Raw genomic sequence first — 70,888 nt, 5'->3', positions numbered from 1 at the left:
CCTCCCTTTCTCCAGCCTAAAGCTGCCTCAGCACCTCCTCATGGCACTTGGGCTCCACACCCTTCCCCAGCTCCCTTGCCCTTCTCTGCACACGCTGCAGCCTCTCAACGTCTTGCTTCTTCACAGGGGCCCACAACTGGACCCAGCACTGGACCCAGCACTCGAGCTGCGGCCTCACCCGTGCCCAGCACAGGGGGACGGTCACTGCCCTGCTCCCCCTGCCCCACTATTGCTGACACAGGCCAGCATGCCCTTGGCCTTCCTGGCCACCTGGGCACACGCTGCCTCACGTTCAGCTACTGTGCACCGGCACCCCAGGCTCCTTTTCTGCCACGCAGCTCCCCAGGCACAAAGTTGCACAGTTGACTTCAAATACAGCAGCCAGAACTTCAAGATCTCCTTCCTATTCTTAACCCTACGAGACAGCACTCAAGGACCTGCAGCTTTGCCCCCACTCTAGGCTCCAATGCAGTTTTCAAATGGAGTTGGAGAAACAGACTTCACAACAGAAAGTAGCTGCAGAAACATGGCAGCCTCTGGCTTCTGCCACGGAACAAGGGTTCCCAACTGCGCGCTTTGTTTCTTTTGCCACACGGGAGAAGAGTGGCCCCACACAGCTCCGTGGACAACACAACCATCTCTTTGCACCTTATCAAAAGCAAAAACACAGGCGCACTCAGAGCCCTTGTCAGCTCTGCTCCTGACTGCTCTGCCTGAAGAGGCAAAAGAACAACCTGGCAACAAAGGCACCAAAGCCCCTGACTACATCAAGCAGCAGCTCCCCGTCCCCAGTGTGTCTCTGAACTACTCCCAGGTAGGCCCACCCAAGAAGCTCATGTGGACAAACCACCCCAAAGAACTTGTGTGCTCACATCAACAGCTTCTGTGCCAGCAGCTACTTGGCCAGCCTGCGGAGTGGGACACGTCTCTCCAGGCCACCGTGTCCCCTACGTGTGTGGCAAGGCTGAGAGCGGTGTCCTTTGAGCGCTCCCTCCTCTGGGGACAGGGGAGCCTTCATGATTCACGTTTGCCCCTCTTGGAATCCCAGCAAGCTGCGGCCTAAACATGACAGCTCAAAGGCCATGTTCCAGCTCTCACTGGCTGGCGGGAATCGCTAGGTCCTGGCAGCACTCCAGCACTCAGCATCCTTGGCCACCACCAGCAAGTGCTGGCCGCTCAGAAACTTGCAGCTCTCATTTCCTCTAAAGACAGCCCCAACCACAACTGGCACTTACTGGCTCAGGACGTTCAGGTTCGCGTCTGACCACAGCTGGAGAAGTCGGGACATTTTGCACCCATTTGGCCTCTCCTCCAGGAGCAGAGGGAGCCAGAGGAGAGCCTGCGGTTGCTTCTGTGCTCTGTGGAGAGGCAGCAGCGTGAGGGACAGGCAGTTACCTGTCATTTCTAACCTTATCTCTATTCAGCTCTACAACCAGCTCTACCCTAAGGAGAAATCATAACCTTGGATAGCAATGGGATTCCAAGTGCCTCCAACTAAAGTAAAATGGCCTAATTCAACACTACTGCATATTGCTCTGAATTAGATATCGCACCCTGCCTACTCTCAGCAAGCAACGTTCTCTCTGCAAAGCTGGGCTTTTAGTTCTTCAACAGCTCTCAAATGCAAAAGCAGCTATTACACAGCGATGCCTTTGCTATTGCTGCTGCACACATGGAAACCTAAAACTGCATCGCAATCTCTCCCAGCGCTGGAAAAGGGCAGCAAAGGTTGAGCAAAAGCACCTTTGCTTGCTGGAGAAAGAGAAAATAAACAGGGCTTCTCCTCCTAGCAAACTACAAACCAACAGACCAAAAGACTAAAGTCTCACCTGCTGCAGTGCCTAAAGCCCTTGCGTGCAGGGAGGGGATGCTTGGCAGGGGATGCAACGGCACTTGTGGCGAGCACTGTCATGTAGGCATTTAGGGAAGTCTGCTTGAAGGTCCCTCAGGAGCCTCCCTTTCTCCAGCCTAAAGCTGCCTCAGCACCTCCTCATGGCACTTGGGCTCCACACCCTTCCCCAGCTCCCTTGCCCTTCTCTGCACACGCTGCAGCCTCTCAACGTCTTGTTTCTTCACAGGGGCCCACAACTGGACCCAGCACTGGACCCAGCACTCGAGCTGCGGCCTCACCCGTGCCCAGCACAGGGGGACGGTCACTGCCCTGCTCCCCCTGCCCCACTATTGCTGACACAGGCCAGCATGTCCTTGGCCTTCCTGGCCACCTGGGCACATGCTGCCTCACGTTCAGCTACTGTGCACCGGCACCCCTGGCTCCTTTTCTGCCACGCAGCTCCCCAGGCACAAAGTTGCACAGCTGACTTCAAATACAGCAGCCAGAACTTCAAGATCTCCTTCCTATTCTTAACCCTACGAGACAGCACTCAAGGACCTGCAGCTTTGCCCCCACTCTAGGCTCCAATGCAGTTTTCAAATGGAGTTGGAGAAACAGACTTCACAACAGAAAGTAGCTGCAGAAACATGGCAGCCTCTGGCTTCTGCCACGGAACAAGGGTTCCCAACTGCGCACTTTGTTTCTTTTGCCACACGGGAGAAGAGTGGCCCCACACAGCTCCGTGGACAACACAACCATCTCTTTGCACCTTATCAAAAGCAAAAACACAGGCGCACTCAGAGCCCTTGTCAGCTCTGCTCCTGACTGCTCTGCCTGAAGAGGCAAAAGAACAACCTGGCAACAAAGGCACCAAAGCCCCTGACTTCAAGCAGCAGCTCCCCGTCCCCAGTGTGTCTCTGAACTACTCCCAGGTAGGCCCACCCAAGAAGCTCATGTGGACAAACCACCCCAAAGAACTTGTGTGCTCACATCAACAGCTTCTGTGCCAGCAGCTACTTGGCCAGCCTGCGGAGTGGGACACGTCTCTCCAGGCCACCGTGTCCCCTACGTGTGTGGCAAGGCTGAGAGCGGTGTCCTTTGAGCGCTCCCTCCTCTGGGGACAGGGGAGCCTTCATGATTCACGTTTGCCCCTCTTGGAATCCCAGCAAGCTGCGGCCTAAACATGACAGCTCAAAGGCCATGTTCCAGCTCTCACTGGCTGGCGGGAATCGCTAGGTCCTGGCAGCACTCCAGCACTCAGCATCCTCGGCCACCACCAGCAAGTGCTGGCCGCTCAGAAACTTGCAGCTCTCATTTCCTCTAAAGACAGCCCCAACCACAACTGGCACTTACTGGCTCAGGACGTTCAGGTTCGCGTCTGACCACAGCTGGAGAAGTCGGGACATTTTGCACCCATTTGGCCTCTCCTCCAGGAGCAGAGGGAGCCAGAGGAGAGCCTGCGGTTGCTTCTGTGCTCTGTGGAGAGGCAGCAGCGTGAGGGACAGGCAGTTACCTGTCATTTCTAACCTTATCTCTATTCAGCTCTACAACCAGCTCTACCCTAAGGAGAAATCATAACCTTGGATAGCAATGGGATTCCAAGTGCCTCCAACTAAAGTAAAATGGCCTAATTCAACACTACTGCATATTGCTCTGAATTAGATATCGCACCCTGCCTACTCTCAGCAAGCAACGTTCTCTCTGCAAAGCTGGGCTTTTAGTTCTTCAACAGCTCTCAAATGCAAAAGCAGCTATTACACAGCGATGCCTTTGCTATTGCTGCTGCACACATGGAAACCTAAAACTGCATCGCAATCTCTCCCAGCGCTGGAAAAGGGCAGCAAAGGTTGAGCAAAAGCACCTTTGCTTGCTGGAGAAAGAGAAAATAAACAGGGCTTCTCCTCCTAGCAAACTACAAACCAACAGACCAAAAGACTAAAGTCTCACCTGCTGCAGTGCCTAAAGCCCTTGCGTGCAGGGAGGGGATGCTTGGCAGGGGATGCAACGGCACTTGTGGCGAGCACTGTCATGTAGGCATTTAGGGAAGTCTGCTTGAAGGTCCCTCAGGAGCCTCCCTTTCTCCAGCCTAAAGCTGCCTCAGCACCTCCTCATGGCACTTGGGCTCCACACCCTTCCCCAGCTCCCTTGCCCTTCTCTGCACACGCTGCAGCCTCTCAACGTCTTGCTTCTTCACAGGGGCCCACAACTGGACCCAGCACTGGACCCAGCACTCGAGCTGCGGCCTCACCCGTGCCCAGCACAGGGGGACGGTCACTGCTCTGCTCCCCCTGCCCCACTATTGCTGACACAGGCCAGCATGTCCTTGGCCTTCCTGGCCACCTGGGCACACGCTGCCTCACGTTCAGCTACTGTGCACCGGCACCCCTGGCTCCTTTTCTGCCACGCAGCTCCCCAGGCACAAAGTTGCACAGCTGACTTCAAATACAGCAGCCAGAACTTCAAGATCTCCTTCCTATTCTTAACCCTACGAGACAGCACTCAAGGACCTGCAGCTTTGCCCCCACTCTAGGCTCCAATGCAGTTTTCAAATGGAGTTGGAGAAACAGACTTCACAACAGAAAGTTGCTGCAGAAACATGGCAGCCTCTGGCTTCTGCCACGGAACAAGGGTTCCCAACTGCGCACTTTGTTTCTTTTGCCACACGGGAGAAGAGTGGCCCCACACAGCTCCGTGGACAACACAACCATCTCTTTGCACCTTATCAAAAGCAAAAACACAGGCGCACTCAGAGCCCTTGTCAGCTCTGCTCCTGACTGCTCTGCCTGAAGAGGCAAAAGAACAACCTGGCAACAAAGGCACCAAAGCCCCTGACTACATCAAGCAGCAGCTCCCCGTCCCCAGTGTGTCTCTGAACTACTCCCAGGTAGGCCCACCCAAGAAGCTCATGTGGACAAACCACCCCAAAGAACTTGTGTGCTCACATCAACAGCTTCTGTGCCAGCAGCTACTTGGCCAGCCTGCGGAGTGGGACACATCTCTCCAGGCCACCGTGTCCCCTACGTGTGTGGCAAGGCTGAGAGCGGTGTCCTTTGAGCGCTCCCTCCTCTGGGGACAGGGGAGCCTTCATGATTCACGTTTGCCCCTCTTGGAATCCCAGCAAGCTGCGGCCTAAACATGACAGCTCAAAGGCCATGTTCCAGCTCTCACTGGCTGGCGGGAATCGCTAGGTCCTGGCAGCACTCCAGCACTCAGCATCCTTGGCCACCACCAGCAAGTGCTGGCCGCTCAGAAACTTGCAGCTCTCATTTCCTCTAAAGACAGCCCCAACCACAACTGGCACTTACTGGCTCAGGACGTTCAGGTTCGCGTCTGACCACAGCTGGAGAAGTCGGGACATTTTGCACCCATTTGGCCTCTCCTCCAGGAGCAGAGAGAGCCAGAGGAGAGCCTGCGGTTGCTTCTGTGCTCTGTGGAGAGGCAGCAGCGTGAGGGACAGGCAGTTACCTGTCATTTCTAACCTTATCTCTATTCAGCTCTACAACCAGCTCTACCCTAAGGAGAAATCATAACCTTGGATAGCAATGGGATTCCAAGTGCCTCCAACTAAAGTAAAATGGCCTAATTCAACACTACTGCATATTGCTCTGAATTAGATATCGCACCCTGCCTACTCTCAGCAAGCAACGTTCTCTCTGCAAAGCTGGGCTTTTAGTTCTTCAACAGCTCTCAAATGCAAAAGCAGCTATTACACAGCGATGCCTTTGCTATTGCTGCTGCACACATGGAAACCTAAAACTGCATCGCAATCTCTCCCAGCGCTGGAAAAGGGCAGCAAAGGTTGAGCAAAAGCACCTTTGCTTGCTGGAGAAAGAGAAAATAAACAGGGCTTCTCCTCCTAGCAAACTACAAACCAACAGACCAAAAGACTAAAGTCTCACCTGCTGCAGTGCCTAAAGCCCTTGCGTGCAGGGAGGGGATGCTTGGCAGGGGATGCAACGGCACTTGTGGCGAGCACTGTCATGTAGGCATTTAGGGAAGTCTGCTTGAAGGTCCCTCAGGAGCCTCCCTTTCTCCAGCCTAAAGCTGCCTCAGCACCTCCTCATGGCACTTGGGCTCCACACCCTTCCCCAGCTCCCTTGCCCTTCTCTGCACACGCTGCAGCCTCTCAACGTCTTGTTTCTTCAAAGGGGCCCACAACTGGACCCAGCACTGGACCCAGCACTCGAGCTGCGGCCTCACCCATGCCCAGCACAGGGGGACGGTCACTGCCCTGCTCCCCCTGCCCCACTATTGCTGACACAGGCCAGCATGTCCTTGGCCTTCCTGGCCACCTGGGCACATGCTGCCTCACGTTCAGCTACTGTGCACCGGCACCCCTGGCTCCTTTTCTGCCACGCAGCTCCCCAGGCACAAAGTTGCACAGCTGACTTCAAATACAGCAGCCAGAACTTCAAGATCTCCTTCCTATTCTTAACCCTACGAGACAGCACTCAAGGACCTGCAGCTTTGCCCCCACTCTAGGCTCCAATGCAGTTTTCAAATGGAGTTGGAGAAACAGACTTCACAACAGAAAGTAGCTGCAGAAACATGGCAGCCTCTGGCTTCTGCCACGGAACAAGGGTTCCCAACTGCGCACTTTGTTTCTTTTGCCACACGGGAGAAGAGTGGCCCCACACAGCTCCGTGGACAACACAACCATCTCTTTGCACCTTATCAAAAGCAAAAACACAGGCGCACTCAGAGCCCTTGTCAGCTCTGCTCCTGACTGCTCTGCCTGAAGAGGCAAAAGAACAACCTGGCAACAAAGGCACCAAAGCCCCTGACTTCAAGCAGCAGCTCCCCGTCCCCAGTGTGTCTCTGAACTACTCCCAGGTAGGCCCACCCAAGAAGCTCATGTGGACAAACCACCCCAAAGAACTTGTGTGCTCACATCAACAGCTTCTGTGCCAGCAGCTACTTGGCCAGCCTGCGGAGTGGGACACGTCTCTCCAGGCCACCGTGTCCCCTACGTGTGTGGCAAGGCTGAGAGCGGTGTCCTTTGAGCGCTCCCTCCTCTGGGGACAGGGGAGCCTTCATGATTCACGTTTGCCCCTCTTGGAATCCCAGCAAGCTGCGGCCTAAACATGACAGCTCAAAGGCCATGTTCCAGCTCTCACTGGCTGGCGGGAATCGCTAGGTCCTGGCAGCACTCCAGCACTCAGCATCCTCGGCCACCACCAGCAAGTGCTGGCCGCTCAGAAACTTGCAGCTCTCATTTCCTCTAAAGACAGCCCCAACCACAACTGGCACTTACTGGCTCAGGACGTTCAGGTTCGCGTCTGACCACAGCTGGAGAAGTCGGGACATTTTGCACCCATTTGGCCTCTCCTCCAGGAGCAGAGGGAGCCAGAGGAGAGCCTGCGGTTGCTTCTGTGCTCTGTGGAGAGGCAGCAGCGTGAGGGACAGGCAGTTACCTGTCATTTCTAACCTTATCTCTATTCAGCTCTACAACCAGCTCTACCCTAAGGAGAAATCATAACCTTGGATAGCAATGGGATTCCAAGTGCCTCCAACTAAAGTAAAATGGCCTAATTCAACACTACTGCATATTGCTCTGAATTAGATATCGCACCCTGCCTACTCTCAGCAAGCAACGTTCTCTCTGCAAAGCTGGGCTTTTAGTTCTTCAACAGCTCTCAAATGCAAAAGCAGCTATTACACAGCGATGCCTTTGCTATTGCTGCTGCACACATGGAAACCTAAAACTGCATCGCAATCTCTCCCAGCGCTGGAAAAGGGCAGCAAAGGTTGAGCAAAAGCACCTTTGCTTGCTGGAGAAAGAGAAAATAAACAGGGCTTCTCCTCCTAGCAAACTACAAACCAACAGACCAAAAGACTAAAGTCTCACCTGCTGCAGTGCCTAAAGCCCTTGCGTGCAGGGAGGGGATGCTTGGCAGGGGATGCAACGGCACTTGTGGCGAGCACTGTCATGTAGGCATTTAGGGAAGTCTGCTTGAAGGTCCCTCAGGAGCCTCCCTTTCTCCAGCCTAAAGCTGCCTCAGCACCTCCTCATGGCACTTGGGCTCCACACCCTTCCCCAGCTCCCTTGCCCTTCTCTGCACACGCTGCAGCCTCTCAACGTCTTGCTTCTTCACAGGGGCCCACAACTGGACCCAGCACTGGACCCAGCACTCGAGCTGCGGCCTCACCCGTGCCCAGCACAGGGGGACGGTCACTGCTCTGCTCCCCCTGCCCCACTATTGCTGACACAGGCCAGCATGTCCTTGGCCTTCCTGGCCACCTGGGCACACGCTGCCTCACGTTCAGCTACTGTGCACCGGCACCCCTGGCTCCTTTTCTGCCACGCAGCTCCCCAGGCACAAAGTTGCACAGCTGACTTCAAATACAGCAGCCAGAACTTCAAGATCTCCTTCCTATTCTTAACCCTACAAGACAGCACTCAAGGACCTGCAGCTTTGCCCCCACTCTAGGCTCCAATGCAGTTTTCAAATGGAGTTGGAGAAACAGACTTCACAACAGAAAGTTGCTGCAGAAACATGGCAGCCTCTGGCTTCTGCCACGGAACAAGGGTTCCCAACTGCGCACTTTGTTTCTTTTGCCACACGGGAGAAGAGTGGCCCCACACAGCTCCGTGGACAACACAACCATCTCTTTGCACCTTATCAAAAGCAAAAACACAGGCGCACTCAGAGCCCTTGTCAGCTCTGCTCCTGACTGCTCTGCCTGAAGAGGCAAAAGAACAACCTGGCAACAAAGGCACCAAAGCCCCTGACTACATCAAGCAGCAGCTCCCCGTCCCCAGTGTGTCTCTGAACTACTCCCAGGTAGGCCCACCCAAGAAGCTCATGTGGACAAACCACCCCAAAGAACTTGTGTGCTCACATCAACAGCTTCTGTGCCAGCAGCTACTTGGCCAGCCTGCGGAGTGGGACACGTCTCTCCAGGCCACCGTGTCCCCTACGTGTGTGGCAAGGCTGAGAGCGGTGTCCTTTGAGCGCTCCCTCCTCTGGGGACAGGGGAGCCTTCATGATTCACGTTTGCCCCTCTTGGAATCCCAGCAAGCTGCGGCCTAAACATGACAGCTCAAAGGCCATGTTCCAGCTCTCACTGGCTGGCGGGAATCGCTAGGTCCTGGCAGCACTCCAGCACTCAGCATCCTTGGCCACCACCAGCAAGTGCTGGCCGCTCAGAAACTTGCAGCTCTCATTTCCTCTAAAGACAGCCCCAACCACAACTGGCACTTACTGGCTCAGGACGTTCAGGTTCGCGTCTGACCACAGCTGGAGAAGTCGGGACATTTTGCACCCATTTGGCCTCTCCTCCAGGAGCAGAGGGAGCCAGAGGAGAGCCTGCGGTTGCTTCTGTGCTCTGTGGAGAGGCAGCAGCGTGAGGGACAGGCAGTTACCTGTCATTTCTAACCTTATCTCTATTCAGCTCTACAACCAGCTCTACCCTAAGGAGAAATCATAACCTTGGATAGCAATGGGATTCCAAGTGCCTCCAACTAAAGTAAAATGGCCTAATTCAACACTACTGCATATTGCTCTGAATTAGATATCGCACCCTGCCTACTCTCAGCAAGCAACGTTCTCTCTGCAAAGCTGGGCTTTTAGTTCTTCAACAGCTCTCAAATGCAAAAGCAGCTATTACACAGCGATGCCTTTGCTATTGCTGCTGCACACATGGAAACCTAAAACTGCATCGCAATCTCTCCCAGCGCTGGAAAAGGGCAGCAAAGGTTGAGCAAAAGCACCTTTGCTTGCTGGAGAAAGAGAAAATAAACAGGGCTTCTCCTCCTAGCAAACTACAAACCAACAGACCAAAAGACTAAAGTCTCACCTGCTGCAGTGCCTAAAGCCCTTGCGTGCAGGGAGGAGATGCTTGGCAGGGGATGCAACGGCACTTGTGGCGAGCACTGTCATGTAGGCATTTAGGGAAGTCTGCTTGAAGGTCCCTCAGGAGCCTCCCTTTCTCCAGCCTAAAGCTGCCTCAGCACCTCCTCATGGCACTTGAGCTCCACACCCTTCCCCAGCTCCCTTGCCCTTCTCTGCACACGCTGCAGCCTCTCAACGTCTTGCTTCTTCACAGGGGCCCACAACTGGACCCAGCACTGGACCCAGCACTCGAGCTGCGGCCTCACCCGTGCCCAGCACAGGGGGACGGTCACTGCTCTGCTCCCCCTGCCCCACTATTGCTGACACAGGCCAGCATGTCCTTGGCCTTCCTGGCCACCTGGGCACACGCTGCCTCACGTTCAGCTACTGTGCACCGGCACCCCTGGCTCCTTTTCTGCCACGCAGCTCCCCAGGCACAAAGTTGCACAGCTGACTTCAAATACAGCAGCCAGAACTTCAAGATCTCCTTCCTATTCTTAACCCTACGAGACAGCACTCAAGGACCTGCAGCTTTGCCCCCACTCTAGGCTCCAATGCAGTTTTCAAATGGAGTTGGAGAAACAGACTTCACAACAGAAAGTAGCTGCAGAAACATGGCAGCCTCTGGCTTCTGCCACGGAACAAGGGTTCCCAACTGCGCACTTTGTTTCTTTTGCCACACGGGAGAAGAGTGGCCCCACACAGCTCCGTGGACAACACAACCATCTCTTTGCACCTTATCAAAAGCAAAAACACAGGCGCACTCAGAGCCCTTGTCAGCTCTGCTCCTGACTGCTCTGCCTGAAGAGGCAAAAGAACAACCTGGCAACAAAGGCACCAAAGCCCCTGACTACATCAAGCAGCAGCTCCCCGTCCCCAGTGTGTCTCTGAACTACTCCCAGGTAGGCCCACCCAAGAAGCTCATGTGGACAAACCACCCCAAAGAACTTGTGTGCTCACATCAACAGCTTCTGTGCCAGCAGCTACTTGGCCAGCCTGCGGAGTGGGACACGTCTCTCCAGGCCACCGTGTCCCCTACGTGTGTGGCAAGGCTGAGAGCGGTGTCCTTTGAGCGCTCCCTCCTCTGGGGACAGGGGAGCCTTCATGATTCACGTTTGCCCCTCTTGGAATCCCAGCAAGCTGCGGCCTAAACATGACAGCTCAAAGGCCATGTTCCAGCTCTCACTGGCTGGCGGGAATCGCTAGGTCCTGGCAGCACTCCAGCACTCAGCATCCTTGGCCACCACCAGCAAGTGCTGGCCGCTCAGAAACTTGCAGCTCTCATTTCCTCTAAAGACAGCCCCAACCACAACTGGCACTTACTGGCTCAGGACGTTCAGGTTCGCGTCTGACCACAGCTGGAGAAGTCGGGACATTTTGCACCCATTTGGCCTCTCCTCCAGGAGCAGAGGGAGCCAGAGGAGAGCCTGCGGTTGCTTCTGTGCTCTGTGGAGAGGCAGCAGCGTGAGGGACAGGCAGTTACCTGTCATTTCTAACCTTATCTCTATTCAGCTCTACAACCAGCTCTACCCTAAGGAGAAATCATAACCTTGGATAGCAATGGGATTCCAAGTGCCTCCAACTAAAGTAAAATGGCCTAATTCAACACTACTGCATATTGCTCTGAATTAGATATCGCACCCTGCCTACTCTCAGCAAGCAACGTTCTCTCTGCAAAGCTGGGCTTTTAGTTCTTCAACAGCTCTCAAATGCAAAAGCAGCTATTACACAGCGATGCCTTTGCTATTGCTGCTGCACACATGGAAACCTAAAACTGCATCGCAATCTCTCCCAGCGCTGGAAAAGGGCAGCAAAGGTTGAGCAAAAGCACCTTTGCTTGCTGGAGAAAGAGAAAATAAACAGGGCTTCTCCTCCTAGCAAACTACAAACCAACAGACCAAAAGACTAAAGTCTCACCTGCTGCAGTGCCTAAAGCCCTTGCGTGCAGGGAGGGGATGCTTGGCAGGGGATGCAACGGCACTTGTGGCGAGCACTGTCATGTAGGCATTTAGGGAAGTCTGCTTGAAGGTCCCTCAGGAGCCTCCCTTTCTCCAGCCTAAAGCTGCCTCAGCACCTCCTCATGGCACTTGGGCTCCACACCCTTCCCCAGCTCCCTTGCCCTTCTCTGCACACGCTGCAGCCTCTCAACGTCTTGCTTCTTCACAGGGGCCCACAACTGGACCCAGCACTGGACCCAGCACTCGAGCTGCGGCCTCACCCGTGCCCAGCACAGGGGGACGGTCACTGCTCTGCTCCCCCTGCCCCACTATTGCTGACACAGGCCAGCATGTCCTTGGCCTTCCTGGCCACCTGGGCACACGCTGCCTCACGTTCAGCTACTGTGCACCGGCACCCCAGGCTCCTTTTCTGCCACGCAGCTCCCCAGGCACAAAGTTGCACAGCTGACTTCAAATACAGCAGCCAGAACTTCAAGATCTCCTTCCTATTCTTAACCCTACGAGACAGCACTCAAGGACCTGCAGCTTTGCCCCCACTCTAGGCTCCAATGCAGTTTTCAAATGGAGTTGGAGAAACAGACTTCACAACAGAAAGTAGCTGCAGAAACATGGCAGCCTCTGGCTTCTGCCACGGAACAAGGGTTCCCAACTGCGCACTTTGTTTCTTTTGCCACACGGGAGAAGAGTGGCCCCACACAGCTCCGTGGACAACACAACCATCTCTTTGCACCTTATCAAAAGCAAAAACACAGGCGCACTCAGAGCCCTTGTCAGCTCTGCTCCTGACTGCTCTGCCTGAAGAGGCAAAAGAACAACCTGGCAACAAAGGCACCAAAGCCCCTGACTTCAAGCAGCAGCTCCCCGTCCCCAGTGTGTCTCTGAACTACTCCCAGGTAGGCCCACCCAAGAAGCTCATGTGGACAAACCACCCCAAAGAACTTGTGTGCTCACATCAACAGCTTCTGTGCCAGCAGCTACTTGGCCAGCCTGCGGAGTGGGACACGTCTCTCCAGGCCACCGTGTCCCCTACGTGTGTGGCAAGGCTGAGAGCGGTGTCCTTTGAGCGCTCCCTCCTCTGGGGACAGGGGAGCCTTCATGATTCACGTTTGCCCCTCTTGGAATCCCAGCAAGCTGCGGCCTAAACATGACAGCTCAAAGGCCATGTTCCAGCTCTCACTGGCTGGCGGGAATCGCTAGGTCCTGGCAGCACTCCAGCACTCAGCATCCTCGGCCACCACCAGCAAGTGCTGGCCGCTCAGAAACTTGCAGCTCTCATTTCCTCTAAAGACAGCCCCAACCACAACTGGCACTTACTGGCTCAGGACGTTCAGGTTCGCGTCTGACCACAGCTGGAGAAGTCGGGACATTTTGCACCCATTTGGCCTCTCCTCCAGGAGCAGAGGGAGCCAGAGGAGAGCCTGCGGTTGCTTCTGTGCTCTGTGGAGAGGCAGCAGCGTGAGGGACAGGCAGTTACCTGTCATTTCTAACCTTATCTCTATTCAGCTCTACAACCAGCTCTACCCTAAGGAGAAATCATAACCTTGGATAGCAATGGGATTCCAAGTGCCTCCAACTAAAGTAAAATGGCCTAATTCAACACTACTGCATATTGCTCTGAATTAGATATCGCACCCTGCCTACTCTCAGCAAGCAACGTTCTCTCTGCAAAGCTGGGCTTTTAGTTCTTCAACAGCTCTCAAATGCAAAAGCAGCTATTACACAGCGATGCCTTTGCTATTGCTGCTGCACACATGGAAACCTAAAACTGCATCGCAATCTCTCCCAGCGCTGGAAAAGGGCAGCAAAGGTTGAGCAAAAGCACCTTTGCTTGCTGGAGAAAGAGAAAATAAACAGGGCTTCTCCTCCTAGCAAACTACAAACCAACAGACCAAAAGACTAAAGTCTCACCTGCTGCAGTGCCTAAAGCCCTTGCGTGCAGGGAGGGGATGCTTGGCAGGGGATGCAACGGCACTTGTGGCGAGCACTGTCATGTAGGCATTTAGGGAAGTCTGCTTGAAGGTCCCTCAGGAGCCTCCCTTTCTCCAGCCTAAAGCTGCCTCAGCACCTCCTCATGGCACTTGGGCTCCACACCCTTCCCCAGCTCCCTTGCCCTTCTCTGCACACGCTGCAGCCTCTCAACGTCTTGCTTCTTCACAGGGGCCCACAACTGGACCCAGCACTGGACCCAGCACTCGAGCTGCGGCCTCACCCGTGCCCAGCACAGGGGGACGGTCACTGCTCTGCTCCCCCTGCCCCACTATTGCTGACACAGGCCAGCATGTCCTTGGCCTTCCTGGCCACCTGGGCACACGCTGCCTCACGTTCAGCTACTGTGCACCGGCACCCCTGGCTCCTTTTCTGCCATGCAGCTCCCCAGGCACAAAGTTGCACAGCTGACTTCAAATACAGCAGCCAGAACTTCAAGATCTCCTTCCTATTCTTAACCCTACGAGACAGCACTCAAGGACCTGCAGCTTTGCCCCCACTCTAGGCTCCAATGCAGTTTTCAAATGGAGTTGGAGAAACAGACTTCACAACAGAAAGTAGCTGCAGAAACATGGCAGCCTCTGGCTTCTGCCACGGAACAAGGGTTCCCAACTGCGCACTTTGTTTCTTTTGCCACACGGGAGAAGAGTGGCCCCACACAGCTCCGTGGACAACACAACCATCTCTTTGCACCTTATCAAAAGCAAAAACACAGGCGCACTCAGAGCCCCTGTCAGCTCTGCTCCTGACTGCTCTGCCTGAAGAGGCAAAAGAACAACCTGGCAACAAAGGCACCAAAGCCCCTGACTACATCAAGCAGCAGCTCCCCGTCCCCAGTGTGTCTCTGAACTACTCCCAGGTAGGCCCACCCAAGAAGCTCATGTGGACAAACCACCCCAAAGAACTTGTGTGCTCACATCAACAGCTTCTGTGCCAGCAGCTACTTGGCCAGCCTGCGGAGTGGGACACGTCTCTCCAGGCCACCGTGTCCCCTACGTGTGTGGCAAGGCTGAGAGCGGTGTCCTTTGAGCGCTCCCTCCTCTGGGGACAGGGGAGCCTTCATGATTCACGTTTGCCCCTCTTGGAATCCCAGCAAGCTGCGGCCTAAACATGACAGCTCAAAGGCCATGTTCCAGCTCTCACTGGCTGGCGGGAATCGCTAGGTCCTGGCAGCACTCCAGCACTCAGCATCCTCGGCCACCACCAGCAAGTGCTGGCCACTCAGAAACTTGCAGCTCTCATTTCCTCTAAAGACAGCCCCAACCACAACTGGCACTTACTGGCTCAGGACGTTCAGGTTCGCGTCTGACCACAGCTGGAGAAGTCGGGACATTTTGCACCCATTTGGCCTCTCCTCCAGGAGCAGAGGGAGCCAGAGGAGAGCCTGCGGTTGCTTCTGTGCTCTGTGGAGAGGCAGCAGCGTGAGGGACAGGCAGTTACCTGTCATTTCTAACCTTATCTCTATTCAGCTCTACAACCAGCTCTACCCTAAGGAGAAATCATAACCTTGGATAGCAATGGGATTCCAAGTGCCTCCAACTAAAGTAAAATGGCCTAATTCAACACTACTGCATATTGCTCTGAATTAGATATCGCACCCTGCCTACTCTCAGCAAGCAACGTTCTCTCTGCAAAGCTGGGCTTTTAGTTCTTCAACAGCTCTCAAATGCAAAAGCAGCTATTACACAGCGATGCCTTTGCTATTGCTGCTGCACACATGGAAACCTAAAACTGCATCGCAATCTCTCCCAGCGCTGGAAAAGGGCAGCAAAGGTTGAGCAAAAGCACCTTTGCTTGCTGGAGAAAGAGAAAATAAACAGGACTTCTCCTCCTAGCAAACTACAAACCAACAGACCAAAAGACTAAAGTCTCACCTGCTGCAGTGCCTAAAGCCCTTGCGTGCAGGGAGGAGATGCTTGGCAGGGGATGCAACGGCACTTGTGGCGAGCACTGTCATGTAGGCATTTAGGGAAGTCTGCTTGAAGGTCCCTCAGGAGCCTCCCTTTCTCCAGCCTAAAGCTGCCTCAGCACCTCCTCATGGCACTTGAGCTCCACACCCTTCCCCAGCTCCCTTGCCCTTCTCTGCACACGCTGCAGCCTCTCAACGTCTTGCTTCTTCACAGGGGCCCACAACTGGACCCAGCACTGGACCCAGCACTCGAGCTGCGGCCTCACCCGTGCCCAGCACAGGGGGACGGTCACTGCTCTGCTCCCCCTGCCCCACTATTGCTGACACAGGCCAGCATGTCCTTGGCCTTCCTGGCCACCTGGGCACACGCTGCCTCACGTTCAGCTACTGTGCACCGGCACCCCTGGCTCCTTTTCTGCCACGCAGCTCCCCAGGCACAAAGTTGCACAGCTGACTTCAAATACAGCAGCCAGAACTTCAAGATCTCCTTCCTATTCTTAACCCTACGAGACAGCACTCAAGGACCTGCAGCTTTGCCCCCACTCTAGGCTCCAATGCAGTTTTCAAATGGAGTTGGAGAAACAGACTTCACAACAGAAAGTAGCTGCAGAAACATGGCAGCCTCTGGCTTCTGCCACGGAACAAGGGTTCCCAACTGCGCACTTTGTTTCTTTTGCCACACGGGAGAAGAGTGGCCCCACACAGCTCCGTGGACAACACAACCATCTCTTTGCACCTTATCAAAAGCAAAAACACAGGCGCACTCAGAGCCCTTGTCAGCTCTGCTCCTGACTGCTCTGCCTGAAGAGGCAAAAGAACAACCTGGCAACAAAGGCACCAAAGCCCCTGACTACATCAAGCAGCAGCTCCCCGTCCCCAGTGTGTCTCTGAACTACTCCCAGGTAGGCCCACCCAAGAAGCTCATGTGGACAAACCACCCCAAAGAACTTGTGTGCTCACATCAACAGCTTCTGTGCCAGCAGCTACTTGGCCAGCCTGCGGAGTGGGACACGTCTCTCCAGGCCACCGTGTCCCCTACGTGTGTGGCAAGGCTGAGAGCGGTGTCCTTTGAGCGCTCCCTCCTCTGGGGACAGGGGAGCCTTCATGATTCACGTTTGCCCCTCTTGGAATCCCAGCAAGCTGCGGCCTAAACATGACAGCTCAAAGGCCATGTTCCAGCTCTCACTGGCTGGCGGGAATCGCTAGGTCCTGGCAGCACTCCAGCACTCAGCATCCTTGGCCACCACCAGCAAGTGCTGGCCGCTCAGAAACTTGCAGCTCTCATTTCCTCTAAAGACAGCCCCAACCACAACTGGCACTTACTGGCTCAGGACGTTCAGGTTCGCGTCTGACCACAGCTGGAGAAGTCGGGACATTTTGCACCCATTTGGCCTCTCCTCCAGGAGCAGAGGGAGCCAGAGGAGAGCCTGCGGTTGCTTCTGTGCTCTGTGGAGAGGCAGCAGCGTGAGGGACAGGCAGTTACCTGTCATTTCTAACCTTATCTCTATTCAGCTCTACAACCAGCTCTACCCTAAGGAGAAATCATAACCTTGGATAGCAATGGGATTCCAAGTGCCTCCAACTAAAGTAAAATGGCCTAATTCAACACTACTGCATATTGCTCTGAATTAGATATCGCACCCTGCCTACTCTCAGCAAGCAACGTTCTCTCTGCAAAGCTGGGCTTTTAGTTCTTCAACAGCTCTCAAATGCAAAAGCAGCTATTACACAGCGATGCCTTTGCTATTGCTGCTGCACACATGGAAACCTAAAACTGCATCGCAATCTCTCCCAGCGCTGGAAAAGGGCAGCAAAGGTTGAGCAAAAGCACCTTTGCTTGCTGGAGAAAGAGAAAATAAACAGGGCTTCTCCTCCTAGCAAACTACAAACCAACAGACCAAAAGACTAAAGTCTCACCTGCTGCAGTGCCTAAAGCCCTTGCGTGCAGGGAGGGGATGCTTGGCAGGGGATGCAACGGCACTTGTGGCGAGCACTGTCATGTAGGCATTTAGGGAAGTCTGCTTGAAGGTCCCTCAGGAGCCTCCCTTTCTCCAGCCTAAAGCTGCCTCAGCACCTCCTCATGGCACTTGGGCTCCACACCCTTCCCCAGCTCCCTTGCCCTTCTCTGCACACGCTGCAGCCTCTCAACGTCTTGCTTCTTCACAGGGGCCCACAACTGGACCCAGCACTGGACCCAGCACTCGAGCTGCGGCCTCACCCGTGCCCAGCACAGGGGGACGGTCACTGCCCTGCTCCCCCTGCCCCACTATTGCTGACACAGGCCAGCATGTCCTTGGCCTTCCTGGCCACCTGGGCACATGCTGCCTCACGTTCAGCTACTGTGCACCGGCACCCCTGGCTCCTTTTCTGCCACGCAGCTCCCCAGGCACAAAGTTGCACAGCTGACTTCAAATACAGCAGCCAGAACTTCAAGATCTCCTTCCTATTCTTAACCCTACGAGACAGCACTCAAGGACCTGCAGCTTTGCCCCCACTCTAGGCTCCAATGCAGTTTTCAAATGGAGTTGGAGAAACAGACTTCACAACAGAAAGTAGCTGCAGAAACATGGCAGCCTCTGGCTTCTGCCACGGAACAAGGGTTCCCAACTGCGCACTTTGTTTCTTTTGCCACACGGGAGAAGAGTGGCCCCACACAGCTCCGTGGACAACACAACCATCTCTTTGCACCTTATCAAAAGCAAAAACACAGGCGCACTCAGAGCCCTTGTCAGCTCTGCTCCTGACTGCTCTGCCTGAAGAGGCAAAAGAACAACCTGGCAACAAAGGCACCAAAGCCCCTGACTACATCAAGCAGCAGCTCCCCGTCCCCAGTGTGTCTCTGAACTACTCCCAGGTAGGCCCACCCAAGAAGCTCATGTGGACAAACCACCCCAAAGAACTTGTGTGCTCACATCAACAGCTTCTGTGCCAGCAGCTACTTGGCCAGCCTGCGGAGTGGGACACGTCTCTCCAGGCCACCGTGTCCCCTACGTGTGTGGCAAGGCTGAGAGCGGTGTCCTTTGAGCGCTCCCTCCTCTGGGGACAGGGGAGCCTTCATGATTCACGTTTGCCCCTCTTGGAATCCCAGCAAGCTGCGGCCTAAACATGACAGCTCAAAGGCCATGTTCCAGCTCTCACTGGCTGGCGGGAATCGCTAGGTCCTGGCAGCACTCCAGCACTCAGCATCCTTGGCCACCACCAGCAAGTGCTGGCCGCTCAGAAACTTGCAGCTCTCATTTCCTCTAAAGACAGCCCCAACCACAACTGGCACTTACTGGCTCAGGACGTTCAGGTTCGCGTCTGACCACAGCTGGAGAAGTCGGGACATTTTGCACCCATTTGGCCTCTCCTCCAGGAGCAGAGGGAGCCAGAGGAGAGCCTGCGGTTGCTTCTGTGCTCTGTGGAGAGGCAGCAGCGTGAGGGACAGGCAGTTACCTGTCATTTCTAACCTTATCTCTATTCAGCTCTACAACCAGCTCTACCCTAAGGAGAAATCATAACCTTGGATAGCAATGGGATTCCAAGTGCCTCCAACTAAAGTAAAATGGCCTAATTCAACACTACTGCATATTGCTCTGAATTAGATATCGCACCCTGCCTACTCTCAGCAAGCAACGTTCTCTCTGCAAAGCTGGGCTTTTAGTTCTTCAACAGCTCTCAAATGCAAAAGCAGCTATTACACAGCGATGCCTTTGCTATTGCTGCTGCACACATGGAAACCTAAAACTGCATCGCAATCTCTCCCAGCGCTGGAAAAGGGCAGCAAAGGTTGAGCAAAAGCACCTTTGCTTGCTGGAGAAAGAGAAAATAAACAGGGCTTCTCCTCCTAGCAAACTACAAACCAACAGACCAAAAGACTAAAGTCTCACCTGCTGCAGTGCCTAAAGCCCTTGCGTGCAGGGAGGGGATGCTTGGCAGGGGATGCAACGGCACTTGTGGCGAGCACTGTCATGTAGGCATTTAGGGAAGTCTGCTTGAAGGTCCCTCAGGAGCCTCCCTTTCTCCAGCCTAAAGCTGCCTCAGCACCTCCTCATGGCACTTGGGCTCCACACCCTTCCCCAGCTCCCTTGCCCTTCTCTGCACACGCTGCAGCCTCTCAACGTCTTGCTTCTTCACAGGGGCCCACAACTGGACCCAGCACTGGACCCAGCACTCGAGCTGCGGCCTCACCCGTGCCCAGCACAGGGGGACGGTCACTGCTCTGCTCCCCCTGCCCCACTATTGCTGACACAGGCCAGCATGTCCTTGGCCTTCCTGGCCACCTGGGCACACGCTGCCTCACGTTCAGCTACTGTGCACCGGCACCCCAGGCTCCTTTTCTGCCACGCAGCTCCCCAGGCACAAAGTTGCACAGCTGACTTCAAATACAGCAGCCAGAACTTCAAGATCTCCTTCCTATTCTTAACCCTACGAGACAGCACTCAAGGACCTGCAGCTTTGCCCCCACTCTAGGCTCCAATGCAGTTTTCAAATGGAGTTGGAGAAACAGACTTCACAACAGAAAGTAGCTGCAGAAACATGGCAGCCTCTGGCTTCTGCCACGGAACAAGGGTTCCCAACTGCGCACTTTGTTTCTTTTGCCACACGGGAGAAGAGTGGCCCCACACAGCTCCGTGGACAACACAACCATCTCTTTGCACCTTATCAAAAGCAAAAACACAGGCGCACTCAGAGCCCTTGTCAGCTCTGCTCCTGACTGCTCTGCCTGAAGAGGCAAAAGAACAACCTGGCAACAAAGGCACCAAAGCCCCTGACTTCAAGCAGCAGCTCCCCGTCCCCAGTGTGTCTCTGAACTACTCCCAGGTAGGCCCACCCAAGAAGCTCATGTGGACAAACCACCCCAAAGAACTTGTGTGCTCACATCAACAGCTTCTGTGCCAGCAGCTACTTGGCCAGCCTGCGGAGTGGGACACGTCTCTCCAGGCCACCGTGTCCCCTACGTGTGTGGCAAGGCTGAGAGCGGTGTCCTTTGAGCGCTCCCTCCTCTGGGGACAGGGGAGCCTTCATGATTCACGTTTGCCCCTCTTGGAATCCCAGCAAGCTGCGGCCTAAACATGACAGCTCAAAGGCCATGTTCCAGCTCTCACTGGCTGGCGGGAATCGCTAGGTCCTGGCAGCACTCCAGCACTCAGCATCCTCGGCCACCACCAGCAAGTGCTGGCCGCTCAGAAACTTGCAGCTCTCATTTCCTCTAAAGACAGCCCCAACCACAACTGGCACTTACTGGCTCAGGACGTTCAGGTTCGCGTCTGACCACAGCTGGAGAAGTCGGGACATTTTGCACCCATTTGGCCTCTCCTCCAGGAGCAGAGGGAGCCAGAGGAGAGCCTGCGGTTGCTTCTGTGCTCTGTGGAGAGGCAGCAGCGTGAGGGACAGGCAGTTACCTGTCATTTCTAACCTTATCTCTATTCAGCTCTACAACCAGCTCTACCCTAAGGAGAAATCATAACCTTGGATAGCAATGGGATTCCAAGTGCCTCCAACTAAAGTAAAATGGCCTAATTCAACACTACTGCATATTGCTCTGAATTAGATATCGCACCCTGCCTACTCTCAGCAAGCAACGTTCTCTCTGCAAAGCTGGGCTTTTAGTTCTTCAACAGCTCTCAAATGCAAAAGCAGCTATTACACAGCGATGCCTTTGCTATTGCTGCTGCACACATGGAAACCTAAAACTGCATCGCAATCTCTCCCAGCGCTGGAAAAGGGCAGCAAAGGTTGAGCAAAAGCACCTTTGCTTGCTGGAGAAAGAGAAAATAAACAGGGCTTCTCCTCCTAGCAAACTACAAACCAACAGACCAAAAGACTAAAGTCTCACCTGCTGCAGTGCCTAAAGCCCTTGCGTGCAGGGAGGGGATGCTTGGCAGGGGATGCAACGGCACTTGTGGCGAGCACTGTCATGTAGGCATTTAGGGAAGTCTGCTTGAAGGTCCCTCAGGAGCCTCCCTTTCTCCAGCCTAAAGCTGCCTCAGCACCTCCTCATGGCACTTGGGCTCCACACCCTTCCCCAGCTCCCTTGCCCTTCTCTGCACACGCTGCAGCCTCTCAACGTCTTGCTTCTTCACAGGGGCCCACAACTGGACCCAGCACTGGACCCAGCACTCGAGCTGCGGCCTCACCCGTGCCCAGCACAGGGGGACGGTCACTGCTCTGCTCCCCCTGCCCCACTATTGCTGACACAGGCCAGCATGTCCTTGGCCTTCCTGGCCACCTGGGCACACGCTGCCTCACGTTCAGCTACTGTGCACCGGCACCCCTGGCTCCTTTTCTGCCATGCAGCTCCCCAGGCACAAAGTTGCACAGCTGACTTCAAATACAGCAGCCAGAACTTCAAGATCTCCTTCCTATTCTTAACCCTACGAGACAGCACTCAAGGACCTGCAGCTTTGCCCCCACTCTAGGCTCCAATGCAGTTTTCAAATGGAGTTGGAGAAACAGACTTCACAACAGAAAGTAGCTGCAGAAACATGGCAGCCTCTGGCTTCTGCCACGGAACAAGGGTTCCCAACTGCGCACTTTGTTTCTTTTGCCACACGGGAGAAGAGTGGCCCCACACAGCTCCGTGGACAACACAACCATCTCTTTGCACCTTATCAAAAGCAAAAACACAGGCGCACTCAGAGCCCCTGTCAGCTCTGCTCCTGACTGCTCTGCCTGAAGAGGCAAAAGAACAACCTGGCAACAAAGGCACCAAAGCCCCTGACTACATCAAGCAGCAGCTCCCCGTCCCCAGTGTGTCTCTGAACTACTCCCAGGTAGGCCCACCCAAGAAGCTCATGTGGACAAACCACCCCAAAGAACTTGTGTGCTCACATCAACAGCTTCTGTGCCAGCAGCTACTTGGCCAGCCTGCGGAGTGGGACACGTCTCTCCAGGCCACCGTGTCCCCTACGTGTGTGGCAAGGCTGAGAGCGGTGTCCTTTGAGCGCTCCCTCCTCTGGGGACAGGGGAGCCTTCATGATTCACGTTTGCCCCTCTTGGAATCCCAGCAAGCTGCGGCCTAAACATGACAGCTCAAAGGCCATGTTCCAGCTCTCACTGGCTGGCGGGAATCGCTAGGTCCTGGCAGCACTCCAGCACTCAGCATCCTCGGCCACCACCAGCAAGTGCTGGCCACTCAGAAACTTGCAGCTCTCATTTCCTCTAAAGACAGCCCCAACCACAACTGGCACTTACTGGCTCAGGACGTTCAGGTTCGCGTCTGACCACAGCTGGAGAAGTCGGGACATTTTGCACCCATTTGGCCTCTCCTCCAGGAGCAGAGGGAGCCAGAGGAGAGCCTGCGGTTGCTTCTGTGCTCTGTGGAGAGGCAGCAGCGTGAGGGACAGGCAGTTACCTGTCATTTCTAACCTTATCTCTATTCAGCTCTACAACCAGCTCTACCCTAAGGAGAAATCATAACCTTGGATAGCAATGGGATTCCAAGTGCCTCCAACTAAAGTAAAATGGCCTAATTCAACACTACTGCATATTGCTCTGAATTAGATATCGCACCCTGCCTACTCTCAGCAAGCAACGTTCTCTCTGCAAAGCTGGGCTTTTAGTTCTTCAACAGCTCTCAAATGCAAAAGCAGCTATTACACAGCGATGCCTTTGCTATTGCTGCTGCACACATGGAAACCTAAAACTGCATCGCAATCTCTCCCAGCGCTGGAAAAGGGCAGCAAAGGTTGAGCAAAAGCACCTTTGCTTGCTGGAGAAAGAGAAAATAAACAGGGCTTCTCCTCCTAGCAAACTACAAACCAACAGACCAAAAGACTAAAGTCTCACCTGCTGCAGTGCCTAAAGCCCTTGCGTGCAGGGAGGGGATGCTTGGCAGGGGATGCAACGGCACTTGTGGCGAGCACTGTCATGTAGGCATTTAGGGAAGTCTGCTTGAAGGTCCCTCAGGAGCCTCCCTTTCTCCAGCCTAAAGCTGCCTCAGCACCTCCTCATGGCACTTGGGCTCCACACCCTTCCCCAGCTCCCTTGCCCTTCTCTGCACACGCTGCAGCCTCTCAACGTCTTGCTTCTTCACAGGGGCCCACAACTGGACCCAGCACTGGACCCAGCACTGGACCCAGCACTCGAGCTGCGGCCTTACCCGTGCCCAGCACAGGGGGACGGTCACTGCCCTGCTCCCCCTGCCCCACTATTGCTGACACAGGCCAGCATGCCCTTGGCCTTCCTGGCCACCTGGGCACACGCTGCCTCACGTTCAGCTACTGTGCACCGGCACCCCTGGCTCCTTTTCTGCCACGCAGCTCCCCAGGCACAAAGTTGCACAGTTGACTTCAAATACAGCAGCCAGAACTTCAAGATCTCCTTCCTATTCTTAACCCTACGAGACAGCACTCAAGGACCTGCAGCTTTGCCCCCACTCTAGGCTCCAATGCAGTTTTCAAATGGAGTTGGAGAAACAGACTTCACAACAGAAAGTAGCTGCAGAAACATGGCAGCCTCTGGCTTCTGCCACGGAACAAGGGTTCCCAACTGCGCACTTTGTTTCTTTTGCCACACGGGAGAAGAGTGGCCCCACACAGCTCCGTGGACAACACAACCATCTCTTTGCACCTTATCAAAAGCAAAAACACAGGCGCACTCTAAAAAACACTGCTAGACATATTAAAGTGTCTCAGCTTGCTACCAGGCATGCAGCATGAAATATCAGGCTGAAGTGGTGTGAAACCTCCTCTGGTTTTTGTTGTGTTTGATTCTATTTTCTGCAATATGGCCAAAATTGTGCCTCAACAGTCACAGAATCACAGGATCATTAAGGTTGGGAAAGACCTCCAAGACCATCAAGTCCAGCTTTCCAGGCCTACCATCAATTAGAGCAGTTGACACTAACATGACATGGATCCGCACTCTGCCCACCTTTTCCAGGTGTGTTCCTTGCACATGGACACATCTCCATTGAGGTGAGGTGAGCACAGAGTTCTCGATCAGCACTGACACGTGAGGCTATGTAAACACAACCCCTGAGATCCCATGGAATTGGTGCGGCGCCGTTTCACATGCTTTGGGTCAGCCCTCCAGCCAACGAGTTCATAACACAGCGCGAGAGAAGCTGATCTTGGCTTTTGCTGGAGAATCCCCATGGAAGGGGAGTTGGGGTAAATGCCCCAGTTCAGGAGATTGGTGACAGATGTGGTTTGAGGTGCAGCCACCAGTTCCTGTGCTTGCATTTCTCTGGAGGGCAGAACAAAGGGTCAGCCCTCATCCCATTTCAGTTTCAGGACACTGGGTGAGTTGCCTTCCCAGCATTGTGTCTGATGAAAACCCGACGGTCACGTGGCATCCTTGGATCTGCTCCATGGAAGCAGCACATGGCAGAAGGCTGAGGCTCTTTCAGAGAACATTCCCAGTGCTGCACTCAGCTCTTCCCAGAAAACGCCAAGAGAAACAAGTGCTGCTTGCAAGGTCAAAAATAGCCAAGCTGTCCCCCAAACCCAGCCAGAGCCAGCTTCCTGGAGGTGAAGAGCTCCAAGTCCATGGGTATGTGCTGGCAGACAGATGATAGAGAAACAAGCCCGGCCACTGACGGGGGAGAGAAAATGCCTGGCTTCTTACAAAAGGGCAGTGATACTGAGATGAAAGAGATAAAGGGAAATCTGGCCAATTTGTTCTTCAGATTCATGAACCATTCAGACATTCCCTTGACAGAGTGATGTTCTTTCACAGTATGAAAGGGCTGCACACTCAGCTGTGCTGTAAATAGGAGCAAAGTGCTTCTTGTCCATAAATTTGAGGTAACATAGAAATACATAAGACTGAAACCAGCACTTTTTGCGTATTTCTAGTGCCTCTGCCATCTGAACATCCAGTGTTCTCCATAGCACAGCCTACACATTTCCAGTTCCTGTAGGACATGATTTTCTGTTCATAATCACCAGAACAATGATGAGGGTGCCTATTTGTTAATTACACATTTTATGTTGGTTTAAACAATTTCTGGATTCATGGGAGCTGAATTTATGTCGCTGCTCAACTGTTGGGACAAGGAAACGTTAAGCTTGAGTTTGAGGTTGCCATGAACAGTTGGCAATGATGTGTGTACATGTGTTGCACTCCCCGCACCAGTCTGCAACTCCACAAACCATCCAGAATGGTGCACTAAATGATGTTTACATGATGCCTTTGAATAGGGCAGGGTGCAGTCAGAAAGAGAGAAGTGAAGCTCAGACATGTTTTACTCGGAATTTAGATGTGATGTGATCTAAAATGCAGAAAATTAATTTTTTTTTTTGTTCAGAAGACTTATATATATTTTGGTCTCAAAGAGCAGATTAGGTTAAAATGAAAAGATTGGTAAACATTGTTAATCAATGTTAAGAAGGTTTGGAAAATGTCTCCTATTTTGCAATAAACGGAGTGCAAGTCACATTTCAGCTCAAACAATGGGAGTAGAAAATAATAGATATTCATTGACTTCATTTGGGAACGCATTCTATAATTATGGCATTGATTCAAAATTTAGTGCCAACCTCTTACTTCAGCATGCTCGTTATAAAATGTCTAAATCAAATAAATCACCATTAAACCCTTTAAATTCATTACTATCAAAAAGAGAAAGGAACTGCCTGATAAAATGCCATGCATTTGGCTTATGAGTGTGTGCAGGAGCTGTAATAACACACAGCGATGATGTCACCCGTGGAGCACTTGTGCCAGTCACACAGCCCTGGGGTGAATTGATGCTGAAGAGCCCTGGTAGAGCAGTGAGAACTGAGCACAGAAACACCCTCAGCACCTCCCTGTGCTGTGCTGGCCCTTCAAACGCTTTCCCAGGTCCCACAGCTCGCAGCCACAGCCTGGGGCTCCCAGGGAGCCATCAGTGTCCTGGGTCTCTTGCTGGGAGGTTTGTGATGGTATTGGCGGGGGTTTCCTCCTCTGCCTCGGGAAGGGGTACACACTGATGGTGGTAACCCCTTCCTAGCTGGCCTTGGGTCCACCTGAGTTTGTTTTTACAGGTTTTCTCCTCAAAGTCTGCCCACAGGCTCCTTTTTGTCCTCTTGCTTCCCAGTTCTGCAGTTTTTCTGGGGGTTTTGTTGTCTCCAGAACTGTCTGTACCCGATGAAGCTGAGGGACCCTGCGGTGACCTGTGCCCAGGCTGGCCTCTGTCCCTGTGCTGTCCCTGCGCTCTGCCCCAGCAGCGGTGCAGCCACGGGGCTTCACCCCACCCAAAAATGACTCCTGGCACTGTGAGCTGAAGAGAAGCTGCACCAAAGCAGGACGTGCTCTCCTGCTTGTGAGACAGCTGCCCCAGGGCTGCAGTGGCCTGGGCTGGACAGAGCCCAGGGGAGCCTGGAGACACTGCAGTGTCTGGCCAAAGCAGAGATCATGTCCCTGGTAGCACCAGTGTCACATTTCCTGGCTCAGAACACCGAAGGTACAGCACAGTGACAGCACGAGGCTGAGGGGATGTGAGAGTCACCAGCCTGCTGCTGTGGGAGAAGCTGCTTTCCCTGTGCAGTCGGAAGAGGTGTGGAGGATCCCACAAGCCATCCTCAGAATGGGCTTTGCTGTGGCTTTTGCTTGTGCTGCTGCAGATTTTGGAGACAACTGCACATAAAAACATGCCAGAGAACCAGCTCTGGGGCTGACGTGCTCTGCATTTCCAGCATGGCTCATTGGCAGGGTAAGGCGGCGTCAGTTGCCTCTGCATCAAGCTGTGATTCTACGAATACTTCAGAAAGAGAGGATTTTTTTTTCTGGATGATTAAACCTTTGTTCTTACTATGCTTTTTGTGACATTTACATCTCTATTTTGTAAAACTTCGGAAACCTTAATCAGCTTTGGCCCTGTGAAAAGTTACTAATAGCAGCAAAAGTCACCATATTTTGCATGCGAAAATACGTATTTTTTGACATTTGGGAACTGGAAGAAACTCTCTTGTGGAAGACACACAAAGAGGGCAGGTTGGTGCCCTGGAGCCTATGTGTGCTACTGTCGACTGAAAAATAGCTTTTGAAGTAGCACCCTATGGCCCTGGATGGCCAAACTGGAGGTCCAGGAGGCTAGACAGGTGTTTACTAGAGAATCTTTGGCCTTTTGTGCCAAATAAAAATTACAAATTCTTAAAACTATGTATTTATAAAAGAAAAGTATAAAGGAGAGGTGTTGTACTCTGTGCGTGTGTATGTGTGTGTCATACCTGGAACATATCACATTACAAGAACACACCCTCTGAACATCCATTCTTTTTTATGATCATTACCCATGAGGAAATGCCATGTAAAACTTAATTCTTTGTTCATAAGTACCTCACCTACTGACAACAATTAGAATTGCTTACAGGGCCTCAGTTGCAAATGCAAAACATTCAAAACTCGAACTAATTGGTTATATTAGAAAACACACTTTGCTTTTTTCAAGAGGCTGATTGTGAGCCATTTTATGAGCTATTCATGAAAATATCCTGGGCTGTTTGCATCAAGCACTGGGATTTTGTTAGAATAGAAGGGGGAGAGTGCACCATGAGTGGGGAAGTAATTCCCTTGCAAAGGATGTGCTCGGAGGCTACTTAGGTCAAAAGAATTTATTTTTTATTCCACGGGCTGAAGAACTGCCCATCATCTGCTTTATCAGGAAAAGAGGGTTGAGTCTTTGGCCCCCCTCAGAGTCATAAGTGACTGAAGCGGAAGGGATTTCCCCAAAAAAGAAAGGAGTGTTTTGAGGAGCATGGCAATACCTCTCTGCAGAACTGACCATTGGCCAAGAGAGGGTCCTGCTGTCCAGCGCCACAGCCCAAGGTGTCCCTGAGGATTTGCCACATCCTCTGTCTTCTCTGGTAGTGCTGCCACAGACCCTGAGCACAGCAGAAGGGATTCCAGGGATTTGTCAGCATGAGGAGGCAGAGCATGGGCTCCTACTGATATTTCCACTCCAGGGGGAGCAATGACAAATTCTGCCACTCTGGCTTCACAGTTGTTGTTGGTAGTGCTGTGAGAGCCTCTCAGCGAATGCAGAGAACACCTTCAAAGAGCATCTGGCAGAGTTAATGAAGGGGTGGTAAATTACTTGGAAGGGGACAGATGATAAAAGCCTCTGTGTGTGAAAATAAGAGACAATAGGAGTGAAGAGGGAAGGGGGAAGGGGAAACAGGAAAGGGAAAAGGAAAAAGGAAAAGAAGGAGGAAAGAGAAAGAGAAAGGGAAAGGGAGAGAGGGAGAGAGGGAGAGAGGGAGAGGATAGAGTTCTGAAATTCTGATTTTATCTAAAGAACATTTTCTGACAACATGTATGTTTGCTACAATAAGTAGCCCTTTCCCACATGCTTCTGCTTTCTAGCTCTTGCTATTAACTAAACACTGTGAATTTTAAAAGAGATAGGAAAAAAATTAGTAAAAGTTTTCCTTCAAGACCAAATATCTGCCAAACGCTGAGTGCTATGGTTAATGGCTTTTGAACATTCACAGGAACAATCAGGGCATTAAAGGAATTAAACAGAGCTCTTAGAATCCAGCATAAGTTGCACTGTTAAAGACATTAACGAGAGATTCACATTGTACTGTGTGTTTTTATAGTCTTGAAAACAGAGGCTTAATACCACTATTTCATGCACACATAATAAGAGAAAATGACAGCCCATGCCTTTTTGTCCTGATAAGTATTTGCTGGCACCTTTCTTGTCAGTAAAGATGTGTTCAAAGGCCTTTTTCTCCCCTTTTCTGCTGAAAACTGTTTCGTATCAGAAAAAGGATTAGTCCCATATGTAGCCTTTTCTTCTTGTCAAGGAATGAGCTCAAATCTCCAGGTAAATATAAAAGGATACGAGCTTTTAAGAAGTCTGTAAGTTACAGTGTTTATGAACCTGACTTGAATTCAGTTTTGATTTCTGAAGAATTTAAAATTTAGCTGAGAGTAACACAGCCTCACCTTTCCTTAGTGACATGTGGAAGGCCAGAACAAGAAAAGAGACTGACTTACTCTGACTTACTCTGCTGGTGCTTGATGAAATCAACACGGACTGGGAAATTATTGTTATTAGGGAAAGAACAGTTTAAATGACATGGGGCTCTCTTGCCTTGGTGAACTCTTAGCCCTCTGTGACACACTTCACCTTTAGACTTCAGGCAGTTTGTTGTTTTCTTTTTCTCTGTCCGAAACACAGAGAGATCAATATTCTTGGTAAAAACAGGACTTCTACTTTCAATCAAAGCCAAAGGGAAGCTCTGCAGGCCTTCTTCCTAGATACAGATAAAATACTCTGGTGATCGCATCACACCCTATTCTCAAACTTCTGGCACCAGATTCTACTCAGGAACACCAAGACTTCTTTGTAGTCTGAAAGAGGAAACAAATCAAACCTCAAGAGCTGGTCCTACATTTAAAACCTGTGCTCCTCCCACCAGAAACCTCTTTTCCTGTGATCTGCAATCCTCACTGTTTATTACAAGAAAATACTTCTTTTTGATTAGCTTTACATCAGTTCTATACGCTTTATGAGCTTTTATGCCTTTTTATCGAAATATGTTTAATACCACTGTCTGCTTATGACACCATTCCAGGAATCCCTTTTGACTCTTCTCTCCAGATTCCTGAAGAAGGTCAGGTCACTCTGGGTTTTACACCAATAAAAATCCCAGTTGTTCAGATCCTAGGCATGATGGGCAAGCACAACTTCCCTGCTGACACAGAGATTGAAGACAAACCCCTCTATTGTCACTGGAAAACAAAAGAAAGGAGAAAGTCCGTACCTATTGGAAATCTCTGTTTACCTGGAAGGACTCTGCCTCTCCCTTTCTCAGCAGCAGCTCGGCAGCCGGAGGCCAAGAAGGACAAGAGAGGGAGGGCTGGCTGATTTGTCTGACAATTTAACACCACTTGTAAACAAGAGCTGAGTCTGCTAATAACATCTCTGCAATGGCAAGTCCGTGCTGAGGATGAAGAGCTGGGCCACTTGGGCTTAGTTTGCATCAAATTAATGGCACGGTGGGTTTTCATCCTGCAGATGTGACCTCTGTGGCAACAGTCTCTTCATCCTTCAGGGAGGTTCATACCCACAGGGACAGTGTTGCTCTTGCCAGCAGACCCCAGGTTGTCCTCATGTCAAAAAATCCAGGCAAAAATTACTTCTTAAATGAACACTTTCCTTTTGCTCTCAAACCAAAGATTTAGATGTAATGGTATGCTAAGAACAAATTTGCGTCCCTGTTGTCTGTCAGGACAGGTGTAAAATCCTACCACATCCAGAGAGCGAGGCACTGATTCCACTTCCACTGTGGCAATGACTTGCAGGAGCAAGTAAAGTAAAGGAAATTCTGTGCTGGAAGGGTGAAGTTCTGTCACTCTAAATCAGTGTGATGCCTGGAGGGTTTTATACCGGGTTTGCACCTAAGCTGATGCTAAAGAAGTACATAAGGCCCAACATAGACCTAAGGTTTGCACAGCCGAGTTTAGGCTAAGGGAGCATAAATAAAATGGTCTTTCCAAGCCAAAAGGCTAATGAGAAATGTTGGTATTTCCTCTCTCCTTCATTGTTTAAAGTATAGAAACATATTTTCTGAGATTTTGGAATTGCAGCTAAAAATCATGGCCAGGTTAAATTACGTAAGCGGTTGTTGTGCGTTTATAACTGTGCAGGTCAATATCAGTGTAGCTGCTTCTGGTAATACAAAAAGCTCTTTCAAGATACGTCTTAAGAAAGAGAAACGGGTTTTTCCTTTTCATTCTTAACTGCAAAGCCTTCTCCAGGACGTACAGCAAACAGGTTATCTAGATTGCCTTTTCACAGCAACAGAACACTCCCCCTTTAATCTGCCTGGATTGCACAATTCTCATCTGTATTAAGGAATTTCATTTAGTCTCTGCTGTAAGTAAGCGATTTCTGTGCAAGAGGGTTGATAAAGGATAAACCCAAATTAACAAGAGTGGTGTTTCTTAGGGCTACCATTACTCGTCACACACTTTGAACAAGCCATAGCATCAAGCCCAAAGCTAATATGGCTCCTTGTTAAATATTTCTGATGGATTGCACGTCCTTGTGTGAAGAGGGAATTCGGACTTAAAGCCAGTATTTATGCATACATGAGCATTGTGCATGAACATTGCACGTTCAGAATGAAAACCAGCTATCACCTGTACGGGGTAAACACTGCAATAACACCAACACACTTCTCCCATCAGGTTCACAGGCAGCTTAACCAATTCTGTGCTTGCAAATAGCCTGTTCTGGCATCTGTTGTCGCTCGGAACCGGGGAAAGTCACACCTAGATACTGCAGGACCATGAAAATCTCTCCAAATACAAACCAGTCTCCAGGTGACACAAGTGACTACAGCAAGCTCCAATAACGTAGCAGGGAACGCAGATTTGTTGTGTTCTCTTTGTCATGATGGGTTTATAATTCACAGACTCAGAGAAGGGCTTCAGTTGGAAGGGACCTTAAAGACACTCTAGATCCAGCCCCTGTGCCATGGGCAGGGACACATTCCACTAGCCCAGGTGGCTCAGACCACATCCAAGCTTGGGCAAATACCCAAGGACACCTTCTCTGTTTTACAAGGTCAGATTTCCATGCTCCTATTCACAGATGGCTCCAGTCGCATGCAGAGGATTGCTGGCTTGGTCACTCTCATCTCCACAACCCAGCAATGGTCCTAGTTTGGATGGCTCTCACTGCTCCCAAGACGCCAGGGAGCAGCTACTGCCTTTGCTCCTTCCGCTTTCCTTTCCAGGATCAGTGATTTACCGCTGCTTCCTCCACGTCTGAGACAACTGGAAGAGATAAGGGACTGCGGATGCAGCTTCTGACAGAGAGCTGATAACAGTCAGCTGAGTATTTTCTTCTGCCACTACGCTGTCAGGCTGCCTACACAAAGTTCCTCCTGCTTGGAAAGGGGCTGGTGTGAGCAGCAGGAATTGATGCTGGCTGGAACATTTCCAAGAACCGGACAAAAGCAGCGTTCTGTGGAAGGCCACCAGCTGCCCTTTGCCAGCAGCACAAGGTGTGAAGGCCCCTTTGAAGGCCATCCCTGCACAAGGACAGCCTGGCCTTCCAGTACCTCTGCCAGTACCCAGAACACCTTTCAGCCTTTGGGGCTGGCCCTGTCCCTCGCTCTGGAGAAGCAGCTTGCTGTTAGAGCTCCCATATCCACAGTTGCTGGCTGGATTACCATGTTTTGCCACAGACAGCCCTTCAGACAACAGTACACAGAGGCTCAATCTGCAATAAAAGGGGATTTTTTTCCAACTTTTCCCTTGGACCGGTGTGCAGCAAGCACACCTGAGCCTCATTCAAGTCTCTGTGGGGGCCGGGAGTCAGCTTCTGTTGGGAATTTAAAGCTTTTACTCTACTTTCCACAGCAAATCGTGAAGCAAACTCAGCTGCACCAAACCCCAAATTTCACTTTAAAAATTACAATTTTCATTTTCCTCTACTCAAGCCATGAAGAAAACAAACTTTACTTGAGTGAGCTGGAGGCACAGCGTCCTCCCAGATCCTTCATGAGCAGAAAAATACTCCAGGGGAAGAAGCCAGAGTTTCCTGATACTTCGGAAGCTTTGCAAAACCTTCCCACCTGTGGTGGTACTGCACCCTCCTGAATTCCTGGAGCTCTCACTCACCTCAGGTACAGTTTGGACAGGAAGGGGCAGGAGGAGGGAAGACTTTGCAAACACTGTCACGAGGCCAGGGCTGTTTTCATTTATGGTGACAGGTTGTAGGACGTAATCTTTTAATTAATGTGAATGAGGGAGGTGCTGAAGGGCAAAAATTCTCAGTAACGAGGACATCTTCCACTTCCACAGCAAGGTAAATGAAGGGGAAAGTGCAATCCTCTCTTTCATGGAAGGAATTTGATACACATTCTTGTTGCTGAATACATGCCTAGACAGCGGTGATTTAGGACATCTAATCGGGCTCCCACAGTATCATCCCATCTGTTTGGCCACATTTTCTTTCTTGTGCTCATTGTGCACGATTTCTCCTCGCCGGGTGGCTCCTGGCTGCAGTTCTACGCTCAGGGGAGTCCCGTTTTCTCAGCAGGCCTCTGCAGCGAGTCTGGAGCCAACGTGTGGCTCTGCTGCCATCCCAAATGTGCCGTTCCCTTGGCCAGCCTGGCTGCAGCTGGGGCATCTGCTGGGCACGGCTGGGGATTTTCACGGCCAAAAGCCTCCAGCGTCCTCACGTCTACATCTGCCCATTGCTTTGGAGAGCACAAATCACAGAACACTCATCTCACTTGACAAATGTCATTTATTGCAGATTGCTACACCCGCGCTGACAATATAGAACTCTACAGATCTAACTTTAAGTTAAAAAAAGTTATTTATTAGATTTCTACAACAATGCAAGGTAAAAATATACAAATACCAACTTCCGTTAACAAGAATTAATTTATTGCCAACCTCTACAAGAACTCACTATACACAAAGATCAACTGAAGGTTAACAACTGAATTTATTGCATACTACTACAAGCGTACAGCCCATATATCAGTAGAAAAATATCAATATCCCTCTCTAATTAGCCCTATGCCAGTAACTCAATAAACAGCATATTTAATAATTCAATAAACACATATTTAAATAGAAAATTCAATATTTAATAATTCAATAAACACATATTTAAATAGAAAAAGGACATTTATAACCACCACAATATACAAATATAGATTAAATATTAGATATTACATAGTATATCTATAAATAGATACATACAACAAACCTATCTATAGGCAACCATACCAATCTACATATCCATACAACTAAATCAATACAAATATATAGCTGTACATCTCAACCCATATGTAAATATAGTTACACCTAGAAATAGATCAATATACATAGAAAAATATAAAAATAGACATATATACCTAACCAAATACTACTATACCTATTTAAGTAGCCATATACCTATACCTACATCAATAGAAATAGATACCTAGAAAACAGTATACAAAGGAAACAGAACTTAACACAGATATAACAACATACATATATTCTTAGATAGATATAGACACATACATATAATTACAAACATATATGTATATATATACATAGCATACATCCATAAATATAACAACATACATATACAAATATACCTATACAAATAGCAACCTACATATAAATGTCCATGTAATGGTCACTATCTTATGAGCAAGTCCATACATCTTTAAACAGAGATACAAGAAGAGGGATTCCAGCCGCCCCATCATCAAAGCCTCTCCCTCGGTCTCTTCCTCCCGTGCAGAGCAGCTCTCCTGGACGGGGACAGCAGATGGGACACCTGGCAAGCAAAGGGAACACCGAGTCAGGATCGGGACGTTTCCCTTGGCAGCAGCTGCACTTCCATCAGAGAAGAGAAATCTCAGAGCCTCCCCAGGAGGGTTAGAAAGAAAAAGCAGGCCCAGCGGGCCAGGCTGTGGCGAGCGCAGCCCCGGCGGGACCGTCCCGCAGCCCCCGGCAGCGCGGCACAGCCGGCACCGCTGCCGGGCCCTGCCGGCACAGCTGCCTTGCCCAAGGACAGCCCCTGTGCCGCCCGGGGCAGCCGCGCTGAGCGGCCCCAGCACGGGCAGGGCCCGCTCCTGCCCAGCCGGCCAGTGCCCGCGGCCAAAGCCCACGCCACCCTCACGCCCACCCTGCCTCAGCGGCCCTGGGGCCTCACCCAGGGTCTCGGGCGGCAGCAGCAGGTCCATATTCGCTGCTCTTGCTGTGGCCTTCCGCTTCTCCCTGCTGGTTCTCGTCACTCTCCGGCTCTTCTCAAGGTCTTCAAGGCAGCTGTTGCAAAAGTGGAGGCTCTGGAATTGGTTCCAAGGGCTGGCAGAGCTGCAGGCCCAGACCCCTCCGTGCTCCCTGCTGGCCCCCTCCATCCCCTCAGCCCTGCCATGCCCTTGGCAAACGCACAGCTGCCTTCAGTTTCTTCAGACCCCCACAGTCCTCTCACGCCCCTCAGTCCCGTCAGATCCATCCCGTCCCCTTAGACCTGCCACCCCCCTCAGCCTGTGCCACTTCCCTGTTACCTCAGTGCCACTTCGCCCTCTGCTCCCCCAAAGCCCCCAGTCCCACCAGCACCTCAAGGTCACCGTCCTTTCAGTGTCACTGCCTCCTCAGCGCCCTCAGCCCCCTCTGGCTCACCGTCCTCCAGCAGCTCCTCAGGGCACAGTGCCTGCGGCCACCGGCAGCTCCCACCGCTCCAGGGACACCGGGGCTGCAGCTGCTGCAGCTCCGCCCGGCCCGGCCGCCAGCTCGGAGCCAGCACAGGAAGAGGGGACAGAGGGGGCACAGGGGCAAAAGCAAGAGATTAAAAAGGTGGCTGAGGGCAGAAAGAGCTTAGAATGCAGCCTAGGCCTATATAAACATCAATCTATGTATCTAAACATCCAAATACCTCTAACTCTATAACTCTGTACATTTATAAATACAACTTATATATATATAAATTTTTCTCTACACATATATAAATGTAACTGCAAATCTGTAACTCTAACTGCCTATGTATAAATATAATTACATCATATCTATAACTATATAAATTTAACTACACAGATCTATAAATACACGCACCTATAAACACAACTGTATAAATCTATAAATACTATATGTAACTAATAAGTAGAGTATAAATACGATAAATAATTATATGGATATATAAATGTAACTATAGACATCTATAAATCTATCTACAAACAGAGGGATTCCACCTGCCCGATGGTCACAGGCTCTCCCTCGGTCCCTTCCTCCCACGCAGGGCAGCCCTCCTGGAGAGGTAGATCAGATGGATATCTGGGAAGCAAAAGGAACACTGAGTCAATATAGGCCTTCAGGCATCTCTCCTTTTGGAAGTAATTGCCTTTCTATCAAAGACCGTAAAAGGTGACCTGAAAGGCAGACTCTCACTTGGGAGTTTGAAGGCTGCTCTTTAAAGAACAGGGAGCATTCCAAGTTTTCAAAACCTCCAAAGGTTTGAAGTCTCCCAATAAAGTCTCAGCACCCCCAGTGCAAATGGCACCAACGAGAGCCTGAAGCACAGACAGTCCCAGCTCCCACACAGAAGCCCAGCCTTGTTCCTCCTCTGTGCTGACAGAGACACCTCAGTCCTCACTGAAACGGCTGAAGCTGAAGGGGGCTGTGAGCTGGGTTATGAACCAGCTCCATTACCTGGGACCTACAAACTGCCCTCTGCAGTGAGCAACAGCGGCTTCAACTCGACCATCAGCTCTGGCAGGAAGAGCTGGGAGGGAAAGATCTCCCCATGAGGCCTGCAGGCTGCACCAGCCTTGCTCAAGAATGCAGATCCAAGGTGCTCTCTCTCTCCTGTTAGTTCTCGCTACTTTCGGGTAAGTTAAGTTTTTCCTTTCCAAATCATAAATCCTTGTGGTTTATGATTTGTTTGGCCTCTGACCTTCTGCTGCTTGTATTTTTAACGTGGCTCACTAGGGCTACCAGCAGATTGGTCCTACATTGATTTAATGTGCTGAGACAAAAAGCTCAGACTTCTACATTGACTTTTTGCTGGGGTTTTGCTCTCTTGCTTCAAGAGTCACTCAGTGTTGCCTCCAGAGCACTGTCACCTTGCAGCAAACTCATCCACGGACTTCAGCTCAAAATTGGGACACCCGGGTTGGTGACACAACTCCCACAGGGTCAGGGTTATTCACGGCTCTCTGGCCACAGCACAGCACTCGGTGTCAGTGCCTCTGGAGAAGCGTGGAGGGCAGGATTTGAATGAAAGGCACCAGGGAGCACCAACCCTGCAGACAAGAACTCAACTCTTCTCATCTCCCTTCCTGCCAGAGGCAGGCTCAGAGCAGCCGCCTCAGAGCTCTCTAAAGCAGTGTGGGCTCTCTCCTTACCAGGCTCCTCGGGCTCCAGGGAACTCTTTCTGCAGCTCATGGCGCCAGGCAAAGCTCCCTCTGCTGCAGCCCTGTTCCCGGCCTCCCCTCCTGAAGACTCAGGGGCAACACTAAGATTGACCTGAAAAGAAAACCAGAAAGAAAGAAACCCAAAGATCACTTACTGTTTTCTGCAGGGACACAGTAGATCAGAGCCTGCCACATTTTCTTCTCTTGAAGAAGAAAATGCTCTTGAAAACTGCTGTGTCTGAGTTTACAGAAGACGAAAGCTCATCACACTTGGCAATGAGATATTGGGATCCCAAAAAATCCCACTCGCCACCTTGACTCTGCCCTTCCTGGCTAATGTATCTGCAGCAGGCAGTGGGTCTGCATATTAAACAAAACAGAGAAATTCTTTGGCAAAGTTGTCTAATAATACGCAAAAAGGCCAGTGCCAACACAGGAACTGAACGCTCCAGGCAAGGCTGGGAAGAGGCAAGGGTTAAGAGGAAGGGGATTCCTCAGTCAAAGAGGGAATCTGGCAAACACAAGGACTCATGGTCCCTGACTGAACTGCTCTTCCACACAGAAGAAGCCCCTGGGCTTCAAGGAGTCCTTAACCCTTTCATGTCCAGCATCATCATTGTCCTGCTCACCAATCACACAAGTCATGGGGCCTCAAAACCAACACTTCTGCCCCCTAAAAGCTCCACTGCTCACACACTTTCATCCCTTGTTCCTAACAAAGTCTGGGCCCCAAAGGCCTTCAACAGTGGAGAAGATTGACTTCTCAAACACAGTCCAAAAGCTGCCAGAGCTGACAAAGTTGACACTGAACACATGCAGTGGGCACTAAGGAAGGAGTCCTGCCAGCTCCTGGCACAGGGATGTGCCCCTCCCTCCACAGCCCTGAGCACAACAGCAGAACAGTCTCATCCAGCTGCAGCTTTGCAGGGACTGCATGGGAGCACACATCTCTTCCCACAGAGATGCCCAAGAGGAAGGTGCCTGAGCTCTGGAACACGGAGAGCAAGACTGGCAAGTTTGCCCAGCTGAGGATTTGCCAGATAGAAACTGGAATGGAGGCACCAGGCTACTGAGAGGACCAGAAAGCTGCAGCTCCAGCCCATCCCCAAGCACGGCTCTGGCAGCGCCTGCACGCTCGGCACGGCTCACACAGCAGCAGCAGCAGCTGCAGCTGCAGCCCAGCCCTTGCTTTGCCTTGGCCTTCCCACCCAAAACAGGCAGAGCCCACGTCTGCTGCTCTAACAGAGGCACCTCTTGCATGCCCCTCCCTGCAGGGGACACTTTGCCTTCCGTGGCAATTCTCCCCACACTCTTCTCTTCTTTCCCATCACACAGAGCCTCTTAGAACCTAAAGAGCATCACCACAAAGGCCCCTGCACCAGGGATTCTTCCCAGCAAAAGGAGCACCCAAACCTGGCCAACACAGGCTCACGCCTCTCATCCTCACTAAGGGGGGAGGGAAACTTTCTCATCCCTCTTCTTTTGGAAGCTTGCTTGACCAAGCAAATCCTTCCTTGTCCATTCAAAGCTTAATCCAAGAAGCCTTTGCTTCTCAGCCATGCAACAACATTCACAGCTCTCAGCCCAGCCCCTTTCATTCCCACCCAATGGAGTTACCTGAGCACAGGGAGACCTTTCAGGCAGGGATGGTGACAGCATCTCCTCCAGTGTCTCAAGAACAAGGTCGAGATCCAGGGGTGGCAATTCCTCTTGCCCAGGACTATTCCAAGCCCAGCTGGAGGCCGTCCATGCTGCCCAACCAGCACTGCCAGGTGGAGCACTGGGGGCTGAGCTGCCCGGTGTGGCTGCAGGAATCCAAACACATTGGTCAGGCTCCAGAATGTGGCTTTGGGACACAGAGCTCTATTGCTGCCTTGCAGCAAACATCACAGGAAGCACACAGCAAACTCAATGCCAGAAATGTATTCCAACTTCCCAGGGGATTGGAAGACTGATTTCTTCCTCTCAAACAGTGTTTCTTCTAATTGATGATAGGTATGTACATTAAAGGATGGATTGTAAAACTGATCTACACACAAAGACTTTGTAATCTCAGCCTTTTCTATCTCCCCAGCAGCTTCTGGATGTGGCTGCTTCTGAGTTTCTCATCCCAACAGACCACAGAAAGTGGATGCACCCAGGAAGAGCCCAGATCTGCAGACACACATGCTAAAATTCAACTGTGACTGTATTGTAAAAAGCAACCTTGTGGGTGAGGCCGTATTCTGCAGCTGCAGCAGTTCTGGGGACACACAGAGCTCCTTGAAATTTAATAGCCTTCTTTGCAGGAGAGACAATCTGCAAACTCTGCAATATCCTGTCAGCATCCTAGTTGGGCTTCATTCCAAGGAAGATGGGGGTGCACCTGACACTGACCGCTTGTGGACCAATGTTTTTTGCCTCTCCCTTTCATCCCTACAGAGAGGCTGCCTGGAAAACGGCCAGAACACCCTCCAAATCTGGAGGAAGGACAGCAAAAGCAGACAGAGATTGGTTTTGTTTTCATGGTCCTGCTTCCCCGTACACTTGACACTTTCTACCTGATTCTCACTTGAGATCTACCCATGACAGAGCACTGTGCAAAAAGACTTCAAACGGTCACTTTCCAGGACCTGTTTGAAAAGCAAGGGTACAAACTCTCTCCCTACCTGATGGGCTGTAGGCTGGGGTGTGCTGCTCTGAAGATGTGCAGCTGCGCTTCTGTGGAAGGGCCACGGAAGTTCTCTGACGGTCTACAGGAACCAGTGGAACCATGAGCTCAGGGTGGCGTTTAAGGTCCATGCGAACCAGTGGAATGATGAGCTCACGCTTGAGTGGAAACTTCCATGTGCCTGGTTCCTCTGATGAGACCCCAGGAAGTCCAGAGGTGGTAAACATTCTCTTGGGAGGTGGTGGAGAAGTGTCAGACTCCTGAGCCCCTGGGCTTGCCTTGGGAGGTCTGGGAGGCAGCTCTAAACCCTCGGGTGAGACAGCACCGAGGTGCTGGTATGAGGGAGCTGTGTAGGAGGCAGGGAAGAGGAAAGGAGGCAAAGGGAAGACTAGGTCAGTACTGGTTCTCAGGTATGCTTCCCCTGGCAGCAACTGTACTTCTATCAGGGAAGAGAAAAGCTCCCATCCTCCCAAGCAGGATTACAAAGAAGAAAAAAAAAAACAAAACAAAACAAACATGTTCCCGGGCTATTCAACAACCAATTTCTTGGCTACTTAGCTCTCCCCTACTCGTTCAACCGTCTGGGAAAACCGTCCCACTGCAATTCCTTGGCAGGAGGCAACTGCCAGAAACCCAACTGCCGGGTCTTTCCCTCTGCTCCAAAGGGACAGGAGGCTCCCTGCAGCTGGGCGGGACCACAACCGAGCCCTCGGCTTCCACACCCCCACGGAGAGCTCCCCAAGCAACCCCAGGCCCGGGCAAGGAGCAGAGCCAGCCACAGCTCAGGGCTGGGCCAGCTGCAGGCCGAACGGGCCAGGCTGTGGCGAGCGCAGCCCCGGCGGGACCGTCCCGCAGCCCCCGGCAGCGCGGCACAGCCGGCACCGCTGCCGGGCCCTGCCGGCACAGCTGCTTTGCCCAAGGACAGCCCCTGTGCCGCCCGGGGCAGCCGCGCTGAGCGGCCCCAGCACGGGCAGGGCCCGCGGCCAAAGCCCACGCCACCCCCCGCGCCCGCAGCTCCCACCCCGTCTCACCGGCGCTGGGGGGGTGCCCGGCGAGGAAGTCCAGCAGCGGCCGCTCCGTGTTGAGCTGCTGGAAGCGGCTGCGCTGGCGGCCGCGCACCTCCAGCCCGGCTGCCAGCCGCTGCCTGTTGGCCCTGGTCAGGCGCTTGATGCGCAGGAGGAGGTCGGGGCGGTCGCGGCGGAAGTTGGGATTCTGGAAGTGCACGATGGGCCCAGCATCGCCCGGCACAGCCGCGCCAAAGCAACCCAGCACTTTTTGGAAGCCGTACAGATTGAGCTGCCGCACGACGCTGCCGAAGTGCGTGGCTTTGAAGGAGTCCGGGACCGCCGCCCCTCTCTCTCTGCCCGCCCCGTCGGCGCCGGGCGGGCTGAGCAGCTCCTGCTCAAAGAGGGCGCGGTCGATGAGCAGCCCCCGGCCCTGGGTGTCCCAGCGCACGGAGCGGACGCGGGGGCTGTTCGCCAGGCGCCACAGCTTGGCGGGGAAGGTGCTGGCATCGAGCCCGGCGGGCAGCGGCAGCTCGGCCATCGCGCCTGTCGCCCACTGGCGCCGCAACGGCCGCAGCGCAACGGCCGCAGCTGCAGCGGCGGCGCGCGGCCTGAGGGGGGCGCTGCGCTCGGCCCCGCGCGGGAACGAGCGGCACAAAGCCGGGGCTGCGGGCACAGCGCGGGCGGGGCGGCTCCCGGGGCGCTGCCCGGGCACGGCACGGACCGGCACGGGGCAAACCCTTGCTTTCTCTGCCTGGAATCGGCCTTCTGCCTTTGCTTCGCAGCACGACCCCAAAGCACCAAGGCAAGCGCAGCAAATTTCAGAAAGGCTCCAAACTGAGGAATCCCATGGGAAACTGTTCCTATGTGTCAAGTGACAGCCGCATCTCTCTGTGTTCTGCATGGCTGAAGGGAGGGAGGAAAAAGATCTTCGACTGAGTAGCTTCACTCTTTTGCTTGGGGTTGCTAACAGAGTTCCCTACTTCAAAGCAGACTGGTCCAACAAGACCAGGGGAAATGATGAAAAGGAGAGACTTGAGGACTTGCTTTTTGCCTCTTTTCCAGCTAACTGGCTGGTTCTGTCTCACTGTCTCTGCCTGTCTTGGGCACATTTGGCCCATTTCTCATTCTTTGAAGTCAGAAGCAGCAACAGGAAGGGGCAGCAATTTTGTCAGCGTTGCCATCAAAGCTTAAATCCTGCACCGTGGATGGATGTTGCTGTCCCCAAGGGATGAATGACCTAGAGTTGTAATGAACTCACGCTGATGTCTCTCCAAGAGATTTTGCCTTTTTCTTTCCTCAGGAATCATTTCTTCTCTTCTTTTGTTTCCCCAGTCTGGGGAGAGTTCCAATGCAAAATCCCTCCTGCAGCCAAGTCTTTTCAATGGAGACTAACCAAGGTGATCTTCCAATCCTCTGTGCTTAGTGTCACTTGTTATTTTAAATTCTCTCTGGAACTGGAAACATTCTTCTGTTCGTAGCAGGAGAAAATAGACCTAATTCTTCCATCTCTTTAATTCATGCCCTTTTTTTTTTTTTATGTCTCTACATCATTTAACCCTGCGGGCTCATGTGAGTATGTTTGGTGCTGTGGCATAAGCTCATCCCACACGCAGGGGGGATGTTCTCCTTACATCCAGCTTGTCTTGAGTTCCAGCTAACACTGCCTTCTCTTGCCCTCCTTCCAGGTCCCTTTGTGAGGAGCCCTGCCCTGTCACTTCAGTCCCTGGCCTACGGGTGACCCAAGGATTGTTGGTCTCAGCACATTCTGGAATAGTCTTTTGCACTGAGTGGTTTAGAGATGCCCTGTCATCTCTTCCTCTGTGTGCTGGCTTTCTCAGAAAAATTGAAACCCACTACCTAGAAAATCTCTTCCCAATTCATCTTCAACAGCTTAAAACAGTACCTGAATTACGAATGATCCACCTCGGTGGGATGGGGTTTGTCTTTCTTTAAGCGCAGTGTAACAACTCCTGTAAAAATTATCCCAGCGACCGAATTGCAACAACATTTCTAATGAACAGGCAAAAAGGAGAAGACAGGAGTTCAGAAAAGAAGGGACATCTTTCCCCATGTTTCATTTGTCTATGCACTGCTTCATCCAGAAAAGCCTCTATTTGAAGATCTCCTCTGTAATCTCTGTGAGTTATGAGAAACACACGGACACTGGACCTGCGCCCTACTAGAGATGAGGAAGCAGGTGGCTGAAAAGCGGATTGTCCATTGGAATGTTTAGTCACCCCTGTAGTATGGTTATGGTTGCATTGACTTTTCCACAGTACTCTGTGGCTAAGAATGAGAAGTTACCCTTAGCTGTGTTTTAAGGATACTGAAACTAAAAAGAAGTGGGCTTATCTTGTGTCTGGCAGCATGACTCATTCCCAATTTTCTTCCCTACTGGTAGAATTTAATGTCAGTTACAAACACCACAAGGCAAATAATGGATATTATATTTCAGTGTTTGGGCCAAAAATTGGTTTAATAATTAACAACAGAAAAGGTTGTTAATTTTTAGGAAAGAAAAATCCTTGAATCTGTGGTATGTGGTTTTAGATTAAGATTTTTCTCTTAAAATTAATCCTTTCCCCTTTAGAAGTAATTTGTAGAGAACATCACTCAATGTACAGGCCTGATGACTTAAAGTATTATTGCTGTTCCATATCTTTCCTTTTTCCCTACCTGGCACTGTAGCTTTTGAATCACAATTTTTACCACTTTGAAAATGCAGTTTTAATGTTTTTCCTACTGGTGACTACTTACCAGTTCCAAGTTAAAGAGCAGTCAGTTCTGAAAGCGAAATATGCCTTATGTAAATCTATTTTTTCACTAGTCTCCTGCTATTACGTGCAACAGGGGCAACGTTCAAACAGTCTAAACTGACTTATTTTTGAGAAGCTGTTAGAAATGATAAATATTTTCAGTATATCTGCAATACATTAGTGTGTGTTTCAGGTGAAAACTGTCCTTTGTGCTCTTCTGCTAGCATGTAGGATCTCCTTGCAGCGTAGGAAGACACAATTTTCACTTTCTGCCTGGCACACAGCTGTGTCACTGCCTTCACCTTTCCGTCTCAGATGCTCAGACAGTTTTTCCTCCAACACCTGCGACAGCAATGTCCCTTAAGGTGATGCAGACATGGTGGGCATGCAGCAGCCAAGCCGTTCCTGATCTTCTGGGAACTAACTGCTGGTGCTGAACCCATCCTTTGCTGTTTACTTCTATACTGTACTTGTGGCAAAGGCTGTTCCTGCCAGTGTTGTAGGTTACTTGGTCTAACCACAGCACCATGAAGAGTAGAAGCTGAAGAAATAAATGTACATTTTTCTGACCAATTTACCTGGAGTCTGTATTTGGACTTACATTGCTGATAAAAGTGAGAACTTCCTGGGAAACAAGTAATAAGTCATTGAATTTAGCATGTATTTCTTGGGTTCCTTGGCTACAGAATGGGGAAGAGAATCTTCATGCCTTTCTTCCTCCTTACAGATGTGGTTTTAACGCAGTATACGAACACGTAGACCCCAAGTTTTACGTAACTAACAATATTTGCATAGGAGGTAGAATGCCATCAGGCAAAGTGAATCTTACTGCAACAGCAGGTACAGAGCATCCACGCTTTTGAGTCCAGTGAATTCAAAACACAGGTTTTGAAACCTGCTCACCAACACTGAGGGGGCCACCTTAGTCCCTGGACTTTAGAGGGTAAGAAGAGAGAACATAAAGTCTTTTATACAAAAAGCCAGAACCACAAAGCAAGAATTCATGGTAACTGCCCTGAAACTGCACCTTAGTTTTGGGATGAACTTGGTCTGAAATGGTTCCTTGCTGAACTTCACAAGCAGCTTCTGCCTCTTTGTGTTTGCTCACTTGGGTTTGTTTGTCTGCAAACAGCATGTCCGGTTGTTCTAGTGCTGCTCCCCCCCGACTAAAATCTCTCTGCACATTCTGCAGCCTCCACGGAATATCTGCATGAACTGTTTTGTGTGATGCGTGCACAAGTCTTGTCAAACCTGAAGCTGTGATGGCCTGGTTTGGGTAACCCTGTCTCCTGGACATGCTGCTCAGGTCTGCCAGGATGGTTATCCTCCCTCAAGTGAGCTGAGCTAGTGGAAGCGCTCCGGGGACGTTTAAGAGCGCAGGTACCTCAGGAGGAAGAAATTCTCATTGTCTGTGCCCATTCAGGCTGGCTGTGGGTGTGCCGAGGGGAAATGGCATTTGTTACCTGAGTAGCTCCAGGAGGACTAAAGGTCATGCTGAAATACTCTGGTGAGGACTGTGGCAAAGGAACAAAACTGGGATTAAGGGGAGTCTTCAGTAATAATTGCATCTCGTTCTGGCTGCTGTCACAGGTAGTTTAGTCACTGGCTAAGGTAGCTCAGAAGTGATTTTGGAACACAGCTGTTGGACTTTAAATGGTATGGACTCTTCCTCATCCAGATGTGTGGCTGTGAGCCTGTGTGTTTATCAGTGACACACAAGCTGAGAGAGGCAGACAAATTCTGCAGGGCTCTTGGGGTTCAGGTGCCCTCCTGCATCCTTCTGCTTGCTGGAAAGGCTTCTTGCCAAGCAATGGAAGAAATATCTCCCTCTTCTTGTCCAGGAGTATCATCTCGGCCACCTGCATCTTGCAGCTCATGTCAAGGGAAGTACTGGGGACCTGGACATCTCATAGACTCAAACCTCACCTCATATGTTTGCTGCGTCCTTCAGTAAAGAATGTCTTCTTACCAGAAGAACTTGAAGACATTCGAGACCTAAGCCAAAGTAAAAGGAAAGAAAGAAATTAAAGCATCTGTTGTCAGCATTGAGGATAAAGAAAATGCAGATATTTGCAAAAGGCTCAAGTGAAGAAATGAAGAGACAAAGTAGGGTTTACTCTATTAAAGCTAGGGATATAAGTCTGCCTGCTTATGCACCCAACTGCTTTCCAGGTATGCACCTGCCAGGGATTTTACCTTTCTGTATGCTGTAGGTCTCAGGCTAAAAGCATCAACAGGCAAACCCAACCAGACCAAACTAACCAACCAACCAAAAAAACTCCACAAAAATCCCCAACCCAAAACTAAACGGAACTAAACTAAACTAACAAAACCCAACCCCCCCCAAACACCAATCCCCCACCAAACCAAATAAAAAGTAGGTGGAGAAACTTGTTCCCATAATGTCACTCCTTTGACACAAGACAGTTTAGACATACTCTTTTGGAATGTAAAAGAAAACCATACATTCTAGGTAGCAAGATTCAATTTTCACTGAATAAATAAGAAGGACATTTTAGTGTTGGGAGAATTTGACCCTTACTCTTCAGCAAAAAATTGGTACCTTACTTTCCTGGAAACATCACTTCTGTTTATGGTATTACAGTCACTCCTGACTCAGCCAAATCACAGCTCCTTGTCTGCCGACGAATACAGCCACGATTCTCAGGTATTTCGGTGTGTGGAGATAAGCAGCAGGTGAAAAGGAGCACAAGCCATCTCCTCTGAGCTCCTGCTGTTTATGGGAACAGATACGGGCCTCGGGGATGTTTGCTAAAACACTGCACTCCAGCAATCAAACTCCACACATTCAGAGTGCTGAGTGCTGAGGCACACTCAGCACTCCCTGGCACCAGCTGAGGACTGTGTGCTTCTGTGAAGCCAACACACAAAATTACCCCTGTTAAGGTCAAAGCAATGGCATTGTTTAAGAATTAGACAAATTTATCGGACAACATTATTTTGATGACAGAATGTAAATTTATTTTTTGCAGACAGCACAGCAGATGATGGAAATTGCAATCAAATATGTCTGTTGTAGGCAAACTAGAATGCAAGGCTGATGGTTTCATTCTGAGATTTAGATCTTAACTGTGTTTGCGCTGGACAAACAATAGGATATACTATGACAAGGAGAAAGAGGTGAAAATGCTTTGAGAAAGGAGGAGCATGAGCCATCTTAGCATGGAAAGCAGGGGTCTGTGCTTGCTGGGCTCTCACACAGGCCCAGCTTTCTGCCCCATGGCCAGTCTGATTCTAGTTATGAACCCTGTGGAGAGCAATAACTGTCCTGACTTAAGCAGTGGAAAAGGGAATGTGCTTGCTTGGGTAAATTGATGGTTTTCTAGTAAATCTTTGTCTGACCATGAAAGAATAAGGGAAGAGACAAAAATTTCATAACACCATTTGAAAGAGCTGGGAAAAAAGGAACGGTGGAGTTGTTCTCTTCCTCTGGTCTGAAATCAACACTAGTTTTCAAAGTCTGATGCCCAAAAACTGGGCAAGAAAGCAGTACTCCGTAGTATAAGGCCTATAGAGCAGGTATTTGTTTATTGGACACGGGGAGTGAGGGGAGTAACTCCACCACAAACTCACTCCATTCTTCGCACACTACTAGATTTTATACTTTTTTTCCTTAATATGCACATTATACTTTCCTAACCTTCATGTTGCAACATGTTTTCTAATCGCGTGATTATGTCAGCCCTTGCAGCACATGCACAGTCTCTGCACGAGGTGGTGGTCAGCCTCCTGGTGGTCGTTCCTGATGAAGGCTCCTAAGTCTCCCTGAACTTTTCATCCCTGCTTCCTGCACATGCTCTCTAAGGTTGCCGGCTCAAACAGCTAGCCAGTGGTTAGCTTTTGCAGTTAGCCTGTTCTGCTAAATGTGCTGATTTCTAGAAAGGGCTTCCTTCACATACCCTGTTACAAAGGAACTACTTCTTTCTGCATAGCTACAGCTTTTTGCAGAGCTCAAGCATTATCTTGTTGCCTAGGCACCAGTAGCCTGGCTTTGCTAGTGCTGAACAACCAATCTGACAGAACTTCTATTGCAGGGACATCTGATTTCATTCTACTCTTTGTTTCCTTCCAAAGCGCAGCCATGGCCGAAGGAGGAACCGAGGGAGTTGTCTTGGATCCTACACCCCAAACAGGGCCACTCGTGGTCTTGTCCGGATTCTAAATACTGAAAGGTAAAGACACGTTCCACCAATGAAGGGATGCACAGATCCCACTGATGGTAACGCCTGGTTAAGGAGCAGACCCGTAGAACATTTGGTCAGAAGGGTCATCTAGAGGGCAACTTTGGCTCAGGGCCTGTTGTTGAGGCCTCAGTCCTTCAGTGTTTTGTGGTGCAAATGAATGCCCTGGAGGGCTGGAAAGGAACAAGTCCCTCTTTAGCACAGTGCAGACAGGGAATGGGATTAGCCCTGCCAGGCCGGGCTGGGGCCAAGAGCAGAAGGCCGGCACGCTGCGTTTGCCCACAGGCAGCCGTGCAGAGCAAGGAGGCCGCTCCTGCCCAGGGGCTGAGGTGCCCGAAGCTGCCTCCCTGCTGCGCAGCTCTGCGGGGCCCGTGGTGCGCAGCGTCCTGGGCAGCCAGGGCAGCCCAGCTGCCTTGGAGCACCAGGAGCGTCCCAGAGAAGCTGCGGCCCTTTGCTTTGGAACGATTTCTCCCAGTAGTTCTTCCGAGTTCTTCTTTGGACTATTTCTCCGAGTCTTGTCATTAATCCATAGATTCTGACGTGTTTTCCTTTCTTCTTGCAAATTTAAGACGTCTTTTTGAGAGAAGTGACTGACGGAGCTTCTGCTGCGGGTGGTGCTTTAGTCTGCAGGTCAGGGCAGGTGATTTTAACCAAGGATGGAGTCCAAAGGTAACGTTCCAGTTTCGCCAAGTCAATAAAACCATTTACAATGGGGGTACTGATGCTAGGCAGCTTTCCTGGTTTTTGGAAAGTTGCCACCTTAAAAAACCCCACAGGTTTTCCTACCTGAGGATACCAGCAGTAGTAAGATGCCGATTCTTTGCACCTCTTTTCTGTATCTTTGGTGCTTTTAAGAGTTCCTCAGTCCCCAGCAGGAAAGAAAGCACGTGTGATAATGTAAGTGATTTGAGAGCTGTGTGTTGTGCCTTGCCACATCAGCGTTCGTGACAAGCTGGACACCCCACTCGTAGGTCTGTCGAGTTGAATTCACCCTAATTGTGTGCAAACAGCAGCCCAGAGATGCTGAGAAGAGCAAGGACGGTGGCTGGGTGTGCACGGACACAGCCGTGGGCTGATTGCTGTGTGGGCAGAAGGCTTTGGACAGCAGTACATCTTCACTCTCCCAAGTTGGAAGAATATTTCAAATCTACATAAAATGAAAATATTTCTCGAAATTTCTCAAAATGTATCAAATAATACCTATTCATTTATCATAGATTCAATTTATCCTATATAGTATGATATACGATGTATTTTAATAGATATAATAAATAGAATATGTCATATTTATACTTGATCTTTTCCTAAGCCATAGCCTGTGGGGCTTATAGACCATCTCCTAGCAGTGCTACAGTTTTGCCTTCTGGTCCTACTTATTATAGCATCGTTTCCCCTGCGAGTTCCTTCAGGGAACTTCACTCCAAGGGCTTCCATCACTTCAGCACTTGTGAGAAGTTGTTGCTTCCCAGTTCTCCGGCATCCTTCTGGATTTTGGAGCATTTCAGCACTTGGGTCAATGGCCCTTCCCTCATCCCTGCCCTGCAGCAGTTAGAGTCACTGTTCCCTCGCCCTTGCTCCAGACCCTTTGCCAAAGTGCTGCCAAAGGCAGCGCAGCTGGCTCAGGATCCCTGGTTGCTGCTGCTCTCCAGGATGAGCTTCAGAGGGACACTTGGAGCGCTCCCTAAAGAGCTCCCGGTGGGATGGGGGTGGATTTCTCCTCGCCGGGTGGCTCCTGGCTGCAGTTCTACACTCAGGGTGATGCCTTTTCCTGGTCTTAAAATCAAGAGTCATACACCGTTAGAAGGGGAAAAGGGATTTTACCTTGGTACTTATTTTAAGGATCCTTAGGTGCACACGTCCAGGTCATATGCATCGAAAATTACAGCAGTGGAAAAACTCAATTGGGAAGTACAGGGACAACCCAGAGGGAGTAGCTGTGCATGTAGAAATGGGACCCTCAAAACCCAGATTTGCAAGATTTGTCAAGAGACATCCATGACATGGGTTCAAGCCCTGCCTGTAGCCTTGCTGAGAGTCCGCATACAGCCAAGGAGAAGGGACAACATCAGTCCCTATGAAATATTATATGGCAGGCCATACCAGGTTCCACATATCCCAGGGGAAATTCATATGAGAAGTAAAAATGATTTGCAAAAGTATTTAATGGCTCTGAGTTCCACTTTGCAGAAGCTCCAGAGATTCGTCGTGTTCTCCAAACCAATAGGATTGGACACAGCTGCTCATCCATTCCAGCCTGGAGACTGGGTCTACATCAAGTGGTGGGACAGCGACCCCTTGCAAGCCAAGTGGAAGGGACCATTCCAAGTTTTGCTGACCACTTTTACTGCGGTCAAGGTTGCTGGCAAGAGGCCGTGGATTCACTACTCCAGGGTGAAGAAAGCTTCTGCTCCCAAAATCACCAAGAAGACAGAGACTGATTCAAATCAGAAAGATGCAGCTTAAACTGTTTTTTACATGTTTGCTGTTTGCCCAACTGGTAACCATGGTTCAAGGTTCACCCCATGATTTGCATAAGATTGTGGTCCAAAATGTGTCCAAAATTCTTAATAAGAGCGATTGCTAGATCTGTACTCGGTTACCACCCCTAGATGGGAAGGGTCACTGGCCATTGATTGGCATTTTAATGGAAGAGAACCGCACTGAAACGTGGGAACCAATGAATAGCACCCTTCTGCCCCCCATTACCCTGAGTGGCCTGGTAGAGCGTGCAAACTATAAGGCTCCTTGTGCAATTGTAAAGGCCACAGGAAAAGCCGTTCTTCCTTCATATTGTCATCAGACCCATTTCAGGGAAATAACAGACCCAAGAATTGCAGCAAAGATGAAATTGACAGGGTGGAGAGTGGCTCAGCCGTTTGGGACGGGGTTGTATTGGATATGTGGTAATAAGGCCTGGAAAGTTATGGCCGTGAACAAAGACCAGGCTTGTGCTATTGGGGCTGTGGTCCCAAATATAACAATATTTGACCATCTTGAAAAACCAAATGAGAAGAAAAAAAGATCTCTTAATCCCCTCATTGAAAGTCCCACACTTTTTCATAGCATAATCAGAGCCCTTGTACCCGCTTACGGAGTAGTTGCACTGGAGAGAGCAATTGTAAACATCTCGGCTGTCATTGAACGTATTGAGCAGCATACTGCAGATGCAATTTCAGCCTTACAGGAGGAAGCTGACAGTCTGTCCCGTGCAGTTGTGCAAAACAGGGTAGCTCTCCATTTCATACTTGCTGCACAAGGAGGTGTATGTGCTATTGTCAATACCACTTGTTGTTCTTATGTGGACCAAAGTGGAAGAATTAAGAAAGATCTAGATGAAATTTGGAAGGGAACTCAAATTCTACATGAAGTAGCTTCTAGAAATAACACCTTAAAATTTGATCATGTTTTTGATACCCTCACCTCATGATTACCAAACTGAGCCTAGGTAAAAGAAATATTCATCATAGCTGTAATTGTAGTTATTATCTGTGTAATTTCCTGTGGAGCAGCCGGTTGTGTAAACCGGTTCTGCAGGTAAAGAATAGAGTAGACACTAGACAAGACAGAGTTTTGTTAGTCTCTAAAAGGGGGGAAACGGTGCCACGAAGATTTTTGCCTTTTCTTTCATACCCCTGTTATCCCTTTTTACAACTTCTGTATTCCTAGTGCTTTTTGCCTACATTCTTAGACTTGTTTGTCAAACTGAGAGACTAAACATTTTAGAAGCTTCGTAGCTAGGGATCAGTGTGCCCCAGCCCCCAAGGTCCTCTCCAGAACACATTCTGTAAACCAAGATAGAACCATCCAGGGGAAGGTTCCTTAGAGAAGGGGGCTCACTTGAGCCTCTCATTGGGGAATCTTGGATAGATATGCTAATTAGTAAAACCTATAATGTTATACCCGATGCTGGGGAGACACACACATGCTCAGCGGGGTGCATCTCGATGCATATGACCTGGACGTGTGCACCTAAGGATCCTTAAAATAAATACCAAGGTAAAATCCCTTGTCCCCTTCTAACCGTGTCTGACTCTTGATTTTAAGACCAGGAAAAGGCATCAAGAGGAGTCACATTTTCTCAGCAGGCCTCTGCAGCGAGTCTGTAGCCAACGTGTGGCTCTGCTGCCATCCCAAATGTGCCGTTCCCTTGCCCAGCCTGGCTGCAGCTGGGGGGATCTGCTGGGCATGGCTGGAGATTTTCATGACCAAAATCCTCCAGCAGCATCCTGTTTACATCTGCCCAGTCCTTTGTACAGCACAAATCTACCCTTCTTGCAGTTTAAACATCGAAATTATTGCAGATTGCTGCCCTTGCACTGCTAATGTACAAATACACAAAAAGCAACTTCAGTTTAAAAATGACATTTATTTTAAATTACTGCCAATACATGAACATAAAACTATCAACTGAAGTTTACAAACCTAATTTATTGTTACAATCATGCTATGTAAATAGATACAAATACCCACTTCAGTTAAAAAAAAATAATTTACTGGAACCCTCTACTACCACTCACTACACACAAATATCAACTGAAGTTTAACAATTTAATTTATTACATAATTCTACAACTGTATGGCCCATATATGAATACAGAAATACAGATATCCCTCTCTAAAGAATCCCAGATCCAGAACTCAAAAAATAGAATTCTAGAGCTATACAATTCCATACGTACTGAAATATAAGTATATAAAATCATAAAAACATACAGATGTAAATATATATTAAATATTTCATGTGAGATATAATGAGACATCTATAATACACACATATCAAATTCCGCTATAAATATGCAAATATCAATGTACTAATATAAAAATCATTCCAACCCCATCAATCGATCTATTCAGGTACCCAACTGAACAAGTATGTAAATATAACTACAGATGTAAACAGATCGATATACATGCATCAATATACCCATACAAATAGATATACAGATGGAAATATCCCCATTCTTCTAACTCTCTTAGTCATACTCCACACATCTATAAATAGAATTAAATCAGGAGTGATTGCAGCCGCCGATGTTCCCAGGCTCTCCCTCGGTCTCTTCCTCCCGTGCAGAGCAGCTCTCCTGGACGGGGACAGCAGATGGGACACCTGGCAAGCAAAGGGAACACCGAGTCAGGATTGGGACGTTTCCCTTGGCAGCAGCTGCACTTCCATCGGGGAAGAGGAAATCTCAGAGCCTCCCCAGGAGGGTTAGAAAGAAAAAGCAGGCCCAGCGGGCCAGGCTGTGGCGAGCGCAGCCCCGGCGGGACCGTCCCGCAGCCCCCGGCAGCGCGGCACAGCCGGCACCGCTGCCGGGCCCTGCCGGCACAGCTGCCTTGCCCAAGGACAGCCCCTGTGCCGCCCGGGGCAGCCGCGCTGAGCGGCCCCAGCACGGGCAGGGCCCGCTCCTGCCCAGCCGGCCAGTGCCCGCGGCCAAAGCCCACGCCACCCTCACGCCCACCCTGCCTCAGCGGCCCTGGGGCCTCACCCAGGGTCTCGGGCGGCAGCAGCAGGTCCATATTCACTGCTCTTGCTGGCGGCCTTCAGCGTCTGCCTGCTGGCTCCTGTTGCAGTGGGGATCCTGCAACATACATATACCAAACCAGGAGTCCCGTGGAAAGGAAATATATAGGCAGACAGATTCTTGATAGCTGTTTCAGAGAGATGTTTATTTCTCCAGCCGCATGGCCGGCGCTCCTGGTTTGGTATATGTATGTTGCAGGATCCCCACTGCAACATAATGGTAGAGAATGCGGGCAGAACGATTCCCGATCCCTAAGCGACTGATTTGTGTGAGTAAACCCTGGAAACTTTGGATTCTGTTGCAGTGGGGATCCTGCAACACGCATATATCAAACCAGGAGTCCCGTGGAAAGGAAATATATATGGACAGACAGATTCTTGATAGCTGTTTCAGAGAGATGTTTATTTCTCCAGCCGCATGGCCGGAGCTCTGCCCAGGAACTGTTCCAGTCACGGGACCAAGGGTCCTTCTGCCCGCGCAGGGAACACAAACCAACCAATGGGAACGAGGCTGAGCAGGGGCAGGAAACCCCCTGTCTGTGCCCTCAGGGCCCCCTCTCCCAGGGCTACACGGCAGGGGAGGGACCCCAACACCTCACCCGTTTTATTTTAATAAAAGGAGAATGAAAACAACTGGATAAACATAACAAGAACAGTTTCAAAACAAAACAAGCCACCCTCCTGAGTCTTTAAATGTCCAATCAGATTCTGTGGAACATCTTAGGGCTGACAGAAGGGAGACAGGACTCTCCGGGCACGCTTTGTGGGGAAACTGAGGCAGGAGAGGGTTTAACTTCTTCCCTCCCCCTTTTCATCCCCCACTCGGCATTGGAAAGGGATTTTTGGGGAAACAATTGGCAAAAGCATGGTTTTGTGAGGGAAACCATGGATGAAAAAACGGATTGGGAATACACTGGGGGTAATAGGACATAGGGTAAAAGGGAAAGGTGGGATTAGGAAAGGGAAACTGTAGGGGGGGCTTACAATGGAGATATTGTCTAACATGACTACGATTTTTTGCATATATACTGCCTTTTACAGAAACACCATCAGGCCCAGTGACCTGCGATGCTTGTAACCCTTTTCTCCCTAGTACAATATTAAATTCCACCACCTCTCCATCTCCCAAGCTTGGGATGCATTTTTCAGGGTTATTCTTTTTAATAGCAGTTCTATGCACGAATATGTCTTGCTGGTTGTCACACCTTGTTATAAAACCATAATTTTGCTTAACATTATACCATTTTACTATCCCTAAGATCTTAGTTACTATGATTTTTTCCTTTTTCCGAGTGGCTGCTGTTTTCTGTCTCGCTGCGTCTTTGTTCTCTCTTTCGGTCGCTCCCGTGTTGGAATTGTCGGGGCTGCTGGTGCCTGCGCGCTCTTCCCGGGGTCGCGTTCGGGGCTGTGCGGGCCGGGCCGGGCCGTGCCGCTCAGTTCTCCGTGCGTCGCCTCCTCTGGTCGCAGCTTCGCTGCCGCTGCCGGGCGCTGCACCCACGTCTCGGCCGAGCCCCCGAGCGATGACTCCCCCGCGCTCCGCTCCAGCGCGCGTCTCGGCTGGGCGCGGCTCCGCTCCACCGCCATCGCCGCCAGCCGCCGCCCGCGTGCCGCCCCTCTCAGTCGGGCGTTCACGGGGCTCGCTCCACCACGCGCTGCACAGGACCGGGCAGGCACCGCCGGGTCCCGCCGCTCCCCGCTCCGCCACCGACACTGCAGCTCGCGTGGCTCCGCCCGCGCGCGGGAACTGCCTCGCTGCTGCTCGCAGAGCGCTCGGTGCACGTGGCCTGGGCCGCACGGTCCCTGCGCCAGGATTCCCTTCACCAGGACACAGCTGACATTGCTCAACAGTCTCGGTAACTAAATAATATTCACGAAAATATTCTTCCATCGGCATATATTTTGACTCCAGTATTAACTGTGTCCAAACGGTTTTCCAAAAGCCCTTGGTAAGAATTAAATCCCAAGAAACATAGAAAAAGTTCTTAAACAACCATGCCAGGAAGTGTTTCAGTTCTTTTTGAGCTTGAATCAAGCTAAAATTCACAAATCGTTGTTCAAGAATCATTTTAAGTTTAAGATAAATGTCCATATGCGGCTCTGAGAGCCAAGAGTCTTCCCACGGTTCCTCCATAGTTTAGATATGGAATAGCAAAGCAAAACCAAGAAGAGGAATCCAAAGTTTCCAGGGTTTACTCACACAAATCAGTCGCTTAGGGATCGGGGATCGTTCTGCTCACAAATCTCCACCATTTGTTGCAGTGGGGATCCTGCAACACGCATATATCAAACCAGGAGTCCCGTGGAAAGGAAATATATATGGACAGACAGATTCTTGATAGCTGTTTCAGAGATGTTTATTTCTCCAGCCGCATGGCCGGGGCTCTGCTCAGGAACTGTTCCAGTCACGGGACCAAGGGTCCTTCTGCCCGCGCAGGGAACACAAACCAACCAATGGGAACGAGGCTGAGCAGGGGCAGGAAACCCCGTGTCTGTGCCCTCAGGGCCCCTCTCCCAGGGCTACACGGCAGGGGAGGGACCCCAACACCTCACCCGTTTCATTTTAATAAAAGGAGAATGAAAACAACTGGATAAACATAACAAGAACAGTTTCAAAACAAAACAAGCCACCCTCCTGAGTCTTTAAATGTCCAAACAGATTCTCTGGAACATCTTAGGGCTGACAGAAGGGAGACAGGACTCTCTGAGCATGCTTTGTGGGGAAACTGAGGCAGGAGAGGGTTTAACTTCTTCCCTCCCCCTTTTCATCCCCCACTCGGCATTGGAAAGGGATTTTTGGGGAAACAATTGGCAAAAGCATGGTTTTGTGAGGGAAACCATGGATGAAAAAACGGATTGGGAATACACTGGGGGTAATAGGACATAGGGTAAAAGGGAAAGGTGGGATTAGGAAAGGGAAACTGTAGGGGGGGCTTACAATGGAGATACTGTCTAACATGACTACGATTTTTTGCATATATACTGCCTTTTACAGGAACACCATCAGGCCCAGTGACCTGCGATGCTTGTAACCCTTTTCTCCCTAGTACAATATTAAATTCCACCACCTCTCCATCTCCCAAGCTTGGGATGCATTTTTCAGGGTTATTCTTTTTAATAGCAGTTCTATGCACGAATATGTCTTGCTGGTTGTCACACCTTGTTATAAAACCATAATTTTGCTTAACATTATACCATTTTACTATCCCTAAGGTCTTAGTTGCTATGATCTTTTCCTTTTTCCGAGTGGCTGCTGTTTTCTGTCTCGCTGCGTCTTTGCTGTCTCTTTCGGTCGCTCCCGTGTTGGAATTGTCGGGGCTGTTCGTGCCTGCGCGCTCTTCCCGGGGTCGCGTTCGGGGCTGCGCGGGCCGGGCCGGGCCCCGCCGCTCAGTTCTCCGTGCGTCGCCTCCTCTGGTCGCAGCTTCGCTGCCGCTGCCGGGCGCTGCACCCACGTCTCGGCCGGGCCCCCGGGCGATGACTCCCCCGCGCCCTGCTCCAGCGCGCGTCTCGGCTGGGCGCGGCTCCGCTCCACCGCCATCGCCGCCAGCCGCCGCCCGCGTGCCGCCCCTCTCGGCCGGGCGTTCACGGGGCTCGCTCCACCACGCGCTGCGCGGGACCGGGCAGGATTCCTCTTCTTGGTTTTGCTTTGCTATTCCATATCTAAACTATGGAGGAACCATGAGAAGACTCTTGGCTCTCAGAGCCGCATATGGACATTTATCTTAAACTGATTCTTGAACAACGATTTGTAAATTTTAGCTTGATTCAAGCTCAAAAAGAACTGAAACAGTTCCTTGGCAGAGCTCCGGCCATGCGGCTGGAGAAATAAACATCTCTCTGAAACATCTATCAAGAATCCGTCCATATATATTTCCTTTCCACGGGACACCTGGTTTGATATATGCATGTTGCAGTATCCCCACTGCAACAGGCTCCCGTCACTCTCCGGCTCTTCTCAAGGTCTTCAGGGCAGCTGTGGCAAAAGTGGAGGCTCTGGAATTGGTTCCAAGGGCTGGCAGAGCTGCAGGCCCAGACCCCTCCGTGCTCCCTGCTGGCCCCTTCCATCCCCTCAGCCCTGCCATGCCCTTGGCAAACGCACAGCTGCCTTCAGTTTCTTCAGACCCCCACAGTCCTCTCACGCCCCTCAGTCCCGTCAGATCCATCCTGTCCCCTTAGACCTGCCACCCCCCTCAGCCTGTGCCACTTCCCTCGCGGGACTTCTACCCCTCAGTCCAACCATTCATTCCCCACTTTTCCCAGTTCCCTCAGCCCCACTGGTCCCCTCAGCTCCCTCTAGAGCCCTCAGTTCCTGCCACTCCGCTCAGTCCTCCCAGTTCCCTCAGTCCTAACGCCCCCCTTAGCCTGTGCCACTTCCCTGTCCCCTCAGTCCCCACCATCCCCAGCAGCTCCTCCACACCTCTCTGCTCCACCATTCCCTTCAGCTCTCCCAGTCCCTTCAATCCCCACCATTCACCTCTGTTCCCCCACCATCGCTTCAGCCCCACCAGCACCTCAACATCACTTTCCCTTCAGTGTCACCTCTCCCCAGCCCCCTCTGGCTCACCGTCCTCCAGCAGCTCCTCACAGCACAGGCCACCGGCAGCTCCCACCGCTCCAGGGACACCGGGGCTGCAGCTGCTGCTCCGCCCGGCCCAGCCGCCAGCTCGGAGCCAGCACAGGAAGAGGGGACAGAGGGGGCACAGGGGCAAAAGCAAGAGGTGAGAGAGGAAGCAGAGCAGGAAAGAGCTCAAAAAGCTGCCTATACCTACACAGATATCAATCTATGTACCTAATGCTCCATACACCTATAACTATATAAATATATAACTATGCACATGTAGCTATTTATAAACTTAACTGCATATATATAAATGCAACTGTACACATTTAAAAATGTAACTATGCAGACCTAGAAATACAACTATGCATACATAAATAAAACACTATACATAAATATATATAGAAATTTACCTCTATACAGATCTTTAAATTCATCTATCTAGACATATATATACAACTGTATAAATCTAGAAATATAACTACAGAGATAGATAAATATAACTATACACATCTATCAATATCACTATAGACAGAGGGATTGCACCTGCCCGATCTTCTCGCAGGCTCTCCCTCGGTCTCTTCCTCCCACTCAGGACAGCCCTCCTGGAGAGGTCAATCAGATGGAATCTGGGAAGCAAAGGGAACACTGAGCCAATATTGGCCCTTGTGCACATCTCCCTTGGGCAGCAATGGTCCTTCTTCTGAGGGACTGTTAAAGATGGCCTCAAAGGCAGACTCTCACTTGGGAATTTGAAGGCTGCTCTTTAAAGAACAGGGAGCATTCCAAGTTTTCAAAACCTCCAAAGGTTTGAAGTATCCCGATAGAGTCTCAGCACCCGCAGTGCAAATGGCACCAATGAGAGCTTGAAGCACAGACAGTCCCAGCTCCCACACAGAAGCCCAGCCTTGTTCCTCCTCTGTGCTGACAGAGACGCCTCAGTCCTCACTGAAACGGCTGAAGCTGAAGGGGGCTGTGAGCTGGGTTATGAACCACATTGGGACACCCGGGTTGGTGACACAACTCCCACAGGGTCAGGGTTATTCACGGCTCTCTGGCCACAGCACAGCACTCAGTGTCAGTGCCTCTGGAGAAGCGTGGAGGGCAGGGCTCGGGGAGGCTGTGCCAGGGTAGGATTTGAACGAAAGGCACCAGGGAGCACCAACCCTGCAGACAGGAACTCAACTCTTCTCATCTCCCTTCCTGCCAGAGGCAGGCTCAGAGCAGCCGCCTCAGAGCTCTCTAAAGCAGTGTGGGCTCTCTCCTTACCAGGCTCCTCGGGCTCTGGGGAACTGTTCCCGCAGCTCATGGCGCCAGGCAAAGCTCCCTCTGCTGCAGCCCTGTTCCCGGCCTCCCCTCCTGAAGACTCAGGGGCAACATTAATATTCCCCTTGAAAGAAAACCAGAAAGAAAGAAACCCGAAGATCACTTACTGTTTTCTTGGAATTACATCAGGGGTGCAAAACTTCAGAGCCTGCCACATTTTCTTCTCTTGAAGAAGAAAATGCTCTTGAAAACTGCTGTGTCTGAGTTTACAGAAGACGAAAGCTCATCACACTTGGCAATGAGATATTGGGATCCCAAAAAATCCCACTCGCCACCTTGACTCTGCCCTTCCTGGCTAATGTATCTGCAGCAGGCAGTGGGTCTGCATATTAAACAAAACAGAGAAATTCTTTGGCAAAGTTGTCTAATAATACGCAAAAAGGCCAGTGCCAACACAGGAACTGAACGCTCCAGGCAAGGCTGGGAAGAGGCAAGGGTTAAGAGGAAGGGGATTCCTCAGTCAAAGAGGGAATCTGGCAAACACAAGGACTCATGGTCCCTGACTGAACTGCTCTTCCACACAGAAGAAGCCCCTGGGCTTCAAGGAGTCCTTAACCCTTTCATGTCCAGCATCATCATTGTCCTGCTCACCAATCACACAAGTCATGGGGCCTCAAAACCAACACTTCTGCCCCCTAAAAGCTCCACTGCTCACACACTTTCATCCCTTGTTCCTAACAAAGTCTAGGCCCCAAAGGCCTTCAACAGTGGAGAAGATGAATAGCCAGAGATCTGCCAGGATGAACCACACTTCTCATAGAGATATGATGGAACTCTATTTATTCTATTGTCAGACCCATAGTTATACCCTAATTCTCCAAGCATGCATAAGCAAGCTCCATACTATTGGATTACAGCTACTGTTGATGCAGCCTTTAATAGCAAGTGATTGGTTACAGATTAATATGCACACGACTAACTAACATAAGTCTTTCTCTTTCGATGGTCAGCATCCCCCTCCGCCACATCCTGTCGGGTTGCCACATCAGCATTGCTCCTCTCTTTTTTCTCTAGTCAAGGACAGTTCACTAACACAGCTTGGATTGTGCATGTACATTCACTCAGCAATTTCTCTACAAAGATTGACTTCTCAAACACAGTCCAAAAGCTGCCAAAGCTTCCACTTCATCACCACAAAGGCCCCTGCACCAGGGATTCTTCCCAGCAAAAGGAGCACCCAAACCTGGCCAACACAGGCTCACACCTCTCATCCTCACTAAGGGGGGAGACTTTCCATTCCCTCTTCTTTTGGAAGCTTGCTTGACCAAGCAAATCCTTCCTTGTCCATTCAAAGCTTAATCCAAGAAGCCTTTGCTTCTCAGCCATGCAACAACATTCACAGCTCTCAGCCCAGCCCCTTTCATTCCCACCCAATGGAGTTACCTGAGCACAGGGAGACCTTTCAGGCAGGGATGGTGACAGCATCTCCTCCAGTGTCTCAAGAACAAGGTCGAGATCCAGGGGTGGCAATTCCTCTTGCCCAGGACTATTCCAAGCCCAGCTGGAGGCCGTCCATGCTGCCCAACCAGCACTGCCAGGTGGAGCACTGGGGGCTGAGCTGCCCGGTGTGGCTGCAGGAATCCAAACACATTGGTCAGGCTCCAGAATGTGGCTTTGGGACACAGAGCTCTATTGCTGCCTTGCAGCAAACATCACAGGAAGCACACAGCAAACTCAATGCCAGAAATGTATTCCAACTTCCCAGGGGATTGGAAGACTGATTTCTTCCTCTCAAACAGTGTTTCTTCTAATTGATGATAGGTATGTACATTAAAGGATGGATTGTAAAACTGATCTACACACAAAGACTTTGTAATCTCAGCCTTTTCTATCTCCCCAGCAGCTTCTGGATGTGGCTGCTTCTGAGTTTCTCATCCCAACAGACCACAGAAAGTGGATGCACCCAGGAAGTGCCCAGATCTGCAGACACACATGCTAAAATTCAACTGTGACTGTATTGTAAAAAGCAACCTTGTGGGTGAGGCCGTATTCTGCAGCTGCAGCAGTTCTGGGGACACACAGAGCTCCTTGAAATTTAATAGCCTTCTTTGCAGGAGAGACAATCTGCAAACTCTGCAATATCCTGTCAGCATCCTAGTTGGGCTTCATTCCAAGGAAGATGGGGGTGCACCTGACACTGACCGCTTGTGGACCAATGTTTTTTGCCTCTCCCTTTCATCCCTACAGAGAGGCTGCCTGGAAAACGGCCAGAACACCCTCCAAATCTGGAGGAAGGACAGCAAAAGCAGACAGAGATTGGTTTTGTTATCAAGGTCCTGCTTCCCAGTTCACTTGACAATTCCTGTCTGATTCACACTCGAGATGTACACATGACAGAGCACTGCAGGAAAATACTTCAAATGGTCACTTTTCATGATCTTCCTGAAAAGCAACGGTAGAAACTCTCTCCCTGCCTGATGGGCTGTAGGCTGGGGTGTGCTGCTCTGAAGATGTGCAGCTGCTGCTCTCTGGAAGTGCCACAAAATGGCTTTGATGGTCTACAGGAACCAGCGGAATGATGAGCTCAGGCTGGCGTAGAAATCTGTGTGTGTCCTCTGAAGAATCCTCAAGAAGTCTGGAGGTGGCAAACATTTTCCTGGGAGTTGCTGGGAAAGCCTCATGCTCTTGAGAACCTGGACTTGTGCTGGAAGGGCCTAGAGGCAGCTCTGAATCCTCAGGTGAGGCAGCACCAAGGTTCTGGCTCAAGGGAGCTGTGGAGCAGAGAGGAAGGAAGAAAGGAAGAAAAGGGAAGGCTGAGTCACTATTGGTCCTTGGGTATGTTTCCCTTGGCAGCAACTGCACTTCTGTCAGGCAAGAGAAAAGCTCAAATCCTCACAAGCAGGGTTACAAAGAAGAATTCCCCACATGTACTGGGGCTTTACAACAACCAATTCCTTGTCTACTTAGCTCTCCCCTACTCATTCGACAGTCTGGAAAAGTGTCCCATTGCAATTCCTTGGCAGGAGGCAACTGCCAGAAACCCAACTGCCGGGTCTTCTCCCTCTGCTCCAAAGGGACAGAAGGCTCCCTCCTGCTGGGCCAGACAAAGACCGAGCCCTTGGCACTCCGATGCACCCACGGAGAGCTCCCCAAGCATCCCCAGGCCCGGGCAAGGAGCAGAGCCAGCCACAGCTCAGGGCTGGGCCAGCTGCAGGCCGAACGGGCCAGGCTGTGGCGAGCGCAGCCCCGGCGGGACCGTCCCGCAGCCCCCGGCAGCGCGGCACAGCCGGCACCGCTGCCGGGCCCTGCCGGCACAGCTGCCTTGCCCAAGGACAGCCCCTGTGCCGCCCGGGGCAGCCGCGCGGAGCGGCCCCAGCACGGGCAGGGCCCGCGGCCAAAGCCCACGCCACCGTTTGTGCCTGCAGCTCCCACCCTGTTTTTTGCTTCGCCACCGGTGGTTCCTGCCTGCTCTCTTTCTCTTTCTCACGCTCAGATGTGGGCAGCCGAGACCGTGGCTGAAAGCGCTGCTCGGCTGGGCCTGGCCGCCAGCCCAGCCCCCAGCACGGCCACAGGGCACAGAGGTGGCACAGCAGACAAGGCAATGGGGACAGAGGCAGCAGAGTGGGGATAGAGGTGACAAAGCAGCAGATGCCTTGACAGGTACCAAGAGACGTACCTAATTATCCATTGACACAGAGCATGTGAAAGAGCGGCCTCTAGAATGAAAACCTTAGCTTGATAGGTGTCACTATAAACATCTAGAAGCAGAACTAGAGGGAGAGGGGTTCCAGCTGCCCCATCTTCACAGCTTCTCCCTCGGCCCCTGTAGTGGTTTGGTCTAAAATACTCATTACTGTTTATCTTCTGTGAGATAAGAATTAGGAGAAATGCAAAGCAGGCACCAAACTTGAAAGAATATAAAGAAGTTTATTAACAGACCTAAAAGAAGGGAAAAAAAATTATACCACCTTCAGAAGTCTCCTCCTCCCCCACCTTCCTCCCTTCTCCCACTGACAATGTAAAAAGACAACCCTTAAGATGTTCAGTTACCACTTCCATAATAACCTTGTTCAGTCCATTTAGAAAGAGAAGTCTCTTCTTGCTCATGCTATGAAAACAGTATCACAACGAGACAGCCACCCACTTCCAAATATTGTTCAGTCCATTTAGGAAGAGGAGTCTCTCTGCCTGCATGTGAGTCCCTTCCCCCGACTTGCAGCTTGTTCAAGGTCACACACAGATAGCAATTGGTTTTCCCGCGTTCGAGGGTCCACTCTTGAAGTTTTTTGGGGTACAATTTTAAGGTTGAGCCGTTCAGAAACAAAACCAGAGGTCCTTCTCCTTCCCTGGGAGCAAAGGGTCTTCCTCATCTTCATTGTTAGGACTATCTCTGGGAGCATCTCTAGGAACTGAGGTTTTCTCCTTTCCCATTTGGAGCAAAAGTCCTCATCAGGTTCATCTCTAGGGACTGAGGCTTTCTCCTTTCCCATTTGGAGCAAAAGTCCTCATCTGGTCCATCTCTCCCTGTCCAAACTTCTCATGAAATTACAGCTGCGTCAGCATCTGCCTATCTCAACGCAGGTGCTTTTGCTCACGAGTTGAACACTCCAACCCCCCAGATCTTCATGGAATTACAACGGGATACTCTGATATATCATAGCTTCACAACAGAATTTCAGCTTTAAGCATCTCCTCTCTCTCTTCCCTAGGGTTTTCAGCTCTTCACAGCAATAAAAAGGGTTAATCTCACCTCGGCCTTGCAGCTTTGCAGCTGGAATGTTGAATTTTTCTCATCGAAGTGGAGGGGGGGGAGAGCCAAGCCGCTCCGGCTGCCCACGGCAAGGCAGTGGGGGGGGTTCCACGGCTGGAACAGGTCCATCGGCTCCAGGATGGCCGTGGCCCGGCCCGGCCTGGCCCAAGCAGGGCCTGGCCGGGCCCGCTGGCCCCCACTCGGGGCCCGCAGCCACCTGTCCCAGCGCCGGAAACGAGAGAGAGCTTGGGGGGGGGAGGTTTGCCTGTTCTTAAGTGTGGATCACAGAGGCCGTCACAACTTTAAGTGGCTTAGAGAATTGTCCATATTCAAACTGGCCGCTGATAGGTTCTATCAGGTCCCAGAGGAAACTGTAAGCACCCCTTAGCAAGGACATCCCTTCCGGGACTATGCTTGCTAACCTATGACAAGGTCATAGTGAGAATTCCAGCTGCTTGACTTTGGGCCTTTACTGCCTCAGTGGAACAGAAACATAACTCAGTGTTACACTTGGTTACAGATTTTGGGGTTTTTATACCCTATAGATTTTTGCCACATGCTCCTGGAAATAAATACCCAATTTCAGTGCCCATTTGCCTGCAAACTATGGAGCAGCAGCAGAGGAGTCCAAGAAGCAGCACATTAGAATTTCATGTTGGAGCAATTGGGTGGGGTGGGCTTGAGGTTCCCAGGCAGAAACGTGTGGTTTGTGTGTGGGTTTGCAGCACGCAGCCCTGGGCAGTGCCTGGAGTGAGATCTGTCCTTGCTCACCTGTGCTGGGAACAAGGAGAGCACCTGGATTTCTGCTGGAGGATTCCTTACAGCTCGTGGCATAGGCCAGGGTCAGAGTGTGAGGACATCAGGCCAGTGTTCCCCTGGTGTTACACGTCCTTTGGGAGGGGGGAAGAAGAGTTACTGAGTGCCTGAAGTGATTCCAAGAAAATACCGAGTGACCTTTGGTGGACTTGTTTTTCTTTCTCTTTTAAGGAGGATGTCAGTGTTGTCCCTGGGCATTCAGGAGAGCAGCCTGTGAACAGGGCTGCCACAGAGACAGCCTTGCCTGGCAGCACAAGCAATGGGACCAGCTCTCTGGAGCCAGAGGAGCCTGGTAAGGGGAGAGCCCACATTCCTTGAGAGAGCTCTGAGAGGGCTGCTCTGAGCCTGACGGGCAGGAAGGGAGATGAGAAGAGCTGAGTTCCTGTCTGCAGGGTCGGTGCTTCCTGGGCCTTTTGTTGAAATCCTGCACCGGCATCACCTCCCCGAGCCCTGCCCTCCACGCTCCTGCAGAGGCACTGACCCCGAGTCCTCTGCTGTGGCAACAGAGCAGTGAATGAGCCTGACCTTGTGGGAGTTGTGTCATAACCCCGATGTCCCCATTCCGGCTGAGGGCCATGGATCCATTTGCTGCAGGGTGACAGCGCTATGCAGGCAGCACTGAGTGAGGTGAGTGTTGGAGCAACAGGAAAAACCCCACCAAAATCTGAAGCCAGTGCAAAAGTCCAAACTTCTTGCCTCAAATCACAAAATTTGGTACCGGTCTGCTGATAACCTGAGACACAGGAGAAAAACAAGCAGCAGAACAGCTGAGGCCAAAAATTTCTCAACTCTAAAGTAGCTAAAGGAAAATCCAGTAACTAAAGGAAAAGCCTGAACTCAGATTAGCAAGAGCTCCAAGGAGAGAGGGAGCACTTTGGATCTGCATTCCAGAGCAAAGCTGGTGCAGCCTGCAGTCCTTGTGTGGAGCTCTTTCCCTCCCAGCTGTTCCTCCCAGAGCTGATGGCAGAGTTGGCAGAGCTGTGTCTCACTGCAGAGGGAGTTCCTCAGTCCCAGGGAACGGAGCTGGTTCATGACTCGGCTCACAGCACCCTTCAGCTTCAGCCGTTTCAGTGAGGACTGAGGGCTCTGTCAGCACAGGGAAAGAGCAGGGCTGGGGTTCTTTGTGTGGGCTGCTTCTGTCTGTGGTTAAAGCTCTCGTGGGTGCCACTTGCACTGCAAGGGAAAGCCCCAGACCTTGCTGGGTTTTTTTTCTTTCTAAGCCTGCTTGGGAGGATCTGGGATATTATAGTCCCTGAGAGAAGTATAATTGCTGCCAAGGGAATTGTGCACACAGCTGATACTGACTCAGTGTCCCTTTTTCTGGCTTTCTCCAGACCCCTCGAGGACAAGTGAAGGGGCTTCTGGATTGCTCCCAGGTAAGGAGGCTTCCCCAGCTCTTCCAGAGAAAGTGGTCACCACTCTGAGCATTTAGGGGCTTTTGACCGATGCCGCCTCCGGGCACGGTCCTAGTTGACACTTGTTTGTTTGTTTATTGTAAGGGCTGTTGTAGTCATCTGAAGACATTTTTAGACTGAAGTTGATAGTTCATGTATTAGCAGTGCAGTTGTAGCAATTTCCCATCAATTAAAGTTTTAATTGGAATGGGTGTTGATCTGTGTTACTCAAAGCAATTAGCAGAGGTAAACATTATGATACTGGAGGACTTTGGCAATGAGTGAAGGCAACTGGGGGAAAATATCCAAGCATGCCCAGCAGATCCCTCAGTTCAGTAAAGCGGGGCAATGAAACCACAGATCTTTGATAGCTCAATCCACTGTGTCAATAACTCCAAGATCCAGAACAAGTTCCCTGTGGAAGAGGTGAAAAGGGGAACAGCTCCAGGGGAACGCTGGCCGATGGATTTCTCTGAGTTACCCAGCTGTGGATGTTCCAGGCGTGTGCTGCTTTTAGCAGATGCATTTTCAGGATGTTGGCTGGCTGGGCAAGCCCTTGGGAAAGCTCCACTGAGCTTTCTGCACTTGTGTAACACGGCCAGAGGTGCAGAGCTGCTGGAAAGCCCTGCAGGCCTCATGCTGATCTAGCCTGGCAGAACTTTACACTGTCCCAGCACAGAAAGGGCTTCAGCAGCTCCTGCAAGTCCCTCTGCCTTGCTGGGGCTGAGAGACCTTCCCCAGTGGAAACAAAGGCTGTGCCATGTGCCTTGCTACCTGGATGTGGTAGGAATGTGCACCTGCGCTGGGGGACAGCAGGGAAGCAAATTCATTCCTATGAACTATTACAGTTAAACCATTGGTTTGAGAGCAAAAGGAAAATGTTAATTTAAGAAGTAATTTTCCCTGGATTTTTTTGACAAACTGTGGTCTGTTGGCAAAAGTAACACTGTCCTTGTGAGTACAGACCTCCGTGCAAGATGAACAGACTGTCATCACAGAGGTCACATCTGCAGGATGAAAACCCTCTGTGCCATTACTTTGATGTAAGCTAAGCACAAGTGACACAGCTCTTCCTCCTCAGCAAGGACTTGCCATTGAAATGTGAACAGACACAGCTCTTGTTTACAAGTGTTGCTGAATTGTCAGACACATCAGCCAAACACCCTCTCGTGTCTTTCTTTGCCTCTGGCTGTTGCTACTGAGCTGCTGCTGAGAAAGGAAAAGGCAGAGCCCTTCAGGGTTCACAGAGGAGACTTTCCAACAGGTAGAAACTTCCTCTTCTCTTTTGTTTTCCAATGACAATAGAGGATTTTGTCCCAAACCAATGTGTCAGCAGCTGCAGACATGCTGAAGAGCTGAGAAGCTGTGTGTGGCCATTATGACCAGGATCAGAACAGCCTGAATTTTCACTGCTCTGAAATCCAGAGGCTTTAGGTAGTGACTCAGGTTGTCAGAAAATGCCCTGTAGATAGAATCAGAATTCCCAAGGATTCTATCCTCTCCCTTTCCCTTTCCCTTTCCCTCTCCCTTCACTCATTTTGTCTCTTATTTTCACATACAGAGTTTTCGATCATCTGTCCCATCCAAATGTGATTTACCAGCCCTTCATCACCTCTGTCAGATACTGTTTGAAAGTGTCCTCTCTGTTCTCTGAGAGGCATCTCTACACCACCCTGCCCGTGCAGATGCTCTTGCTTGGTGACAGAGGCTGCCACCAGCACCTATGAAGTCACAGCTGCAAAATTTATGCTGGCCTGAGGCACTTCCCTTGGAGTGGAAATACCAGTAGGAGCTGATGCTCTGCCTCCTTGTGCTCCTGAATCCCTGGAATCCCTCCTGCTCTACTCAGGGACATGAGGCAGCACTACCAGAGGAGGCAGAGGATGTGTAAAAGCTCCAGGGACACTTTGGGCTGGGGCTCTGGACAGCAGTATCTTACCCTGGGCCCATGGGTATCACCACACTCCTCCAAACAGTCTTTGCTTTTTGGGGGAATCTCTTCAGTTTTAGACACTTGTGACTCTGAAGGAAGCCAAAGACTTGGTCCTTTATTCTGATGAAGCAGATGACGGGCAGTTCCTCTGCCCACAGAAAAAAACTTTAACCAGTTCTTTTGACCTAAGCAGCCTCCACTGACAAAGCATGCACTTTGCAAGAGCTATGTACAGGTGTGCCAGGAAAGTTCCAGTGCAGCTGGAGGTGCAGATCCTACCCAAGAGGTGTCCCTGCTTTGGGAGGAGAGAGGAGCGAGCCCATCTCTGCTCTGTAAAGCTGCTCAAAATCACCTGTAAAGGTGCTGTTTTCAACCAGTGGTGGATTCCTCACTGAAGGATACAGAACAACTCAGATGTCATGTGCATATGATAAAGAAAACATAGTTCAAAATTTCATCCTGATGAAGAGGTTAGAAAACCTGTTCTAATACTTGTCTTTGTTCAGCACTGTCCAAACAGAGAAAAAATTGATTTCCCCATGCTGAGACAGTTTTGCAAGAGAGTATCATTCCAGCAGAATTACACCAAAATGTATGACTGCTAATCTTGTGTGGCAAACATCTAGGAAACATAATCTTTTATTTAAGTAAGGCAATGAACTATGCTCCTTAACTGCATGAATAAGTCAGTAAATATGTGATGAAAAATTACATGATTCCTACTGGCTGGGAGTATGCTGTCATTTAGAACACAGCTATCAGGCCTGAGCCATCCCTCACTCAAGGCTACAGCAAAGCATCTTCTGGTGAGCAGTTTTCTGATGGTTTAGGAACTTAAATCCTGACCTCGTTCTCGCTTCTGTTAATTACTTCTCCATTTTGACAGGTTTCTGGAAAAAATACTGCTCGTTTCAAAAGATAGATCATCCCTCAAAAATACCGTATTCTTTAAAAATAAATCAAAACACAATGCAAACTATCTAGAACAAACCAAACCAAAAACCAAACAAAACAACCAGAGCAAAGAAAAGGCCAACTAACCCCAAACCACATCAGACCTCTGATTGAATTGCAGCATTACAAAGAAATTAGACATTAGAGTTATCATGGTATGATTGACCTTGTTGCCAGATGAAGAATTGTGTGTACACCTGGTGGGTTAATACAATGCTTATTCTTCAAAAACCACTGCTCCGTGGAACTGTAAAATGCTCGTTCTGTAGGACCATGTTAAACATTGGCTCAGAAGAAGAAAGGGGGAGCAACCAGCTCAGTTATGCCAACTTTTTCCTTTCTAGGAAGTAGCACCATTTCACCAGGTGGTCAGGTGATCACTGGGGATCACTGACCACCAGGGACAGAAAAGCACATGCAGAAAGGAGAGGGAATCCCTGTTAATGATTTCAGGCGGATGATAATCATACGCATGTTTACTCCAGGAAAATCAGTGAATCTGGATGTAAAATCTAGTCTATCAACAGTAGCTTTTTCTGTACTCGCCATGAGGCTACGTGGAGTTATCCCCCAAACATCTGGTCAAATGAAGGATCCCTGCTCTTTAATGCTACACTGGTATAAAGGAGTTTTATTTTACTGAGTTTTGGTAACAACCTGACTCAGAGCAGATGAACTAAACTGTCATACATGAAACCCCTAATTGTGCTTGGTCTTTGCATATTAAGTGCTTTAGTTAATTAATTCTGAGTTAAATATTTTAAATGTTAAAATTAACCCATCAGCCCAGGTACAAAAATCAAGTTCCATTATCAGTGTTTTCAATTGTTCAAAGTAGTTTATTAAGAGAGTTGCACCCTTCCCAGTTAAAAATTCCCCAGTTAAAAATCCCCAACTTATGCTCCCTTTTCAAACTTCAAACCACCTGTACACCATAAGAGTTATCTTTCCTGTGTTTACTGTATACTTTTACAAGTGTTTTAAGACGTGTTGGATGTATTTTAATATTTTTTTAGGCGTTTTTACTTCCACTTTGGTCCAAAGACTAACTCCAAAAACCCCAGTTTCTAACAGCCAGCAGCTATTTTTAGCCCCCTAGCCCTTAACCCTGCAGGCAAGCTCCATGGCAACCTGAATTTTAATGAAGGCATTTTAGCATCCTTATCTCAACTGATACCACCCCTCTGACAATGATGAGCCATTGGTGGACGGAGATGATCTATCAAAGGGAAAGCACCAATCACTTTAAACCGAAGGGGCGGGCTGTGGGCGGGCTGGGGAGAAGCAAAGGCACTATAAAAGAACGAGACAGGCTTCAAAAAGTTGAGAGTGAGGGGGGGGGGGCGGGAGGAGAGGGTGTTGTCTGCATGCTGGCTGTGGTGGACATCAGTGCTGGTGTCACACACTGCAGGAGGGCAGGGCCATATGATGACTGGCTGTGCCAAGGAAAGGAATGAAAGGCAAGAAATGCTCAGGCCTCTGCACAAGGACACCCTCCTGTCGCCCTGGGCCCCGTTACCTGCCCCACCGTCCCCGCAAGGGCACAGGGCTGTCGCCCTCGGTGCTGCACCTGCCGAGCCCAGATGGCCCAAGCAGGCAGGGCGGAGAAACAGGAGTGGTGGCTCTGGGATGGGCACTGGGAGCTGCTGAATTCTCTGATGGCAGCCGCCAGCACTGCAGGCAGCACTGGGAAAGGCCTGGCTTCACTCTCCAGACCTTTCAGTCTTGCTCATCAGAAGTCAGGGTCTGGGCCAGCTGGTGGAGATGGCACTGTTGT

At 50.6% G+C, this 70,888-nt stretch overlaps 1 protein-coding gene and 1 long non-coding RNA gene across 2 annotated transcripts; both read right to left on the bottom strand.

The window, feature by feature from the left end:
- Positions 1–35,661: 35,661 nt before the first annotated feature.
- On the bottom strand, positions 35,662–41,748 carry LOC125319682 (heat shock factor protein 5-like). Its single transcript, XM_048291127.1, has 5 exons — positions 40,989–41,748; positions 39,956–40,303; positions 38,925–39,112; positions 37,299–37,419; positions 35,662–36,228 (listed from the first exon to the last, which is right to left on the bottom strand). The coding sequence occupies exons 1-5, from the start codon at positions 41,500–41,502 to the stop codon at positions 36,158–36,160; spliced, it is 1,242 nt and encodes a 413-aa protein (XP_048147084.1). The 5' UTR covers positions 41,503–41,748; the 3' UTR covers positions 35,662–36,157.
- A 10,877-nt stretch (positions 41,749–52,625) lies between these two features.
- On the bottom strand, positions 52,626–58,041 carry LOC125319686. Its single transcript, XR_007200859.1, has 3 exons — positions 58,005–58,041; positions 53,409–53,501; positions 52,626–53,029 (listed from the first exon to the last, which is right to left on the bottom strand). It is a non-coding gene; the product is annotated as an uncharacterized LOC125319686 (long non-coding RNA).
- Between the last annotated feature and the right edge of the window lie 12,847 nt (positions 58,042–70,888).

Source organism: Corvus hawaiiensis, chromosome Z (genome assembly GCF_020740725.1).
Source record: "Corvus hawaiiensis isolate bCorHaw1 chromosome Z, bCorHaw1.pri.cur, whole genome shotgun sequence".
Taxonomy (NCBI): domain Eukaryota; kingdom Metazoa; phylum Chordata; class Aves; order Passeriformes; family Corvidae; genus Corvus; species Corvus hawaiiensis.
This window is presented reverse-complemented; position numbering and strand designations above follow the sequence as displayed.

Coding starts and splice junctions, on each gene's coding strand:
- LOC125319682 (XM_048291127.1), bottom strand. CDS start 41,502: ATGGCCGAGCTGCCGCTGCCCGCCGGGCTCGATGCCAGCACCTTCCCC. Junction 40,304..40,988: donor CGGGCACCCCCCCAGCGCCG/GTGAGACGGGGT, acceptor CCTCCTACACAG/CTCCCTCATACCAGCACCTC. Junction 39,113..39,955: donor CCCAGCCTACAGCCCATCAG/GTAGGGAGAGAG, acceptor GGATTCCTGCAG/CCACACCGGGCAGCTCAGCC.